We start from the raw sequence: 71,271 nt of genomic DNA on the forward strand, positions 1-71,271 counted from the left end.
CTGTCTATTTTTTTTCTAAGACACAACAAGTGGTAAGTGATTTAATCATGGTCCACTGTGAGGCTTTCAAGGTAAACAATGACATCAAAAGGTCACAGCTCAATATGTCCATTTATGTCTCAATTCTCATAAAGGTGTGTTGGGTCATTCAGCTTTGGTTTCATCACAAACAAGATATACAATGTCACCCCTGAAAAAAGGAATGGCTACTTCAAATTCATTTTTATTTTTGTCTTTGTATACAAATTACAATGCCTTTATGCTAACAAGGTGAGCAAAGTAAACTTTCATGCAATGGTTGGCCTTTGGAAAATGCCTATTGATTCCATTCTACAACTGCAGGACCTACAGAAGCTAATTGGTACCTATTTTCACATTCCCCGCCTTGTTTACCAATGTGTAAATGCAGTACCATCTTAATTAAGTCTTGTATACAGGTTGCATCTCCATGGTGCTCGTTACTATATTTGCTTTTTAAAAATGAATTCGCTGGAAAAAAAACCAGATTCGAAGAGAGAGAGAGAGAGAGAGAGAGTGCTTCAAATCGAGCAGTAATCGAGCCCTAACAATGCAGAAAATGTCGTACCATGTAAGTTGCAAAACCCTAACTCGAAAAATACAGATTCGAAGCCAGGGAGGGAGAGGGAGTGAGAGAAATACCTTCAATCGTTCTCTTTGTCGTTGTCGTCCTCTTCTTCTTCGTTGATCTGAAGAAAAAAAAAACCCAATCGATTTCTTGTTGATTTGAAGAAAAAAAAAACCCAGAGAGAGAGAGACCTTGTGGTCGTGGGGGTCGTGGGTCGTCCTCTTCTTCCATCGATCGAAGAAGTTCATCGTCTTCGAAGTTCGTCGTTCGTCGCCTCAATTCTTCTTCTCTCTCTTTGTCCGCGTTGAGAACGTGTGAAATGAGGGGATTTGGGGGTTTTGTTGGATCCGGTTGCTCAGCCCGGATGACCCGTGGCAGGTATCTTAGCCGACCCATGTTCCATTTGACCCGCGCGTTCCTCCTTTAAAATCCCATCCAACGACTGAAAAAAGAAGTCCACACTTTCCTTGGATGCGGGCGTCCGCATTAGAAGCGGGCTGTATATATACAATTCTATATAATTTAATTATAATTCACCTTAGTTAACTACTTTCCTAATTTATTGATCCTATTAAAATTCACCGCAATATTTAATTTTTCTTCCCTGATAAGATAATTTAGACTAAATTTCTATATATCTCATAACTCATTCCTAATTTCCTATGATTAGTAATCTTGTTGTGGAGTGATCATCACAAGTTGATCATGCTACTGCTACTGTCTTTTGCTACCTCATTTCAATTCAGTAGTCTTAGAAATTCTCTTTGGCATTTTATTTGGTTAAACTATCTTAAGATGTTCAGTAGTTGATATTCTTATTTGGTTCATTTTTGTGGCTTACCAGTATTTCATTTTCTTAGTTTAAAACTTGAGGTAATTGTTGGTATTCTACTCTTAATTAGTTGCTTGATGTTAGTATATTTTGGTAATTTGAATGGAATTAGTAGTTTTAATATAAGTTTACTTTTAATTTATCTTTATAATTTTAAGTATTTTAAATATTTTTTGAAGAAGATAGCTTAGTTCAAAGCAAACCGTACGTGGTTTAAAACCGAAACCAACCTGTATTTTAATGGTTTGAATTGGTTTGGTTCTATGTCTTTTGTGGGTTGGTTTGGGTCTCCAAATTCATAATCCGTAGGTATTGATTTGGTTTTTGATTTATACTGAAACCGATCCAATCTGAACCATGCTCACCCTAGTATTTTTTTTTTTTTTTTGACATGATTGAATGACTAAATATGAATCTGAAACAAACCTTCAAGATCAAAACGTGTTTCAATCTCATTAGTTACGGATTTATGGTCAGTGTGTTTTTCTATAAGCTCGTCAAACTCAGACAACCAAATAAAATAAAAACAGTTTGAAAATGATTTTTAGACCTGGAATAAACCACAAATTAAGAACACTGTAAAACCTGTTGTGATGTGATCCTAATAACAACAAAATCCCTTGGTACGAATCCTATTCATGAAAAATTATTGCATGCGCGTGAAGGCTCCGAATCCTATTTATGAATTATTATTGCATGCTCGTAGAATAAATTCAAGTAGTTCTCCAAATGTATTTTATGTTAATAATTTAAGAGACAAAATGACACACGGACCACCAATTGAAGCCTAGTCCAAACAACAAATATACTCATCCTATAAGTATTGAACAAATCTGCTCCCTTTCTCTTGGGGGAAAAAAGGCAAAGCAAAGGAAAGCAAAAAAGGACCGATATCACTGCATCACCCTACTTCACACTTTCTATCGTTCTCCTCCTATACTCTCTCTCTCTCTCTCTCTCTCTCTCTCTCTCATCACAAATTAACCATCCATGGACGAGCTTATCATCTCCCCATCCTCCTCCTCTTCCTTCATCTCATCCCAAGAAACTCCGCCGACCCTTCAACAAAGGCTCCAACTCATCCTCCAGACCCAGCCAGACCACTGGACCTACGCCATCTTCTGGCAATCCTCCTCCCCAAATGACCAAAACACCCCTGCCCTCCTCTCCTGGGGCGACGGCCACTTCCAACCCACCAACAAAAACCCACTCCCCAAAGACAACGAAAACTCCGCCGAGTGGTTCTACATCATGTCGCTGACCCGGTCCTTCTCCGGCGGCGGCGACAGAGGCGCCCCATCGAAGGCTTTCAGCTCGGGTTCTCTGGTCTGGTTAACCGGTGGGAATCAACTCAAGTTTTATGACTGCGAAAGGGCCAAAGAGGCTCAGATCCATGGGATAAAGACCCTGGCTTTTGTTCCCACTTCGGTTGGAGTGCTTGAGTTGGGTTCGAGTGATGTGGTTAAAGAGAACTGGGGTTTGGTCCAGCAGGCTAAGGCCCTGTTTGGGTCGGATCTTGATGTGATTCCGAATCATGGAAATGGGTCGAGTGAGTTTCTCGACGGGAACGTTTGTTTTGCCGAGGAGGATATGGTTAATGGAGGAGGAGCCAAACAGGAAGCCATTGTGGAAACAGAGTGCTCTGATTTGGGTCCGTTTCCGGTGCCCACCACGTTTTGCTTCCACCACAATGGTAATGGTGAGTACTAATAACTCCACTGAAAAAATTTTGAAACAAAAAATCTAGGTACACAACAATCCAAAGTCGAAGGATAATCATGTTTATTTGCCTCGTTTTGGAGTTTGTAAAATTTTGAAAACGATTGCATTTTGAATGTACTGAAACCCCAAGGGAAAATACATTATTGAACAAATCGAGACTTATGTTCCAATTTTTAATTAATTAGGGTTGACTATTTAAATTTTATTTTATTATTAAACTTTGTTCAGGGCTATCTGTTCGCTCGCTCTTTTCTATTTTTCTTTTTCTCAAATTAAACGATAGAAAAAAAAAAAAAAATTCCCTTCTACTCTGCTTGGTGCTGATGAAAAGAAGGAAAGAAAATAAGTGAAAATAATTAGACAAATATAGGGATATGATAGAGAAAAATACCCTACTTTACTCATATGTTTTCTCTTCTCTTTTCTTTTTCTTTTTCTCTTTCCTTCCTTTCCACGAGCTCCAAAGTCCAAACAAAAAAGCCTTTCTCCCTCATATTTTGATTGTCACGTGTTTTGTCGGCGCAGCAGAACCAGAGCAACAGCAGAGGACTCAAAAGAAGAGGGGAAGGAAGCCCGGCGTCGGACGCGAAACGCCGATGAACCACGTGGAGGCGGAGCGGCAGCGGCGTGAGAAGCTCAACCACCGCTTCTACGCCCTCCGAGCGGTGGTCCCCAACGTTTCCAAGATGGACAAGGCCTCCCTCCTCTCCGACGCCGTTTCCTACATCAACGAGCTCAAGACCCAAATCCAAGACCTCAAATCACAACTCCACGACAGCAAGTCTTCCAACAAGAAAGCGAAAACGGAGTTGAGCAGTCAGTTGACGGCCGACACCACCGACAACCACAGCAGCGCCGCCACCTCCGTCGACCAAACGATCAGTCCCAACAACAATAGTGATAATAATTCTTGCGGGGTGCCACTGGAGGTTGAGGTCAAGATTGTGGGAGCCGATGCTATGGTTAGGGTCTCGTCGGACAACGTTAATTATCCGGCGGCGAGGCTAATGGAGGCGCTTAGGGATCTGGAGTTGCAAGTGCAACACGCGAGCGTGTCTAGTGTCAACGATCTGATGCTTCAGGATGTCGTGATTATGGGTCCTCATCGTGGGGTGATTAGTGAGGAGGGATTGAGGACTGCTCTCTTGAGCAGATTAGGGTGAAAAATGCCAAAGTGCCACGGCTCGATCAGCAGTGATTAACACGCAAAAAAAAAAAATGCATATGTTTGTGCAAGCACTTTAGGGTAAAAAGGCCAACCACAGCCCGGTTAATGTGCGAAAACTGCATTGTGCATGTGAGAGACGAATTAAAACTCTTTTCTTGAGAATAATGTAGCCGTTATTGACTGCTCAATGGCTTGTGGTCTGTATAATAAGTAATTTAGCTGTACTAAATCAGTCATATGTGATGTATATGTCTTCAATTGTAATTTTATGCTGTAATTAGTAGCTTTACGTATTACTAAGCAGTTTTTTTTTTTTTAGAAAAAAAGAAAAAAACCAAAGTGAGCAATAAAAATGTTGTGCTTTTTGGAGTGGATCGAATTCCCTTTGTGGATACATATGTTTCCTGAGTTGAGGGCATAGATAGGTTTGGAAACATACTGGGTAATGTTTGGATGAGAAAGACCAAGAAGTAATGGTATGAGACAAAGGATGGTTTTATTTATTTTTACTCCTATTAAAACTCCTATACCATGAATGAAAATCCACCCCCACTGGGCACTAGCTCGGAGTACTATATGGTACGTACGTTCAATTATTGTCCCCCCCATGTCACGTGGTTCAAATTCTACCCAAACATTTTGTTCACTTTTTTTTCACAGTACTGGTGGACTAGTACTAGTATTTCGGTGGGTGGCCAAAAGTTGATGTCCTCTCCTACCCGAGAGGGATCAGGTGGGGACCTGTGGTAGATTATTAATACACCTCCTTGGAAAAATTTGAACTGTTTATAGTACGGATTATCGATAATGATATAGAAACCGACAGGAGGTAAGTACGGTCACAGAGGCTCGGGCTGAGCACGGATGAGCCGAGCTGTACAATACTTTTCAATAAAAAATTTGAGTGGGTCCTTGAAAAATATCAAAGAAAAAATAGAAGATTGAATTGAGTATCTATACATATGAATTGATTTTTCACGTGGTCCAAGCAATTTTTTTAAAAGAAAAATATTGAATGTCTCTGATCATCCGTACAAGACTATGAGTGGGTCCCATGGCAGTCGGTACATTTGGTTGGTTTCCACAGCACAGTGGTTATATTATATATAGTAGTTCTAAAAACCTATTTGGACAATAAACTGTATTATTTGCCTCAATTATTAACTTGATTTTTTGTAGGTGTGCTCATTGACCTTGGTAAATCATAAAAATGAACAGTTCAGATATGACGGTCAAACCGAGGTGCCCTACAAACCTTGTAGTTGTTTAGTGCACTACAAAAACCGGTTTCACTTGATAGACTCAAAGGTGCCTCAACCCTCTCCATAATCATATAGTTATGTTAAATTTACAGGTGAAGCATATAAAAACTTCATGTAATGACCCAACCATTTTTTTAAATTTTTTTAATAATAATTAAATAAATCAAGCAATCCAAGAAAAAACAAAAAATTAGTCAAATCACTCTCTCTCCTCACCTCCATAGCCATCTTCCTTCCTCACAAAGAAAACCACCACCCCACCCCCTCCAATCAACTCCTACCACCTCTTGCTTACTCCTGCAACCCCTACCTTGACCCTTAACTGCCCTAATTCGTCCCTTGCAAGCCCCAAAACTTCAACACCATCAATACCACCATATCCCTTCCTCTAAAATATTTTCTATAACTACAACCCCCACCCCCATACAAGCACACAAACACCTACCCCACCTCCCACCACTGCAAACCGAAGGAAGAATTAGAGAGAGAAAGTTCCAATTCAATGGAGTTTTAAAGAGAGAAAAGTGGGTTTGTAGCCTACACCCATCCAAAACCCCAATTGACCTCACAAATTGCCTCCCCCGCCCTCAAGCATCACCAAACAACCTCTAATTCGGTCCCAAACTTCCCACATAGCCAAACTTGACGTCATCTTCCCCAAATTTAAGTTTTTAGTTTTTTATTCAATTCGAGCAATTCAAGGTATTATAATTCAATCCATCTCTTCTCTAAGTATAATTGAGTGTTTTTAAGCTTAACCAAAGTCCCCATGAGGTCCCATGCATCAAAACCGAAGAGATCCAAAAAATTTCAAAAACCAGTCATGACCTTGTGGCCCGTAGGTTGCGGTCGCAAACTCTACCCGGCCACAACCTTTGACCCAATTTGACCTTGCAGCAACGTGAACTTTGACCTGGTCAAACCTTGCGGCTGCAAGGTTAACCCTTTTGACCTTGTGGTCAAGTCAGAATTTGCCCAAAATCGATTTTCGACCTTCCAAATAACGATGTTAACACTAGGACTGTTCATGGTTCGGTTTTGGGCGGATCGGTTCAGGTCTTAAGCAGATTTGCATCCGTCAAATTATTGTTTTCTCCATCCACAACCATTCGTGAGTGTTTCACGATTCGGTCAGTTTGGTTTGTAGTTTAGGCAGTTCAGCTTGTTTAGTTTGGGCAGATTTGAAACAGCCTAAGTACTTTAAAAAAATCTAAAAAGGTTCTAAAACTTTGCATCGATAAAAATGTTACATTATTCAAGTATCATTTTTTAAAATAATTAGACCACGTTCATATCTGCTCTAAGAAACTCTTTGAAACCCAAAAATCAGAGAGCAAAACACACATATTCATACTTACCTCATCCACCACCCGTCGGTGAGCATTGTTTGATCAAAGCAGTTTGGATGTGATTTGGGCGGATTTAAGCCTGCAATTTATTTTTTATAAATACCAAAAATTTAAAAAGTATAGTAGCACAGTAAAATATCATACCACTCCGTATTGCCTTAAGCTAGCCAATAATTTTTCGTATTAAAATAACGTTGAAATTTCTATGTCAATAACAAGCAGCATGGTATATGAAGTATTGTTGACTTTACCATCACTATTTTGGTGGGGTTAATAGTTTATTGTGAAGAGCTTAACTCTTTCTCACATTTTTTTATTTTTACTTTGGGCGGATCCAATCCACATCCGATCCGCTCGCGCCGCTCGCGGTGAATTATTATTTTTTCCATCCGTCACATACCTCGGTTTGGTTTACGTATGGATCGGTGTGAGCGGATCAGTCGATTTTGGCAGTTCGGTTGATCCGCTGGGTGCTTAGTCTCAAAGAACAGAATGCCCCAAGCATAAGGCTAGAACGTCGATAGCATAATAATCCGGAAGACCGGGATCGTACCCATAGAGAAATTCCAATATAGCAGCTTGTTTGGATTGTAGGTGTAAGGATTTCGGCGTTTAGACAGCCAACTTAGTTTTTCTTATAAAAGGTGGAAACTAAAAACGAGTTTTAAACTACTTTAAGGGGCGGCAAGGTCTCGGGGATCAACCGACCCGCGACTTAAGTGAGAGTCACAATCGCGCGGTCTCACCTGGAGGATTTGACTTTAAATCAATGATAATTCACAAAAGGGAGCCCGGAAATGGATCGAAACTCATTTAGACCTTTAATCAAACACCCGAAGTGCCAGGGTTCCAAGCATCGCGTGTGGCAAGATAATCTTGCCGACACACGATCAAAGAAGTTAACAACTACACGCTTTGAATGAAAATAATAGATTCAATCCATCTACGAACCAACTTTAAGCTCAATAGGCAAGAGAAACCATTAAACCAACCAAGTCTTGGGGTAGAAATCACCCATTGACCAAGCCTAATTAACTACTCACTCTTACTTAAAAGATTAAGAATAAAACTAAGAGATGGCAAATATATTTAACCAACAAAATTGAAATCAAACTTGATATTAAGTAAGATGTAATTAAAGCGTAACTACAACTTTAATAAACGAGAAATTAACAAACAACAATTAACTAAGATGGTTCTGCAGAAATTAACTAAGAAAGCTTGAAGAACAACAATGGAGAAAACTTAAGCAAGAAGAAACAATTCTAAGGCAATAAAATCTAGCCCGTATCTAAGGAGAGAGAAAAGACTATTTATGTACACATGGCTTTCTCTCTCCAAAATATCTCAAAAATTAACACACAAACACCTCGGTATCGATACAACCAAATATGGTGTATCGATACCGAGCAGCTTAGCAAAAGGCCTCTTGGCCACCGTAACATTCTGGTATCGATACAACCAAAAGTTGAGCTCACTGTCTTCATGATTGCTAAATGGTATCGATACAACCAAGAAAGTTTTTGGTTGTATCGATACCGCTTTCGATAAAGCCAGAACTTGAGCTTTATTCCCCGTCTTGGCATCCAACAGCTCCAGCCACCCGACGGCTCTTCGTTTCTTCGTTTTCGGACCTTGGTGACTCCGTTCCACGTAGCCTCGGGTCTTGGACACCTTCAGGCTTATTCATGACGTCGAAAGCACGCCGTATTGAACGGTTTGCCTGACACACCAAATAAAATGCCTTACATGTAATATCGCTTAAAAACGCCATTTTATTCAAAGTAAATCAAACATACTAGAGGACTTTAAGCACCAAGAACTACTTTATTGAGTGTTTATCACTCGGCAGCCCTAGTTAACACCCAAACATGCATGTTCATTTAGATTATTAAGACCCCTAACGATGTAATCTTACGAATTCTAATGTTTTTATTTATTAGGTTGATAGATTAGATTAAATTACGAATATACACTACTAAATTATTGTATTGCTATAAAAAAAATTATTTGAGCAAATCTTTTCTTTAAGACCATATTAAATATTAATACGATAGATGAAGCCCTTAATGACAGAATAACCTTATATAAATGGGAAATATTTTATAATAAAAACGAGTTTTACAACTTAGATGAGACATTGGAATAATAAAAATAAAAATTATGCTAATAATGGTTTTTTGCAACTTGAATGCTGAATTAATGTCAAAAAGAAAAAAATATAATAATAATAATAATATATTTTACAAAGTTAATGACTATATATCTACTAGATTAGACTAAAGGAGTAGAATAAGTTATTAAACCCCGGTCTATAAAAATTAGTCTAAACTCTAAAATGCCGTTGATAATTAAAAATTAGAATTACAAGGATTGTTCAAGTACGAATACATTACATAATAATAGTTGCACACATCACATGCTATGCTTTTACCATGTTAACTGCTATCATTGCTATCCTGTCGAATGTTCTGTCATCATGAAATGTGGAATTATGAGATTTGTGTTACTATTATGCATGCTAGTTGGACTTAGGAACATGGGGTACGTTGTTTACAAATAAAATGCAACTAGGCGCTGCTAGATAAAGGATAAATTGGAAAGATTTGAGATACTAGAGATCGCTTGCAGACAGATTTTGAGATGTGATTTGAGATGAGTGCTAACAAGGGCTCAGACTTTGAGTTGCATGCTAACAGGGGCTCAGTGGTAAATATTTAGGAGAACCCTAGCTATGTCATAGCATGATTAGCTACTCCTTTGTTTGTAGTAAGGAATTCATGCTCGGTGGATAGCTTAGGTGTATTCGCGACAAGCAAGGGGGAGTGATGTGGTTGGGGAAGAAAGGATCTTGTGAAGAAGATCTTAGAACACACATCAGGTTAAAGGATAGTAAGAAAAAGAAAATGTGTTATTCTTCTGCCTTGTTTTTCCTTCCGCTTCAATATTATATTGCTTACTTGCTAACCGTAAAGTAAGGAAATAGAGGGGTAAGGTTATTCTACTGGGTAAATCTCATCACTCACGGTACAATGGACCCAGCATCCCCAGACTTTGCAGAAAATCAAGAAGACACACAAGGCCATGTTGACGAGCAGTTTTATCTAGATCAGGACCGAAGAATGGAGACTGAGCCAGAGTTAACTTGGGATTCATACCAAAACTAGACATAGGCTCTGTTGTCTAGTCAATACAGTTATTAATTTGGGAATATTTCGTATATTTCAATTTTGAGTTTGTAATAAAAGAATTCTTATGTTAGAATTCCAATTTGGATACTTTGGATAGTGGTTTGTAATAAAGAATTTTTTGATAAAATAATATTAACACTCTTGAAATTCCTTGAAAAATTGAGACGTTACACTTTACCTGCTTATGTGGTTGTGGAGGGTGATTGAGTGGTGCTGCAAGAGTTTATTCATAGACAAGAGTTATTTAAATTAAGACACACTACCTTGACTAAAAAAATAAGTCGAATTATTAATACACCAAATTAAACAAGCATACTTTTTCAGCCACTACCTTTCGATATATTGCTCCTTTTTTTTCATAATGATATATATATTGCTCCTCAATAAGTTGATAATCCTGACTTTTCTTCTTTTTTTTTTTTTGCCAAATCTGGCCTAAGAGTGCTGTATTGTGGACCTTCCCAAAAATGATGTGACATTTGGCCAAAATTCAATAATATCTAGAAGGAAAGAGTTGTGGCATGTGCCTCATCTACCACTGATTGCTTTGGGCAAAAATATCACATTTTGTTCCCTACCTCTTATGTGGCCTAAAACATAGTATCAAGCAGTGGAGCCTTTGGGGCCAGGTTGGATGATGGATTAGGGGGGCGGATGAGGGTTTGATTGGACGTTTTTGTATTGGTTTGGCAGAAAATTTGACATCTGGATTACTTTGTCGTTTTCCACTGGTGAAATGATTTAATCCGGCTCAGGGGTATTATTCATGGACTGTGCTTTGAGGGAGTCCATAATTAGTCAGACCTTTCTCATCCCCCCAATCCCATCTTATCCCTCAATTTCAACTACAAAACAATCTTATCCACATATTTTAACAAACATCCAAACCAAGACTATTTTATCCCCCTCTTTTCTAACCCATCATCCAAACCAATTACTTTTTTATCCATCCTTCATAAAAATCACATCAATGTCGGACAATCCTGCATAAATAATACCTCCTACCATCTTATTATCCTTCGTAAATAATATTTCCAAAACTTATCACGGATCCAATCGTGGCCTTGGGGTGTGCTAGGGACAAGGGAATCTCATGCCCCACCACATTTAATGTACCATTTGGAACTTTGCTTTCTTTTCCTTTCGTCGTTATTACTTATTACCATATGCACCTGAAACATGTGCACGAGCTGTAGAAGATGTCAATGCTGCGATTTATGTCAAATCAAACTGATATAAAGTTTCAAAATTATAGATATCGAAAGTCAGAGCAAGAAATAAAAAATTAAAAGAGAAACCAGAGTTTTAGGATTGAGTATCCAATTGACTAAATAATACTATTTTCGGAATTTCGCACTTATTTGTTTTATAACTTGAAGATTAATGTTTTAATTTTATCTAACTAAATAGTAATTTTATCTAACTAAATAGACTAAATGATATTTTTAGTAGAAATGAATGGACTTTTGCCATTAAGTTGATGACAAAAAACGTATTGAATACTCAGCTAACGCGTCATCGTATGAGATTAATGAAAAATATATCATGTCCTACAAATAAATAAAAGGGGGAAGCTTAGCTATCCTTTGCTCTTCCGAAACACGAATGGAATTTTTTTCTCCTTTCGAGTTGTGTAAAATGCAAAAGGCAACATTCCAAGTAATGAGAGGCAGCATTAAGATCATGGAGAAAGCTATGGTACACAGGGTATACCGTATGTCTAAATTACGAGAATTTGTGAATTTTATTATGCCGATTTTTGATTTTCTAATGCATATTTATGGTGCTAGTTATGACTTATATTTTAAAATTTACCTGTTGAACAGGTCATTAGCAGGTTATTCATAATTAAAAAATATTGTTATTATGTAACCATAATTATTCGTACAAAAATCCATAATACTTGTATCCCAACCAAATATATGCATACAATATCAAAAATTAAATAATGCTACTCATAAATGTTATAATAATACCATAAATTGACATTATCTTACCACAATGAGTTGTACCAAATTTTTTTTTGACTCATATGATATTCCGTAACAAAATCAAAAATTGTCGTACCAAAATCAACAATTGTTACACCCAAGCCAAAAATATTTGTAAAATACCAGTAATTTTATAAAATAACCACAATTGTTATGATAACACCTAATATTGTCATTTTCTTACCACAATGTGTCGTATCAAAAGAAAACATATGTAAATACCACAAATTATGTAACAAACCACAATTGTTATGACAATACCATAAATTGATGTTTTCTTACTACAATGTGTCGTACCAAAGGAAATTGATTAAATATAATAAGACATGTCTAAAATACCACAAAAATTCAATAATATAACCAAATTTGTTATGACAATACCATAAATTGATATTTTTATACCCACAACGTGTCGTATAAAAAAAAATCAATTAGCTTGTTCAGTTAACGATGGTTATAATCGGCAAAATAGCATACCATAATTAAATAATATAACCACAATTGTTATGATAAAATCATAAAGTGGCGTTACCTTACCACAACCTGTCGTATATTTTTTTTTTTGTGATGATATATTCCATAACAAAATAAAAATATGTCGTAAAAAATCCATAATAGTTATACCGAAGCAAAATATATACGTAAATTAAATACCAAATATTGAATAAAATAATCACAAATATTATAACAATACTATAGATTGTCATTACCTTAGCACAATGTGTTGTACGAAACTTAACCTAATTTTTTTCAATTCCCACCACATAATTTTTTCAAAATTTGAAAATTTCCACCATATTATCTTAATTTTCAATTCCCTCCACACTATTTTTTCAAATTTTAATTTTTCCTACACAATACCTCAATAATTTAAACTAAAAATGAAGTTCTCGCACAAAATTTTCATTCAAGAAATTCACCAAAAAATAAGTACTATATCCAAATTTTCGAATACAACTACAATTTCCTCTCAAAATATTAGTCTATATTAGATTTTTTCTCTACAAAATTTAATTCAAAAAATCAAAATTCCTTCGTGAAAAATGAGATGTCACTAAAAAAATTAATTATCCAACTGTCTCAAATACATACACTTTCGACACTAAAATGGAGTACAAAAAAATAAGTGTGAATATCAAAAAATAGAGTGTGAAAATTACTCCCCTTTTTGTAATTGGTAAAATTAATTATATTACTACCCAATCTTATCAATATTCAGGGCGGTGCACTAAACAATTGGCACTGTATATTTGACACGTGGATCGGTGCCAAACCTTCACCCTATGCATACCAATCCAAATTTATTGGTGGTCCCTAGAACTAAGTCGTGGAAGTACAATCTAAATAATTTTGTAAATTTATTGTTATTGTACTTTCTTTCAAAAAAATTTATTATAGTCGACATATTGATTTACACCAATGACATAGGCTATAATATAATCTACAAGTGCAAGCCCAACACTAAGACGGAGGCATTTGAGGTCACTGTCTTCTCAAATTTTCAAACGGGAAATAGGACCCCTACGAACAAGAAATTATTATATAACTAATAGCTTTTAGAATTACAAATTATCAATTGTGTACCATAGTGATAAGGTGTTGGAGTTTGGACATTTATCTAAAATCTAAAATATTTTGGATTCAAGTTTTGCACCCTTCATTTCTATTTTTTTTAAAAGAATGTTAGTTTTTAGGATAAATTACATAGTTAGTCATTGAAATTTTATACTTCAACAAATCTCGTCGTTCAATTTCAATACAACATCAAAATTTAATAATGCACCATCTGAGCCCCACGTAAGGTTTTTTTTTTTTATCGAAATCTTCTATCTTTTACAATTTACATAATATCAATTAGGTCATTCGTACCAAGAATGAAGTTGATGGCTTATAGCTAGACATTTACTTGAATGGAAAATATCATTCTATTATTCAATATGCGTGCTGATGATAGAGCTTCCTAAACCTGATTGAGGAAAAATTTACGTAGATGACTTAATCAACAAACATAAAAAAAAATTCAACGGATTTAATTGTTATTATTGTGTCACGGTTGCATGGCTACCTTACATTCAACTACAACAGAGGACCAGGTTTCATATCATATATAAATTGAATGTATAATCTAAATGTCGTTAGTGAGTGTATTTTTGGAACAATCGATCAAGGTTGTTAGGATGTCAAGCTATATGATATTTAATTTGTGATATTTTAGACTTGTATCTTGCTTGGGAATAATAATTATTGATTGTGCTACGCCATGTTTTGGTCTTATATCTAGTATCATTTGATCGATTTCTTTTGGTACGACACATTGTGGAAAGAAAATGCCAATTTTTTGATTTGTCATAACAATTATGGTTATATTATATAATTTGTAGTATTTTACATATGAGGGAGAGGGAGAGAAAGTCAAGGAGGAGAACAACCTGTCACCTGGTAAACCATTTTTTTATTTTATTAATTGATTTAATAAATGGGTGGTCTGGATTATTCCCTTTGAAATCCAAGGGTTTAAAATCACGGTACGTACGGTACACTTCCTAATAAAGGGTGTGTACCATAGAACTACCCTAAGATCATACGATTGTAATGGTGTATTCTACAACACTTCTAACTTCCACTTCCAATTTTATATCTGACTTGAACTATAAAAAGTCTTTCTCATTCATTGATTGATAAAATCTTTTTTTGTTGAGCGAAAAAAAATTCTATAAACAGTTCTATGCGATCGTATTAAATTTTTTATTGTAAAAGGAAATAGAATAGAGAGATGATGAATTACGAGAAGAACATAAAATGCATAGATGTACAGAATAAACTGTAAGAGATTTAAAAAATTACAGGGTGCTTAATAATTCAGGTGGACACATTTAAAATTGCAAAAGAAACTTTTGGCGAATACACATATGGATGGAAATGAGATTATGATATTTAGGAGGGACAAGTGTCCTACGGGAGTAAGCGGGAGACTTTGCCAAAAATTTCTCATATTTATATTTTTTGAGCTCAATGACAAGCACATTTTGCAATCAAATATAGGGACAAATGTGCCTATAAAAGTGCATAAAACCCCAGGGTCCCCTATGAAAGTGCCTAAAACCCTAAGGTACATTATATATGAAAGTGCCTAAAATCTTAAATATCCTATGAAAGTGTTTAAATCACTAAAACCATATAATAAGAAAGTGCACCCTAAAACCCTATGAAAGTGTCTAAACATGTTTTGGCCTTATGTATAAAAAACTCAAAAAGTTGATGAATCTCCACTGAAAACTATTTTTCTGACGTCCTTCCCCTAAATGAAAATTATTTTACCGTCCTTATAGCTAATTTTCCCAAACAAAATAAGCCAATATGCAGCTTTTTTTCTTCTATATTAAAAAAAATGAGGTTTTATTTTTGTCTTTTTAAATTCCTCTCGTCTTGATAAAGTAATAATTCATATAAAATTGATGAAAAATAATAATAAAATTTCAACGAAATCAAAAATAAAATAAAATCCAAATGTTATAGCCCAAAAAAAGCCAAAGATTGCATCCACCTGTCACGAGTCACGGCCGAACGTTACTCTCAAAGACTATTATTTTTCTCCAAATATTTAAATTAAACTGTCTACGTTATCAAGGACAATTATTTTACTCCACTTGTCCTGCTAATTATTGCGACTGGTTATATAAAACCTGTCGTGTAAAATTGGATCACTGTATTTCTTTCTTTTTAATTTGTTCTATTTTTCATACGTTCAAAAGTATGTTGTTGACAGATTACAAAACTAAAATGACAAAGTCATTCTTTGGCTTGAGAAATGATCGACCACTAATTGAAAACATGATATATTCTCTCAAATAAAAAATATTGATGTAAAAAGCCAACATGGAGTAGCTTTTACTTGAAAACTGACTTGACTTTAAAAAAGAGAGGCTTATTTTGGCCTAATAAGCCAAACGATTTTCTTTTTTTTGTTTTTTTGTTCTTGTACAAATTTTCTTCGTATTTGTTAGTTTTTCATCTTTTTTTCTTTTTTTTGATTATTGCTTCATCATGACGAGAGGAATCAAAAAAGTAAAACATTACGATTGAAACCCAATTTTTTACTAATAAAAACGAAAACAAGCCAATAAGCCACAAAAAAGAAAGACAAAAAACTAACAAATGCGAAGAAAATTTGAATAAGGACAAAAAATAAGTCATTTGACTTATTAGACCAAAAAAGGCCTAAGTCCATCTGCTAATAACATTGTTAAAATTATTTTTTAACTGATTACAATCTCAGTTTACCAAATTATAGCAGGATTGCAACGATTGCTTCACCGGCGACGCCATAGCCAACATAGTGTGGTCAGCTGACCCATGGGAAGAGATGGAAATACTACTGATATTCTGCTATGCACTTATTTTTATTTTTTTTCGGGGGGACATGATAGAAATGCATTGATAATAATAAAGAGAAAGTACAACTGTGTTGTCGCCGTTACAATAATGTAGACACGTCAGGGACGAGCGAAGATCAAACTAGTGCCTTAGGAGGAACAGAAAACAGCGTACTGAGCCACAAAATACAAAAGAACTATTATGCTATCACCAGAAGATAAAGGCCAACAAGATACCTAGGGACGCCGACGACAAGCGAAGGCCAACAGGGGCCTAATGAATGGATCATAGTGTGGAGAGTGTGATGTGCCTGCGGCCAAAACAAGAAAAAACGGAAACTAAAACTGATATAGCAGAAAGAAACCCACCACTGCCAACCCTACACTACAGCTGAAAACTTTTAACAAAACCTAAACTTTTATGCTGTACATTTATGTTGGTCAAGAAATGAACCCACTAAAATTTGTTGATGACCCCATCCTAGCTAGTGTGCAAGCTGATCAAAGGTACTAGGTATTTTCTTCTTCTTAAAACACTTCACAGTGTTCTTTTTATATTACTCAAAGTATTCGTGCGGGCTTATGTACACCTTAACTAATTTTTGGAGACTCAATCTCATAGTCAACTAACACAAAGCCTGATTAAAATTAGGGCAATGCATAGGCTGACCCATAACAGTTGATAACATTTAGGAGGTTTCAAACTTGAGATCTTAAGAGGGAACAATACACACCTTTGTTAAAAAAAGAGTAGAAAGTTTCATCGCCTTAAAACTATTTGTGTAAAGAAGAATTACGTTTTGAATTTACAAAAAGGCATCTTAGACTAAATTTAGAGTTTCAAGTGGGTATGAGAACAATTGTGGTTCGGGAGAATTTTTTGGGTTAAAAATAATACAATATAGAAGTATGTAACGCTATCAAGATCGATATCACCTTCCTATCTGTTTGTTTGCGAGCAATTTAATTATTTAGCTTATTATTTGAGAGCTATTATTTTTGCTGGTTAAGAGCTAATTTAGAATTGAATTTTTCAAAGAAACCTTTAAAAATTGAATTGACCTATAGTTAACAAATTATAGACATTGGTTGAATGTAATTCAAACTCGAGAAAGTTTTTCGATCTCATGAAACAATATTTATTGAGTCGCCACTGAATATCAACATGTCAAGATGGTAGACTCGGTCTAACATTAGAATTCCTAAGGCTTCTCGTCAAAGAATAGTTTTGGTGTGAGAACCTGTCTCCGACCATTTATTAGTAGTTGGTGGTAAATAGTGGCAGACGCAGGATTTGAATTCTGTGGGGGTCCGAATCACATGTCTTTTACATATATAGTCTGTAATATAAATATTGCTTGCTTACTAGTTCTGAGTACAAGACGAGATTGTATACATATATATTATCGCATTTATTTTATAAACACGACCGAAAGTGGTCAATAACTTGAAATTTTAGAGGATTTTTTTTACAAATATATATATATAGTTTATCAAAAAAAATTCATTCAAGAGACTTGAAGGAACCAATCCTATAGAACTTTTACAAATTATCCTAAAAAAATAGTATAGCTAGTGGGTCCAGGCCCCCACTTGCACCCTGGGTCCGCCACTAGACTATTGGTATCAGATGGGTATTGAGCACATGTTTTGTGTGCGCTCTTTCCCTTCAGCTTTTCGTTTCTCTGTGGGAAGGATTGGGTCTTTCTTTTTTTTTTCTTTTTTTTTTCGCTTTCTGGAAACTTTAAGATTTATAAAGCACATGCGGGTATTTAAAATATGAAGGCGTACACACGTTATATAGGTATAGATAGATATATAGTGGAGTACCAGGTAGGAAGCATGAAACACGAGTGATGTCTGGGTCCCATTGCGGATCAAAAAAAAAAAAAAAAAGTCTGGGTCCCATTCGATGTCGTTTCTCTCGTCGTCTTCTTCATTTTTCTTATTCCTGTCTTCATCTGATTGTCCACACATGGAATCCGGGGGATATTGTTAAGTCAAGGTTTTCACGTGATTTTAATTTTTACGGAATCGAGTGCCCAAATCAGTTTGTACAAACCTCGATCCTCATTTTGAGAATAACCGAACAAACCTCTGGTTGCCATATATGTACACGACGTCGTCTTGTCCCTAAAATTATATTATTTTGAGTGTGGGAAGTAGCTCATGTGGTAAGAAGCACTAAAAGTATATCAAATCAGTTTGCACGCACTTTCTAATCTTGGGACTCCAAAATAACCCATACAAACCTTTTGTTGCCATGTATGTACATGACGTTGTCCCTAACGGCCTGTTTGTTAGCTTCATAAGGAGGGGAATATAGTTTGTTCAGGATATATATATCCCCCTTGCCTATATACCTTATTTGTTCAGAAAAGAAAACCAGGACTATTTAATACCATCACTATTTAATCCCCTTCCAGCCTCCATGACTTTGGACACCCCTCCCTCCTTCTAAAACTTATGAGAAATGCTAGGTGCAAAGAAAATGGGCAAAGAAAAGGCCCTTAAAGTGTACATGAACGGCTCAGATGCACTGCACGGTGAATCTGAGCCGTTCATGTACACTTTAAGAGCCTTTTCTTTACCTATTTTCTTTGTCTCTAGCACTCCTCAAAACTTATCCCCCTTCCCACTTTACCATAATACCCCAATGGACCCATGTTTTTCCCTTCTCCCGCCTTTTTCTTCCGCCTTTTTTTTTAGGAAACTAATTTTCGGGCTCCACTTTTTACTGATGGCGCTCCAATTTTAATAACTTGAACAAAGTGGAGTACCATCAGTAAAAATAGAGCGCGAATATCAATTTCCTTTCTTTAATGATGTACTTGTACTTTTGGGAGGACATAAATGGAATTTTACATCATTTACATCATCCACCCCCTCATATCAACTACAAAATAAACCAAGCATATACATATCCCCCCATCTAAAATAATCCCCCCTCATTTCATATCCGCTTTCTCCCCTCTAAAACATACCCCTCTACCAAACGAGCTGTAAAATTAGTATTTTGATCGTGTGGGGAGTAGCTCATGTGGTTAGGAGCACTAAAAGTATCTCTAGAGCACTCCTTAAAATTGGCTCCTAAAATGACTCATAAAGTGAACACATAAGCGAAAGTGGGGTCCAATTTTGTATGCTAAGGATTTGCAAGTTAATAGTGGGAGGGTCCAATGAACTCTTTAAAATGAGTGTTGCTATTGGTACAGCAGTTGGGCAGAGACAACGCGTACAACGCGCGTTTACGAAACCGGCCACTCATTTTGCTCAATATATTTTTCTTAAGGTTCCTATAAAAAATTAGCTCCATCCGACATCGATAAGAGCATTTCCGAAACCAGCCAAAATCGCTTTAGAAATTTTCCTAAGCAATTTTGGACGCTTCGTAAACGCTCCATCCGACATCGATAAGAGCATTTACGAAACGTCCAAAATCGCTTTAGAAATTTTCCTAAGCAATTTTGGACGCTTCGTAAACGCCCTTATCGATGTCGATGGAGCTGATTATTTTAAGGACCTTAAGCAAAATATATTGAACAAAATGAGCGGCTCCGATTATTTTTATTGGACCCGAGATGGGCCCAAATATGCACTGTATGCGTTGTCTGTGCCCCAGCCGCTGTACCAGTAGCATTACCCCTCTTTGTTCTCCTGCTATCTTTATCTGGACTTCACTCCCAACTCCCTCCTGAACTTAGCACACCAACAAGGAGCCAACCCTATCTTAGTATCTTAGGAGTCACATGGGAGAGTTAATTGGAGTACTAAAATGAAAAAGTGTTTACTAACTTTGTCCATGTCAGCTAAGAGCAGTCTAGGGGTAGTTTTCTAAAAGTGCTAAAAAGGTTCCCCTGTATGTTATGAAGGGAAAAAATCCCTTTGGTGATGAAGAAAGGTCATTTAATACTTTTACCATTTTTGAAAAACTATCCCTAACTATGAGCCATTTTAGGAGTTCGCGGGAGATGATGCTATAATGGTTTACTAGTTCATATCTAAAATCGGGTCTTCTAACTCCACCTACCTTCATTTAGAGAAACAATTCATGCACAATCTTTCTCCTCTTAAATTCTTCCCAACAGACATATTATACTTGTTATTTAACTACAAGATACGCATGCTTTATGTTTTTATCCTATTGGAACAATATCTCCAACCCATTCATCTAATTTTTTTTTTTTTTACCATATATACCTTTTGGTGACCTATGTGACATTTTGATAACTCATGTTTATAGATTTTTACAATTGTGACTCCAACCCACTCCTCAAATAGTCAAAACTTAATTGGTACAAATTCATTCCTTTTTTAAAATCTTTTTGCGATGGTACTCATGAATTGATTATTTGAGGAGTCACTATATTTGAAGAGAGAGAAAGTATTACCAATTTTTATGCTCTCTTAGTGGGTTGGAGAAGTTTTTTTCAACATTACTCCTCAAAAAATTTAAAATATATAGTATTTGATGAGTGGGTTGGAGATGCCTTCACCTTTTTCAGTCCTATATAGGGAGCAACTCCCAAGAACTTTTAAGGAGAAAACAAGGCCGGCTTGGTTCAATTTCTTCATAAACGTAAATACCAAATTAATTCTTATGGATTAAGCCAGTGATGGAATATACATAACAAAATGAAAGCAGTTATTTGAAAATTAAAAAGCGTTATAGTTGGGACATATCTATCTTCCCTTTCGTGCTTCATCAAAAGTGTTGGTTTCATCAAAAGTGTTGGTTTCAGAAGATGAAATGTCTAATGTTTTTTTTTTTTATCTGGAGAATTATAATTGAATTGTTGCGAGCGGAACGAATAGGGAGTGCTTCGGAAGAAGCGATCCATTACCGAGCTGTCTTATTGGGAATAGCCAAACTTCTTTCTTTTTCTTTTTTGGGAAAAATAGCCAAACTTCTCATATTTTTGTTGCTTCTGTTTCAAAATCAGTTCTAAAGGACACGTTTTAGAAATTGATTCTGCAATAAAAAAATACTTCAGATTTTCACCTATTATTCTCCTTTCAGCACAATAGTTTTCAAGAAATCTATAACATAATTTTAAAGGATTTACAAAAGTGAGTTCTTTTCCGGGAAAACAAATTCCCAGAAATCACTTTCGAATTCCGTCAACATCATGATTCTGCAAAACTGATATGAAGAACAGAAACCAGACATGAACTGAAACTTCCAGGAGTAGCTCCATTCTACATATAGTACCCAATGTACCCAATTCTTCAAGAGGGGCATACAGCAAGAAGGGCATTGCGACTTAACATTACACTGTAATAATATATTAAGGATGATCTCCTTCATGCTATCACGCAGAGGGGTAAAACTGAGATGCCTCTCCTAGAAATTGGAGGATTAATACATGAACCATCCTTGCTTCCTTCTTCCTTGCAGTTTCGATTTTGGAGGTAGATAACCGAAGATCTCTCACTTCCACAAGCCTCAAACACAGTATGCCAACCACACATGCTGCGATAATCTTCATTATGCACAGCATGGGGTATCCATTAAGCTTAAGCAGTTCCGGAAAATTACTTAAAAGAGATGAACCAGAAAAGGCTGTCTTCCTTAAGACCTGAGCAACGCCAAAGCGTTAAAAGATGCAGAATTCATTCTCATAAACTGAACCACTATGCACAAAAATGGATTCAGAGAGAGAGAGAGATCACCTTGTCTCTTCAGGAATTGATTCCGGGGTCCACACAATGTCTTGTAATCCAGAGGAGAAGCTCTTGTAGAACTGCCATTAGGTGGGAAAATGGGGGAACCAAAACAGTCAACACAAAATTGGCCCTTGAAATATTATGAAGAGTTCCTTCAAATAAGTATGTATCAGATACTCGAGGGATAAAGTTTGACATGCCTTGTGAAACTCCAGTGTGTCGCCTCCTGTTTTGCGGAGCTCCACCATGTGTAGCGAGGGAGCAACTTCAAATACCTGAAGTTAAGACGTAATCATCAATCCAAAATCTTGCTATTGAAGTGAGGATGCCCTCACGGTTATATACTTGTATTACTTTGGTACTCAGCGCGACATGGACTTCGTTTCACACCATTCATGGAACTGATTCATCTGAAATGTTAACAATAAAAATGCAAAGAATGCTATTTACTCATTTTTTTTAAATTTCTTTTAACCTGCAACAAACGCTTCATATAAAAGAATATAAGATGCCTAACATATGAATCTCTGTATAGATGGAAAAACTGGAATGCTCATCTAGTAATTTTAGACATAACAATACCCTAGATAATAGATCAACAAAGTGTACCAAGGCTAAGTAAATACCTCTGTAGCTACTGAAAGGTGGCCTTTTCTGCCTGTCTTATCACCTTGTAACTTCATCTGGAACAGTTGAGAATGAAACATTGTTTTAGGGAATATATAATTACGCAAACTTAAATTTTAATCTCTTTGGCCAGTTCAAGTAAACAAACTAGTGGGACTATTAACAGCATATCAAGATGCAAAGCACAAGATGAATATACTACCTTATAGTTTCTCTTGTGAACGTTGAAGCCCAAGGGTTTTGCAGTTTCCTCTATTTTAGACATAATCTCATTTGCGGGGCTCTTGGAAGTAAAGCGTGTTTCTCGCTTAACAAGACCCTGTAGTTTGGACAGCGGAGAGAAATTCAGTCGGCAAAGCTAGTTTCTTATCTTGAATTGAAAAATAAAATATAGATACATCACAATGCACACTCGATAAACATAAGTATTTATAGTTCAATCGTAGGAGTCCAGCTGAGGTGGCTAGAATGAACTTTTCCAAGCAGAACAGTCTTGATTGAACGAAATAAAGTTTTTTTTTTTATGTCCCAGGATGCCGCCATTGCACCCCTGAGATTCTAATCTTTCAGGTTTTGTGGGGAATGAAGCAAAATCCTAGACGTATATATGATGTTTCAGTCTATTATGATCACAAAGAAACCAAGGTAACATACCATCTGCTTTTCGAACAAACTTTCAAGGTTGAAACCCTGTGACCTGGAAATAAACTCGAAAGCGTTCATGGATACAGGCTTCTCTTTCCTTTCTGTAACAAGGTGTTCCTGCAATAAATCAAAGAGGGAGATTCAATACGAGTCACCATATTGCCCCTCGATAGATAGGATTCACGCAAGAAGGAAAGTGGACATTATTATTGTTACACTTTTCAGTACCATTTGTGAAGAGAAGTTCAAGATAAAAAAAAAGGATCAAATCCTCCAACAATATTTTGAATGAACTTTCTCAGCGCAACCTCAAAACGAGCTGTTAATATCTCACCTCTGAGTCATTGAAAACGGCATCTACATCATCCAGATTTACATCCTCTCCCTGCTCAAAATGTGGTGGCTTGTAACCTTTCTTGAACCAATCATTTTCTAAGATTTCCGCAATTGTTATTCTCTGAGACAGAATAAACATAGTTTTACGACAATTGAATTATAAGTTTTTCAAATGGATATCTGCAGTGATATTCGGGGAATACTTGCGTTAGCGGAAAAGCTAACATGAAAAAAACAGTAACAGGATGAAGTTAAACAAGGGGTGTCGAGCTCACAGTGAGTGGATTGGGGTCAATAATACGCTTAATCAGCTTTTTGGCACCCGATGAAAACCATGATGGACATGAGAAATCAGCCTTGTGGATCTGAAAACAAGTCGGTTCAATACATGATGTTCTCAATATATTTCAAAGCTATAGCATATAGAAAGCAGAGTTCTAGATACCCACTTTTCTGTATAAAGCCATGAGGTTCGGCTCATCAAAAGGCAAGTATCCAGCCATAAGTACAAACAGAATGACCCCACAAGACCATATATCAGCTGCTGTACCATCATAACCTTTGTCAGTGAGCACCTACAAGGAAAAATTATTGCAAATGCAAGAAATAGATAAGGAAAAGAAAAGAAAAACAAATCAGCAATTTTCCGAAATCAATTCCCATAAAACCATAAAGTCGATACCTCGGGAGCAACATAATTTGGAGTTCCACAGGCCGTGTGAAGCAGTCCATCATCCTAAAGAAATAATAGTAAGGTTTTTTCTTCATCAGGTGTAATGCCCATAGGTGAATCTATGAGTAACAGAATTTCCCGTAACAGAGAGAAAGTAACAAGTCCACAAAAGTAAGATATCCAAACAAGCACGCAGCCAAAAACAAGTACACACCGCAAACCAATCTTAAGACACAACCTCATAGTAACAAATCTTAACCAAAGAAAGGGTACTTGAGTGAACAGCAATCCAAAGAATTTTTTTTATCAGAGAAAGCAAAATCATATGTCATGAATATAAAAATAAGAAATCAGTGCACAGTACACAATAAGAAAAGAGGTATTATGTTTAGGCCAATCCTTGAGAAGGTGATCTCATATTTTTAGGCCAATCCTTGGGAAGGTGATTGCATATGTTTAGGCCAATCCTTGAGAAGGTTAACCAATCCAGTGCGTTAGACCATTTTGACTGGATTGTTGAGGTCATATAACCAGACCTAAGCTGCATGGACTCTTGCAAGTAGACATTTGGTATCCCTAACAAGTTGGAATTCCAAGATTGGACAAATAAATTGGGATGGAGGGAGTAATTCAAGTAAACCATAAATGCAGCAAACACAATATTCTGCATGAATACTCTATAGCACCTTGTAAGCACCATTTACCCTAGAATACAATAAACACATTTTGAAACCTGAATATTTTATTGTAGCAAACACAATATTCGATGAATGATGAATCTGAGCATCGAGTGTGGCAAAAATTATGGAATACCAAACGTTATGAAGCCTAGGGGACATGTTATAGGAACTTCCTATAAGCCTATTTATCCATCAAGAAAACTCTAATACTTCCATAACAATGCATCAAATTCTTAGAGAAATGGTCACTATTTTTACAGAATGCTACTACCAAGAATATGTCAAAACACAAAAACAAACAGCCTCCTTTGTTTCGGGAACGGCAACGAGCAAATGGAGGAAGATGATTGTGAAACAGAAAACAAGAAAAGCAAGAAATGAAGAAGCCACCAAAGGCCAAAGAAAAACTAATGGGCAAGTATTTCAACTAAAAAATTCCACAAGGCCAAGACGAATTTGCTTGAAAGTAGCTTCCATACTGCAACACCGGCTCGTTGCCACTTTTGAACATTTTTACTAATCAGTGATTAAGACCCAGCTGCACCTATCTCATTTGGACCAGGGTAGTCGCAACGTTACATAATACTTACCCGTACTTGCTGAGAAAATGCACTCAATCCGAAGTCTGAGACTTTAAGAACACCAAATGAATCCAGAAGCAGATTCTCCGGCTGCAAAAGTAGCAGAGTAATGCACATATCATTAGTCATGGTTAAATAGATTGCCCAAAAAGCAAATTGCGATTCTACTAAAAGTCCTTATTTAGGTAGAATAAACCCATTAACCCAAAAATATGTAAGAAAGTTTGCCAAACCTTCAAGTCTCTATGGTACACGCCTCTACTGTGGCAATAGTCCACAGCGTTAATGAGCTGTTGGAAGTATCTCCTAGCTTCATCTTCTTTTAGTCTTCCTTGTTTGGCCTAGTACAAAATAGCATGAATAAGTAGTGAATGTTACCTTAAAAACTAGAATACTGAACACCAAATATGGTTTACATAAATGCATAGAACACATTATGAAAGACTCAAAAGTAGCATGACGTGAACAATGTTTACTTACTATTTTGTCAAAAAGCTCGCCCCCATCAACATACTCAAGCACAATGTAGATCTTTGTCCTGCTTGCCAAAACCTATTTGTAAGGCCGGAAATCAAAAGAATTAAGGTAACATGTCAAGCATGAGTAACTAAAACCATAAGGGGATAAGAGAGAATAGAAAGATGGGATCGAATGCAAGCTGATGATTAAGCTTATAATGAAAATGAAAGAAAAGATTAAGCTGATGATTAATCTCGAAGAAACGCAAACCAATGATTAAAATTCATGCAAATCAGTAAAAAAACGAATAAAAGATTAAGCTGATGATTAAACTTGAAGAAACGCAAGCCAATGATTAAAATTAATGCATATTAATGCTTTTCTTTTACCTGTTTGTTCTTTCCCAAGACAGAGTAAGCTCTCTATCCTGATTACCTAAAACTAAAAAAGAGATGCAAACTGAAAACAAAAGGATTCGACTTTTACTTAGTCTCAAGATCTCAGCTTTACTATTTTCATGATCCTTGTGGTACAGGAAAAGCATAATCGAGATCACATTCCGCAGTGAAAGCTGTGATCCATCAAGAAAACTTTGCTTTATAAGTGCTAGAAATATTTGAATAAAATCAAATTCATCGGTACCTCGAAGAGTTTCAATACATTGGGATGCTTGATCAACTTCATTGTCGATATTTCTCTTTTAATCTGAAAATAAAATGAAAAGCCAACGTCATAATTTACAAAAACTAAACAAAACATATCGCAAGATTCTTATTCATAGTTAAACCAAAGACAGACTTTCCATACATAGGTATGCGGACAACCATAAAATAAAAATGACGTCATCAACACTAGATACACGAGTTTGTAGAAAAGAATATGAGCGCTTAAAAGTAGTCCGCTATCAACAAAGCCTTTCCACTCCACAATAACAGAAATGAAAAAACAAGTCCCAGAGGTTAGTCCCTGGATTTGCTCAAAAACACAATTGACCAGTGCTAAATTCTTGTGTGACCAGTGTTCAATTCTTGTGTCAGGCCGCAAGAAAGTATTCCCCCGTTCAAAAATGATAGTCTTCTATAAAAAGACGTGCAATTTTTGGATGAAAAAATAAATTACTTCCGTTCATAATTTTTTGAATTGTTCATACCAAATTAAAAGACTAATTGAGATATTTAATTTGGTGTGAAGAAACTCGAAAAATTATGTACGGGAAGTATTTTATTTTTTCATCCGAAAATTTGACGTCTTTTCATAACGGATCAAAATTGGGACGGAGGAGTAATTTCTTGTAAATTCTCTAGCCTCGTCATGAATGACCTGCTTTTAACCGGACCGGAAATGGGGTCAATTGAGGTGCACGGAAGGTGGGCCGGACAATCTGACCGTTTAACAAAAAAAAGAACATCAGAAAAAAAACCATTTGTTAATAACAAGGAGAGCTGGAGAGGTTTATTTGACGGAACTATCCCCACCAGATACGATCTGTCCATGTTTAAATAATAATCGAATAAATAATGTCAGACTTGTTGTGGTCTTGTATATCCGTAGGAATATTTAGGAATATTTAGGCTCTGTTTAGAACTCAGATAAAAGAAAGGAAAATTAAAAAAAAAAAACTCCTATTGTTTGGTTTTGGTTGGAAGAGAAAGAGGGAAGAAAATAAAGATTTTAAGTTTAATAAATACTAAATTTTCCTTCTTATTTTTCTTTTATTTTTCCTTTTTTTTTTTATTTTCCTTTCATTTCTTTTCCTTTCCATAGGTTCCATGGGTTAGAAACAGAGCCTTAATCCGGATTATGAACATTTTAACCAAATACTTAACATTTATGCAATTAACTTTGGATGTATAGTTCAAAACGATAACGATGCCCATATCAGGTCCTGTATGCGGGGGGTACCTGCTCGACCATCTTGTGACGGAGGACGCGAACACGGTCGATGATCTTGATGGCGACGCTGTCACCGCTCTCGAGGTTCTTAGCGAACTTGACCTTGGCAAAGCTACCCTCCCCCAGCGTTTTCCCCATCTCATACTTCCCCACCCGAGTTCGAGTCCCCGATGCCGCCATGCTCCGTCCTCTCTCTCTCTCTCTCTCTCTCTCTCTCTCTCTTGGTTGGTCTCAATCTGTTTATGAGAACAACAACAAAACTTTCATATATACAGATACAATCAATGCATGCGTACGTACGTATCTGTACACAATTATTGAGGGTAGGCAGAGGTAGAGGAGAGAAAGGAGAAGGATGATGGTGGTGGTGGTGGGGCTGTGGAAACCAAAGGGATAATTCTTTCTTTTCTCTCTTGGAGGGTACGGTATGGTAATGGTGTGCGTGGGACCCAGAACACGATGCGGAGTCCGAGGGCTTTGTGCGCCATCCAATTGAAACAGTTCCTTTCCGTGGCTACGCTTCTCTCGCCCCTGGCTAATTTCGGTTGCCTAATGTGCCCTGGATTGTTGACATTTATTAACAGCTTAGCCTACACAAAGTGACCGAATTGCCCTTAACTATAAAGGTACTAGTGAAATATGAGGCTTAAGTCTCCTGAAAATGGTAAAGTATTTAAGCTAAAAGGGTTTATCTTTCTTCACAAAATAAAAAGAAAAATAAGACATTTAACGCCTTTAACACTTTTGAGAAATTAAGTATGATTATTAGGGGGGGGGGGGGGTTAGGTATTAGTGGAATGCACGATCAGAGTCTTTGATGTACCCAAAAGTAAAACACGAATCAAGGTAAATGATGTGCACAAGGGGACAACATATGCATCGTGCAACTAGCGATAAAATTAAAAATATTCATTTTCTTAAATTCGTCGAGTTGGTCATTTGTGTAAAAATCCATACCGATCAAATATTGATAACTTATATCTCTTACTATTTTTGTGAAAATGTAATTAATATGTGGATTTTTATAATTTGGAGGGGCGCGCCACCATGCATCACTAGCTCCAAAACGGGCCCACCCAACCTATAAAGAGGGAATAATTAATTTGCATGCGTCACTTTAAGAAATCAAGCTCTTCGTATTGAAAATTAAGCATTACCACCACACAAGAATCGGAATTGCTCTACAACAACCAAAATAAAAAACCTATTTTGATTTGTTTTGAAAGTAGGAGTGGGGGGCAATTTGGTACTTTCGAGGAGGGCCAAATAGGGAGGAAGAAGAAGAAAAAAGACAAAAAGATGTCGTAGGTACGAGAGAGATGGATGGAACAAATGGAATCACAAGAATCCCGTTTCAATTATTGGCAAAAGTCCAAAAAAGGACGCGGAATTAGTTTTACCGTTTTACTTTCCCACATGGCATTTAACTACCAATAATTCTATAATCACACCCATTTTACACACTCAAATACATACCCACACATATAAGTGTGTGAGCTCCACATACACTATACACTGTAGTATGTGTGTGGAGTTCACAGTGTGAATGTATATTTAGGTATGTAAAATGGGTGTAGTTATATAACGTCACTTTTAACTACTACTCATCAACAACGAACGTGGTTGACTGGATCCGACGTGTCTTCATCTTTCTGTACTACTACTGCAACTGTAAGCTTATCCTTTTGAAACTCTGTTCCATCACTCCGTGTTCTCACCGCGTAACTTTGTCCCCACCGTTGGAGAAGTTTTTGGGTGCCGGGCAAGGTCACCACGTGCTACTTCGTCGGCAAATCTAGTCTCGGATGGTTCGGATTTTAGAGAGAGAAAAAGAGAAGAGAGAGTGTTCTAGTGAAGAGAAAGAGAAAGAATAAATTTGAACCGTCCAAACATTTCCCGAGCATCCAAAAACATATTTGGACAGTTAGGATCTCCGACGGATCCCGCCACATCAACCAAAAATTTCTCCCACTGTTGGGGTTGGGCCGAGCAATAGGTACAAGTGTCTTTATTGGGCCGCATTGGCTAGCGCGATTATTTTTTTCTCATTGGAGCTGGGTGTGTCTTGTGCACTTTTATGGGCCTTGGTATGGCCCATTTTGTGAAGTCTTGGGCCTAAATAGGAGGAGCCTGGACCTATGGCCAGTTGTTAAGCATTCCAATGGTTTACACTTCACTCTTTAGGGCCACATCTTTAGCGAAAATGACGGTCAATAACGTGTTTTGATAATTAATATCCGACAAGAATATTTTCAGTATTAACAAATGTTCTTAGTATGTTCTTGACGGGTATTAATTATCAAAACACGTCCTAGACCGTCATTTCCCCATATCTTTACTTGTAGGGCCCACTTGGTTATTGTTACTTTTTCTTCGTTTTTTTCCCCTTCTTTTCCTTTTTCAATTTTTTTATCGGTAAAGTGGCTATATGTAAATGATTGGATTATTTGCTCCAATTACCATCCTCCTATAGGAATCAATCTGGTGGTTTGAAGCAAGTGTAGGTTGGCAACCTTGTTGACAAATTTGAGGGGGAAAGAAAAACTTTGACATATTGTCAAGAATTTGATCAGTCTTTGATTTGCGGGCTTGCATTGGAGTAGCGTCCAAATGTTCATGACAGCGAGGACCCGTTCGTTGGCATTGGATTGTCGGCGATCCGTGGCCTTCTGACAGAAGCGTGCTGGCGGTTTTAACTTTGTTCGGTAGTAGTTCCGAGGGGTTTTCCATTGCGTTTGTTGGGTAGCAGCTCTGGTTGCATATCTGCTGGAGTGTCAAGGTTGTTATAAAATTAAGTGCTCCAACTTTTAATCCATTTGAACCGGTGTGAAGATCTTATTTTTTTAATTATTTTATTCTAAGGGGTCATAATTAATTTTTGACTCTAAGACTTTCAACGAAAGCCCTGAGAGAGCCCTAGAACTAATTGGAGAGCATGTCTTATAATATGTTTTCCTCCAAATCAATTGCATATCTTTACACCGTCGGTGTAAAAATTTATTTCCTCCAAATCAATTGCATTACGACACATGTCAAAACAGTGGTCCCAATTAATAAAACATTGCGACGTGACACAATGCAATTGATTTGGAGGAAACAAATGTTTACACCGGCGGTATAAAGAATTTATTCTCATTTATAATATCAACTGTTATCGTTGTGGAAAAAAGAAGAAGAAAGATTTCCTAATCAAAATTTAGCAACTACAAGAGATTTGATATATGAATCAATAGAGATGCTCATAAAAAATAATGCGACAGTCTACTAGGGAACTTTTTTTCATCGGCAACGTATTGTTTACACGTACAACTCTTGTTTATCATCACCAATCGCTCTATCATCACCCATTCGTTCTCTTTTATTTGACGAGTTAAACATAACAATGTCAGAGTATTCGTATCGGTCTCTTTAAATTTTGAACCAAATTACACCTTAAAAATTCACTTTATTACTTTAGTTACTCATTTTAAAAATGTCTATTGCATCAAACTCTTTACTCTCACTCTCTACTCAATTAAATATTCATACTTTTATATTTCCTTCATTTATTCCCACATTTCTCTACTCAATTAATAGTTAAAAGGGTGAATAATGACTCTTTAAAACAAAAGAGTCATTATAGCAAAGTTATTTATTTTGCAAAGTAAAGAGGAAGGAAAAGAGGCCGGCGTAGGGCATTTTCTTGTCCATTTTCTCATTTTTGCGCTTTACTTTAGTTTAGAGAGTTGTTTAAAGAGTCACGTGCAAATGCTCTCACGTACATTTTTTATTGTCTCGTAAAAAAATATTTAATGATTTTCTCTTTGCTGCCTGTCACATGCCTCTATCATTGCATTTTTTTTTTAAATTAAAGTCCATCATATAATTCACGACTGCCGGCTAGGTCGATAACATATCAAATTAGAAAGACACGAATTTTGTTTATGAAGTAAGTTTAGAAAATAGAATACAGTAGGAAATTAACTGACTTAATGAGGGATTAATTTGAATGGCCAAAGAAAAATAGGCAAAAATAAATGGAAGAAACAAAGAAATATTTCTTTTGCCCATGATTGCCCGTGGTTTCGTTTGGTAACTCTATAAATTCCTAATCGATCCAAACTTCTTGTGATTAATTATTTGTCACAAGAAATTCATGATCCAACATCGGTTTAGTATAGACCATTGAGAAGGAGGGCTCCGTCATTGTATAGGACAAACCGAGGGATGGTGCACAGCACCACCACCGGTTCATTTGAACCGTTGGATTACCAAATAGACGGTTCGAAAGGTGCAATCCACACGGCACCATCCCCAGTGAAGAGATACATTGCATAAAAACTATCTATATCTATGGATTTATTAAATAAGAAGAATCCCGTGGGAGAAAAAAGGAAACCCTAGTGTAGGTGGCTCCTACGTACCTAGCTATGCTACCTCCCAAGATAAGTTCCTACGTACTCAAATCACAAGGCCAAATCCAGCACAATAATACTGGTTGTGTTTGGTTGAGAGTTTAGTTTAGTTTAGTTTTGATAGTAGGTGGAGAGAGAAATAGAGTAATGATTGAAGATAGGGGTAATGATTGGAGAGAGATATAGAGAGATGGGAAAGTAATAATTGAAAAAATAGGGTAATGATTGGAGAAAGAAATAGGGTAATGATTGAAAACAAAACTAAAACTAAAACTAAACCACGAACCGAACAAAGCAAGTTACTATCTGCTTGGTTTACTAATCTTCTCCCCTAAATACACCCGCTAAACAAACCTTGGACTTGCAGCTGGTTGGTCATCAGATACAATACAATACTACTGGGTACAAACTACAAACTAATTTATAATCTGCCTTTTGTAATGTTCTTATTAGTATCTTTTAAGAGCCTCATTTGTTTTAGCCAAAAACACAATTGTGATTTTCGACAGCAAACCTTATTTGGAGGCAGAACCAGAATTTTGAGCAATGCATTTAGCCTATATAAGGTTGACTCCTTGAAGCTTTTTAGCCCATACAATATTTGTTTCGGATTTAATCGGGCCCTCCACTAATGCATGGACAATTGAATTAGCATAAGCTGGCTCGAATTTGCCGAATGCCTCGACTGACTAAAATGTTCACTATAATCAACTTACTAATTTCCAAATGATCCCATCCCCCAAAAGAACATAAACATACATGATACACATGTTCCCTAAGTTTTTTTTCTATAATATATAAATTTCTCTTTCCGTTTGTTCCAAACAGTACCTAACCATGTAGTAACATTAACAAACTATCCACTTGTCAAATGACACCACAATCACATACATACGCCCCTACATAGGTTGATATAAACAGACAGCAAATCGGGTGTAGCTCCCCTAGATAGCTGCATCACTGATCACTAGCTAGTGTGTTCTACAAAGCGAAGAAACGTACCTAAATTCCCTTTACTTTTATGGGACTCAAAAGTGATTCTGCTAACTGCTTTATTATTATTATTATTATTATTATTATTGATAAAAAGGCAGTTTCAATTACAGAATCAGTGTAGTAATTCACTGGTGTGGGTCATGGGTTTCTCACTTTCTTTACTTACCCCTTCCCCTGTTTTGTTCTCCCCTCTCTCTCTCTCGCCTGCCTCCACCACCATTTTCAGCAACTCCCGAACCTTTATCTACGTACATAAACAGATCATATATTCACCCATATGTATATTTGGAATCCCCTTTCCATCTGTCCAAGAATTCTCATTTGGCTCTTCTTCTACTGTAACTGATTCCCAAATCGATCCCATTAGCAGAATCTTTTGAGATCAGAATTTGTTCACTGGGTGTATCCTCTGCTGATTATTCCGACTACATCCCACATATCGCAATCGCATCAAAAGTTCCTTCTTCAGCATCATAATCCAGGTATGTCTCAATCTTTCTTTTTCCTTGTTAATTACGTTACCACAAATTTTTTCCAATTATCGGGTGTCTTTTGTCCACACCTCGATTAATCCTGAGTCTTTGAAGTTGAAAACCGGACAGATCTCTTGTGACCCCAAGGTTAATTTGAAACATTTGACTTCGTGGGATTCGGCCTTGCGAGCTATAGGAGCCAGGCGTTGCTATCTAATGCCCACTCAACCAAACCTCTTGGGTTCACAGAGATATGGTGGTATCGTGGGTTATTTTTTATGTTTCTTATGTTGGTTTTACAACTTGTAGGACAAAACCACGAGTCATTTTTCTGGGTTTTGGTAAAATATTAGATGGGATCATTAGAGATATTGGATAAGGAAGAGGTAGGCGTAAATCGATACGAGAAAATCCCGAAGATTGTGAAGAGATGCATTGGTTTTTTGGGTTCATTATTGGTAAGCATTGTTGGAGGGATGATCTTGGTTGTGTGGGAATTGAAGTTTCATCAAACTAATACTCAGCTGTGGATGGTTCCAGTTGGTCTAATCATTTTGGTTACACCAGTCATCGTGAGCGTCTCCACTTTTGTTTCTGATATCAACAGTCCTAAAGAAGGTGATGATCATGGTGGCGTTTCAAGCCTCAACCAACCTTCTGTTTTTTCCAAGGATAACTCGGTCCCGGATTTAGAAAAATGATTGAACAATATCAGAGGTTTCAACCAGGGCTCGCCATACCGGCAGTTACGTATCTTGTCGACTGTTACGTAACGAAACTTTCAACTTTCGGCACAATTATCAACCGGTACATGATTGTATCACCGATAAGGTTATGTCTTCCGTTACCGCGATTTACAACCCTGATTTCACTCAAGCCTCCCACCATTAGTTTTCTCTTTTCTTGTTTTTCTGGGGATTTAAAATTTTAAATTTCAGGTGACAATGTCACAATGATCACTTGCTTGTTTACTTTGTGATGTTTATAGAAAAAGATGAGATGTAAATGGCAAATTAAGCATGGTGAGGGTCAATGTTTTATCATTGTGATATTGAATTTCAAATGCAATATTCAGTTTGTGTGGTCCACGTGAGGTTAAGGTAAGCAACCTTAATTTGTTTTGTTGATGTGTTTAAGATAATTAATCAATGGGAAGTGCTACAATACATATTCTTTTTTTTTTGGTGTGTATCATATGCACCCTAATTGAAATACACCAATATGTTATGATTCCCAAAATGTTATGAATGTATTGCTAAAAAGTTATGAATCATATTGACGAAAAATTACGAATTTTTAGTATAAAAGTTACGATGCGAAATAAAATGTTATGAATGATCAGTCCTACAAGTAATTTTTTATGAGGTGGCACAATATAAACCACACAATAGGTACATATGGTACACACCTTAAAAGGATGTTCAAATAATTGAGGTGTATCATAGAGAGATAGGTAGGTGTGAACTTGTGGAGTTGAAAACTTTCCGCTTTAGGTTTATGTAAAAAGTCAACAGCAGCATGGGGGTAGCAACTAGGCCAGTGTCACCTTCCTCAGTTGGCTAAAGACTTCTCTGGGGAAGTTGGAGTATAAGAGGTCCCCTACTGCCCTAATGGCTAATTCCAAGGGGGAATTTGATGTGGCCCCTAAGTTCTTTATTTGGAAAAAAAAAAATACTACTTGGAAAGCGTGATGAGTGAAATGAAAAACATTAGGGTAAATTACAATATTAAACCGCCTCAACTATGATCCATTTTCACGTAACTTTTCTAAAGTTTAAAACTCAACACTTAACTCCCTTAATACTATACGAATAATAAATGTCAAAGATTGATAGTGCCAACAGAAAATAACAATTTGCCCTCTTGACCATCACTCATTAGCCCACCATTATCTTTTTACATTAATTTTCACTCATAACCCCCCTAAAACTACCACTTCAAAACCTAATTTAGGTCACCCTGTTCCAACGAAAGCTATTTCAATCACCTCTTATCCTATGATCACCAACAATTCTCAAACCGACCCCAATAGTTAGGTTCTTTTGTTCCCTACTCAACCTCTTTTAATTTTTGAGAAATCCCCTTAGATGAAGAGGAAAGGGTAGTTTCACCATAAAATCTTGGGGCTTATTTCTCATGTCTTGTTTTACTCACATGACAAGTTCTGTCCAAAATTCTAATGTTTTGGTAATGGAAGGAGTTTATTGTCATCAGATGAATACTTTAAAGGGGGTTAAGTATTGAGTTTTAATCATTCGAGAGATTAAGTCAAAATCAATCTTAGTTGAGGGGGTTCAATGTAATTTACCCAAAAGTTTTTGATAAAATTTGAGTACTTTATGTGGCAGCTTATCTGGAAACATCGTATTATATGCTACAGAAAAGTAATAAATTACCCACAAGCTCTTTCGTAGCACAATTTTGGGTCTTCAAACATTAATTTTCTCGTTTGAGTCAGGGTAAAAACATCGACTGTCTTCTGTTTTTCTTGTTTTACAATAGTTAGATGATTAGTTTGATTTTGTTCAAAATATTTGTAATAAACTCCATTATGTAAGTGCCGCAGGACAATTATTAATATATCTTCTCAATTTTGGACAAAAAAATTAATTAATTTTTGAAGAATGTAAAGAAATAGAATTTATCATTTTTAGATTAATTCAAAACAACTAATTAAGTCAGGCAATTGTATTATCCGTTCGACTACCTCAATTAAGAGGATTTTTCCAAAGTGCCGCGGGACAATTATTAATATATCTTCTCAATTTTGGACAAAAAAATTAATTAATTTTTGAAGAATGTAAAGAAATAGAATTTATCATTTTCAGATTAATTCAAAACAACTAATTTAGTCAGGCAATTGTATTATCCGTTCGACTACCTCAATTAAGAGGATTTTTCCAAAGGTATCAATCAATAAAAGATTGACGTTCTTCAATCAAAAAAGATAATTGAACATAAATAAGCTTGAATTTAATCAAAAGTCAATTTATATACGATTACTCTTAAGATTTCGACAAGAATAATGCAAGAATATAGGGACACTTGAATTGAATCAAAAGCAAGCCTATAATTGACTACTCTTTGGTAATGAAAAGAAAGAAAGAAATAAGATGACTTGAATTCAATCGATAGTAATCTTACATGCAAATAAGTCTTCAAACTTACAAATACTAAACTAATATATTAATCTAAGTCCTAAACTACGATAGATCTCTGAGCAATCATTTTGTATAAATTGTCAGATGATGAATTTGTCGGGGGGGGGGGGGGAGGCGCGGGGGTGGTGGTGGTGTTGTCTTTCTTCTTCCGTTGCTTCTTCCATTTATAGATGTATAAATTGTCAGATGATGAATTTGTCGCGGGGGGGGGGGGGGGGGTGTGTGTGTGTGTGTGTGTGTGTGTGTGTGGTGGTGTTGTCTTTCTTCTTCCATTGCTTCTTCCATTTATAGATGTATAAATTGTCAGATGATGAATTTCGGGGGGGGGAGGGGGGGTGTTGTCTTTCTTCTTCCATTGCTTCTTCCATTTATAGACAAAGGGTCTGTCTTCGACCTGTATTCTCCACGTTTTTTTTGGGTGCCCAAGTCTTCATTCAAATTTGATTTCAAACGCCCTTCTTTCCCTCTAAAAACAGTTGCAATAGCCTTTGAACGGTTGCTTGACTTGGCCTTCTAAAAAAACTCTTCTCCTTTCATGTTCGTTGATGTTGATCGTGGCTAAATTCTGGGTAGTGGGTTCCTGTTTTCATGCAACATGGATTAGTTCTTCAATATGGATTATTCAGACGATTTGATACAACATAACTGATCTCTCTTATGAAACGGTCCTTGATGGCACCGTTCGATGGTTTTAAGAGTTAATCAACGGTTATGTTTAATTATCGTCTTAAGATCTGTTGTTTGCTGACCAAACGTGGTCATTTCCAATCTAAACAATACCGTATAGTATTAATATAACGTTATCATTAAACCCTTAATCTTCTGTGTCTCAGGCTTAATTACTCTGTGTTTTAATTGGACCTTACACTGTTTGGTTCCACGTATAATTTTTTTATTGGGTGACATATGTTAGGATGTAAACAGCTACACACAGAGATAGTCATTCAAAACTAGAATCGAAGATTAACGTTGTCGTGTATGGTGATTCTGTTGCATCGACGGAAAAGTAAAGCTGAAGATGTTAAAATTGTGCTACAAAAATTGTTGATAAGTGTACATTGCCTTTTTCGCACCTCGGGCCATCATTAAACACAATGCTATTTTGTTATTTTCACGGCCGAGTACAATTTTGTTCATTCGTTTGTTGGGTCAACACTTTTCTCGCCATTGAGTAAACTATAAGTTCAAACTCAAATTTGTCGCTGACTTTTAATCAAGTGGGATACAAATATTAGTACTATTTGGGTTATCAAAAAGTCGAACTCAATTCTGATAAAGAAAGAAACAAATCTAATAAATACTCTCAGAAATCACTATGTCGACATATCAGAACGATAAAAACAAAATATTTTTTCAACTCACAATAAGCAAATATTCCTATTATTTGATTATAGGTTTGGTCAGTGCTGTTTGAATTAAACTAAATCATGCATGAATATTTGTAGACTAAAACCAATTAGACGAATTTTTTTTTAGTTTACGTGATGAAATAAAACCAATCTATATATACAAAAGAAAAAAGTGAAGTATTAACCAAGTAGTTTAGAACTTAAAGTACTAACCAAACCTATAATCAAATAATCTTTCAAAATTCACGAATTTTAGAGAGTTTGAGATGTGTTTCAAAGATACTTTCACGCTCCCACCACACATAAGCGAATTATGTGACTTACTTCAGACTTGTTTGAACAAAATTGAAATTAAACCCTATTTCTCTACATTTAGAATACCGAGGAGGTCTATGTAAAGTTATTGATTTATATTGGATCGATTTCTTACCGAATTTTTTTTTATTTATGGTTAAATTTTCTACGGTGTTGACTCTTCTCAACTAGAATAATTGGAAGACTAGAAGAATACTCCATATAATAGCTTGCAAAAATTATAGAAAAGATATAGAAAAGCAAAACAAAAGGATTTTTTTTTTTTTTTTGTCCGTAGGTTGTGTTTTATTTATAAACGTGAGTCAGAGTTTTTTATTTTCTCTACAACTTGGGAAAAAAATCTTTTGCCTAAACCGAGAAGTTCCTAGAAAACAAGAATATGCCATTTTTGTTAGGCACACTAAAGAAGCTTCACATCCCGAGCTTTAAAATATAATCTGCATTATTCATTTGTACGTTGAGCCCAGCGAATAAATTATCTCTGCAAAAAAATTGAATTAATTGGACACAAATAGTAAGTGATCAAAGTACAGTACTGTTGTTGTTGTTGTAAAGAACGACAAATAAAATTCCTATATACACTTTCAGAATAAATTCATTCTCACTGAAATGACCGACGAGTAAAATTTTGAAAACACACTTTAGAACAAACTTCAGGTTTGTTGGAACTTAGGGAGAAGAAGAGAAAGGAAAAGGAACCTCTTTCTTTGTTTGGCTTGAGGGGAAAAAGACAAAAACAAAATGTAAACATTAAAAGGCTTAAGCATATATATATATATATATATATATATGGGGCCGGTTCCGTAGACACCCAAATAAAACACCCAAATAAACACCCCATCTCAGCCCTCCATTTCAAGGGCTGAGATTAAATCCACTCCACCCCTAAAAACACCCAAACAAACACCCCTTCACTTCACGTTCTGCTTCTCCAGTTCCCTCCAGTCCGACACCCACCCCTCCAGCTCCCTCCAGTCCGACACCCACCCCTCCAGTCCGACACCCACCCTTCCACCTCCCTCCACTCCGACCGACGAGCCCAGCCGCCGACACCAACGCCGACGCTCTCCCTCTTTCCGTGGCATACTACTTGAATCAAATGGTTTTATTCTTCAATTCTTTTACTTCATATTCATGATCGGTTTCCTCTCATGGGTTCAATTCAGTTTTGTTTTATTTCCCAAGTTTTTTCTTGTTGGACCCATCTTTAATCAAGGATTCAAGGGGCATTTCATTCATTACACGGTTTGCAAGCAGATAATGCAAATAATACTCTGTTTTTTGTGTTGTACTCTGTTTTTTGTGTGTGGGGAAAACACATGTTTAGTTGGCGCCAATGGGTGGATTTAGGATTGTTGAAAAAAGTTTGGATCGATTTTTGTGGGTCTTGTTGTTCTGATTCTAGGGTTTCTACTATAATGTTTGATTAGTATTTTTTGGGTTCATACATTAGCTCATTTTGAGAACCTGGGGCTTTTCCCCAAAAGTGCTCAAATCTGGATACTTCCAAAAAAAAGAGTAAAAGTCATAATTTTTTAGTTATTTGATTCTTTTTCATCGAGATGAACCAACAATCTACAAATGTTTGACGTTGCAAAAAAAAATTGAATAAGGTCATTGCATCAATATCACCCTTTTTGGATTTTCTAATTCTTAACTTAACCTGGTCTTGATTTCTTATGTCGACATTGTCTATGTGTACTTGTTTTTTTTCTGGAAAAGGGTCTTGTTATCCAGTTGTGGTCAGTTACTTTGTTGTGATGGATTTCTTATGTCGAATAAGGTCTTGATTTCTTATGTCGACATTGCATATGGATTTCTTTACTTTTTCTTGCAGGCAAGTGAAGGGTGAACAATGGAGTTAGTGAGTTTAGATGACGTTGAAGTAGATGATATGGAGACTCCAGAAAACGTCGTGGAAGGGTTAAAAACACCGATAATTGGGATGTATTTTGAGACAATTGAAGAAGCACGAAATTACTATGAACGTTATGGTCAAGAAAATGGATTTTGGATTCGTACTCGGGCTTCAAGCAAAGGACGAAACCGATCGAATGAAGTCACCAAGGTGCTATTTGTTTGCGTAAAAGAAGGAAAGTATCTTGCGAAAAAGCAGCAAGAGAGTGTTGTGGAGGAGAATGATAAGACAGACGAAGAGGAGAAAGCGATACCAAAGAAAAGAGATAGACGTTGTTCAACCGTTAAATGTGAATGCAAGGCTCATTTGCGAATTATGCATGACAAATGGAATTGCAAATGGAAAGTAACAAGTTTCGATGAAAATCACAACCACCAACTAGTGACTCCATGTAAGAGAACCAAAATGAAGTCAAATCGGAACATGCCCAAAGCAGTTAAGGATTTGACTGAGGTATTTCATGAAGAAAATATAGGAATTTCGAAAGTTCCTTCAATTTTTGGTGGTGAGTACATGGGCTTTGATAATAGGGATTGCTACAATCACTTGAGGAATGTGAGGCATAGAGACCTAGATTGCGGGGATGCACAGTCAGTTCTTGACTACTTTAGGAACAAACAAGCGCATAATCCTCAATTTTTTTATGCGATTCAATGTGATGAAAGTGGGAGGGCAGTTAATTTTTTTTGGGTGGATTCTCGATCTCGCATGGCATACCATTATTTTGGAGATGTGGTTACATTTGACACAACATATCGGACAAATAAGTATGATATGCCTTTCGCACCATTTACAGGAGTAAACCATCACATGCAGTCGATACAGTATGGATGTGCACTTTTACAAGACGAGACAGAGGTGACGTTTGAATGGTTGTTTCGGGCATGGCTTGACGCTATGGGAGGACGTCCTCCAACTTCTATCATCACTGACCAAGACTTGGGAATGAAAGGAGCTATTGCCAAAGTCTTTCCCAACACCCGTCATCGTTTATGTCTTTGGCATATCAAGAAGAAATTTGTTGAAAAGTTGTCACAAGTGTACTACAAGAGATCGAAATTCAAGAAGGATATGAAAAAATGTATTAAGGAGACATACAAGAAAGAGGATTTTGAAGAGAGATGGAGGTTATTGATGAAGGAAAATGGGTTAGAAAGCAACGAATGGCTTCAAGGGTTGTTTGATATTCGTGAATCATGGGTACCCGTTTATAATCGTGGTACATTCTTTGCCGGTATGAATACTACTGGACGTAGTGAGGGCATCAACTCATTTTTTGATGGTTTTGTAACTCACACTTCAAATCTCAAAGAATTTGTGGTAAAGTATGAGAAAGCCTTGAAGAGGATTGTGAAAAGGGAAAATGATGAAGATTTTGAGTCCGAACACAAGTTTCGGATTGTTAATGACCATGAATTTTTGTTGAAGCATGTGGCAAAAGTGTATACTAGAAACGCCTTCAACAAGTTCAAGGATGAATGGAGTAAAGTCTTTCACTACAAAATTGAAAATGAAAGAAATGCCAATGGTTTTCAATCTTTCGTAGTGAAGTCAAAAGATGATGAACTTGAAAAGTTTGAGGTGACATTGGATTCGCAAACCTATGAGTGTAAGTGTGAATGCCAACAATTTGAGTTTGTTGGGATATTGTGTGCGCACATTTTGAAAGTGTTTGTCCGACTAGACATTGATGAAATACCGGAACACTTTATTCTTCCACGATGGAGGCAAAGGGCCAACAAATTTAGGATAATTGATTCCCAAGGATTGGTGCATGACGACGGCAAAGAAGAATCTGAGGCGTTAAGGCTTAGCCATATGTGTCAAGAAGCTACAAAATTGGCTTGTTTGGCCGCCTCATCAAATGAGGCATACACAATTTTTATTGAAGGTATGAATGATTTATTCAAGAAGATCCAAGAAGTTTCTAAGGTGTCTCCAATTGAAATTTCTGCTGAAAAAGATAACGAGAAATTTACCGAGCCGTCGCCGTCTCAGATATTGCTTTTGGATCCGAACATCTCAATTTGCAAGGGTAGGAAAAAGGATGTCAAGGGCAAAGCCACTACTACACAGTGTGAAAGATTGAAAAGCGGTATTGAGGTGTCATTAAATAAGAAGAAAAGAAAGTGTCACATGTGCTTTCAATTTGGACATGATAAGAGAACTTGTCCTTCAAATCCAATGAGTAAAACTAACAAAGGTAACTCAATTACTAATCATATTCTTCTTGTTGACACATAGATGTTCTTATTTACTAATCTTATTTTTTTTAATTGTCAATTTTATTCAATAGACTTTGAAGAGGATGCTGAAGGCTCAGATAGTGACCAAGAGGACGTCTCAAATTGCTCTAAATGATCTTGAAGTACTTTGGCTTTTGGCTTTGTTTTGTAATGATCTATTCTTAGGTTAAGTGAAAGTTCCACAATTGGGATCAGTTTTTGAGATGGAATTGAATGTAAGAAAGATTGTAATGAAAGTTCTTTCTATGCTTTGTTAAGTGAAAGATTGTATGGATCAGGTTAAGTGAAAGTTCTTTCTATGCTTTGTTTTGTAATGATCTAGTGTCCTTGTGTCGTGTCCTTGTGTCCAAATGATCTAGTTATTAGTGTCCTTGTGTCGTGTCCGTTCACAAAGGTACGTTTTGGAAAAATTTCAGCAGAGTATCCCCTGTTTTTGGACCTAGCCCGACGTCTCGCGTCTCAATCAATACAACAAAATAACAACAGAAACCACATCAGCAAAAATCTGGATTCACAAACACCATTGGAACAGTAACAGCCAAACAGGAATTCAAAAGGGGCATCTATATATTTCACCCATTCATTACTAATGGTAGCATGACATTACTAATGCTAGCATCACCTTACAGTCCACAAAAAAAGAGAAGAAACCATACTATTGATACATGGCTTCAGAAAAGAGAAAAAACTTCCAATAAACTTCCATTACATAGCTCTAACATAGATACAATTGAGATAATTCATTTTCTGTTGATCTCGAATCTGTTACATCCAAGAGTACATTACAACCAGATGGATTGAGATAATTCATTTTTGAAGAGTTGATGAGCAAAATTGAATTCACGAACACCATTGGAACAGTAACAGCCTCTTTGATTTTTTTTAATCTGAACAGCTTCTTTGCTTGCTGCAGTAACTTCACCTTCTCTTTACTATTTCTTGGCCGTAGTCATGTCCGCTTGAACTTCTCCTACGTCAACCAGTCATCGCGACACTTTCCAACAACTCAGCTAGTTTGGATGGGAAAATATCAGGACATCTTGTATCTCCACCATCAAGGTCAGTTTCAACTTCTGCATAAGTCAAACCAGATAAATGGTTTATACACGCTATAATTGTTATACTGAAACTCAAATGGGTTATAGAAATAAAGAAGAAACAATTTGTTTCCAATAACAGCTCCTGCATGCACAAGAAACTGGTTTTCAGAAGTCCAACTACATCTGCTAGAAAATCTCATGAAGTAGAATGACAAGAAAGTTTTATCGGGAAGCCTTTGTACAACAATAATGTGGTAAGCCTCTGTATTTGTACAGACATGCTAAATAGTCAGTATTGAAGTTCTACAAGTAGACCAGGATGTACATGGAAATGAGGGTTTACTGAACCAATTTGGAGTTATTGAGCAAGAAGGTATTTTCAAGTTTTTCCCTTCTAGTTTAGAATGGCAAGAAGTCTTAAAGTTGTAAAAATAAATTTTATTGGACACTTTGGGCCAGCTTCAGTTATGGAGAATAAGTGTTCTCCTTTCATATGATAAAAAATTCATGACAACAGATGTAGATGACCGCTTCAAACAACTACATAACTTGAGTAGTAAGTGACCAGGCATCAGCTGCCAATGGAACAAAGATGGCAATGCAAGATGCCATTGGACTGGAAAACGACAAAGAAAAGTACGAGGGTACCATCAGCAGATGATTTTATTGAGAAGCAAGTCATGTAAAGAGCATACAGCAGGTCACCAAGTCCATTGTCCATGTTTTTTTTTTTTGCTCAATAGATACAGTAAATCAAATCAAATCGGGCATCCATCCTTGGAAGAGGAGACAGAACTCAGAAGCCACAATGGAGGGGTGAACTCTCAAGTACAAAAACCCAAAACCTCAAAGAGAATTAAGCTATATTCTGTGTTCATTGTGTTTAGTTTGTTTCTGGACAAATTGGTGTTGGTGCCTAACTCATCATGCACAACATAGTTGTGTTTTCTCTCCTCCGCTGTCTTTGGAATTGACGACCTTATCCTCCAGTTTGTTTCCCTTAATTTTTTCTCGGTCATGGGGAGTTCCAGAATCATGGCACGTGCTTAGGCCGGATAACACTTGCTATCGCGCACAATCAGTGGCTGGCCTTTCAGTAAGCTCTCAATGAACCCTTTTGTTGATTCTTTCCAAAAGGATTCCCACTATACCAACTGGAAAAAATCAATTCAAAAATATTTTTAATTTAGTACCAACTCTGACGCCAACCCTAATTATTAGAAGGAAGTTAAAATTTCCATGAATCCGTGTATATAAAATCCTAAGACCACTTTTGTTTTTATGGGCAAAAACAAGATTTCATTATCCTAAGAGCACTTTTAGGACTGGCGCTTCTAGTTGGCCATGTGAACTGCACCATGTTGTTGACACCGAAACAGAAGCAAAACACAACCCAAAATGATCAAACAAGATAGGTAACAATATCCCTTTAAAGCTCTTACCATAAGCCTCTGTAAAGTGGGATGAACGATGAACATAACAAAATGTAGCATGTAAAACTCCATCAACACAAAAATTTGTCATATAGAGAGAGGCCTGACTGGTTTTTACTATCTTTCAGTCACACAGTCCAAACGTTAATTTGTCATATAGAGAGAGCCCTTTGACAATAACAAGCCACAACAGCTAAGCTACAAATAAAAATAGGACAGTTGGATCCTCTCCTCCTGACCTATGGCTATGGAGTTGTCCCAATTACTCTATTATGTGGTGGTTGGAGCTGGCAATGTAATGGTAAAGAAAAACCCACCGACACAAAATGCCAGGAGGATATATAACGTGATTGTTATATATGTAGAAACTAAAATGATTTAATTACTATCCAATTTGTTCAAAAAAAAAAAAAACTATCCAATGGGTCAACATAAACAAATATTCATCGAAAATTAATACAGAGGTAGAATGTCAGAAGGGTTTCCTGCCCCCTTTCTCATTACCCAGCTTTCTTGTACAATTGATTTTTACAATCAACTCATCTAATTTAGCCAATCAAACTGACCACAGAAAATTCCCAATTTCATATTGCATGACAAACACTAATTTTTGGGGGTCCCCAAATTTTGGAACCCTAAGATGGACAATCTAGGGCTCATCAATGTGAGAGAGAGAGAGAGAGAGAGAGAGAGAGAGAGAGAGAGAGAGAGAGAGAGAGAGAGAGAGACCGAGACCTTGGCAATGGAGCTTCGGGTGGGCGATTCAATTTTTGCAAGTTTACCGTGCTTCGACCTTCCCTTCCAGTAGTACGCCACAGAAAGAGGGACAGCGGCGGCGGCGGCGCGGTGGAGAGTCGTCAGCGGCTGGGCTCGTCGGTCGGAGTGGAGGGAGATGGAGAGGTCGGGCAGCGGGGGGTGGGTTTTTCAGACGTGAGAAACAAAGTGTGCAAAAGGTGGAGACAGAGCGTGCGAGAGGTGGTGGGTCGTCGGCGATTGGGGCTCGTCGATCGGAGCTCGTCGGTCGGAGGGGAGGGAGGTGGAGGGCTGGGTATCGTTCTGGAGAAGCAGAACGGGAAGTGAAGGCAGAAGAAGGGAAGTCGATGGTTTTTAGGGGTGGAGTGGATTTAATCTCAGCCCTTGAAATGGAGGGCTGAGATGGGGTGTTTATTTGGGTGTTTTATTTGGGTGTCTACGGAACCGGCCCCTATATATATATATATATATATATATATATATATATATATATATATATATATATTTGTAAATCAATTTTCCTTTTCCTTTTCTATCTTTTTCGAATATGGGGCCCTTGTTGTCTCTAAGGACAACATGGTTCTTGTCCCCATTGTCCCCATTCGAGCTGTCCATGCTCGGCAACGAACGGCTCAAATTTTACCTCGACAATGCACAAATGAACAACTAAGATCTGTTCATTTGAGCATCTAACATGATATATTATATTTCGATCCACATGACAATCTATAGGCATAAATTCTTCATAAAACTTTACCAAATGATCAATTTAAATTATAGTTTTAAGCTCGAGACAAAACCTAATACAGTCCCCTAGCCTTGAAATATTATTCTCTTGAAGCACCGACTTCTCTACCACGCATTTGTATGGTGAAGAAGGCTCCTGAGCATCACGTGTGAAAAAGACCTCTAATCATTGCTCTAGGAGCACTGAATAATCACTCTCCTGAGACCTCGACCGGGTAAATTTCACTGATACCACCCTGAGATTTTCTTTAATAGATATACGTTTATATATGAGAAATAACTATTCAATGCTCAATTTTACGGACACCCAATTAACAACTTGACTTATTTTAACAAATTTATCTTTTTTATAATAAAATGAATAATAAAAAGAACTCGATTCTCAATTTTTTTGACACACAAAAAAATATTTTTGTTGTTTCTCACAACAACGATTCTTTAGATGAGTAAAAAAAATAAAGAATTATTAATAAATTTTATCTTTGTTGATAAAAACAGCTTTTTCAATGGGTAAAAAAAATTCATTTTGATTCAAAATAAATGAGAGTTAATATTTTTTTATCAGTCTTTACAATTGTCGATTTAGAATATCGACAAAACACATGTAGAAATCAGGAAAGAGTTTCATTGTTATTTCTCATATCATATATGAAGGGGTATCCGTTATTAAGAAAAACCTTAGGGGTATCAGTGAAATTGACCGTAAAAAGTCTTGTGCAGGACCAGCCGCACCGCAGTACACCAACTCTCTCTCTCTCTCTCTCTCTCTCTCTCTCTCTCTCTCTCTCTTCCGGTTCCTGTTCATCTTTTGATAATCCGGGTTTACTGTCCGTTAAATTGATTGGATTTGGGCTCCTTGTTAATACGAGAAATTTCTTGTGGGGTTTAGGGTTAGGGTTTTTGTACAATAGCCCAGAAATGCAGCAACCACCGCAGATGCTTCCTTCGTTCCCCCCTCTCACCACCGACCAGATTCAAAAGGTTCGATTTTTATTACTCCTTGTCGTCTTTTTCTTGCAAAAATAAAAGTAGTTTGCTTTTGTCGAAACCCTATATGTAGATGTACTTATCTTCTGTTTATTTGGAGTTTTTGCGTTAGACTGTCCAATTTGATAAGCAAATAGCTGAACAGGAAAGTGATTTATTGTTTGTAGAAACTAGAAAGAGTATATTGATGATTTCACTTTTTGGGCATTTGGTATATACCAAATTTGTCGCACGTTAGAGGCCCAACTCTATGAAGATGTTCCGAGTGTACTTTGGAAAATTATTTCCTGCGTGAGCTATAAACCGGCCATGAATGTAGAACAAATCAAGTTGTACAATCACATCAAGAGTGATGTAATTATTGTTCTTGTCCGTGCACACACACATATTGAGAGAGAGAGAGAGAGAGAGAGGGAGAGAGAGAGAGAGAGAGAGTTTAGAAGTGGGATAATGTGAGCCGATTAGCATTTCACGATGAAATTTCAACTCTCTATCTCCCTTCTCTTTTGGGCAAAGGGAGGGATGAACTATTCATGGTACTCTATTTTCATCGATGTTGAGAGAGATGCCACTTGTCTTAGGGATCTCTTCAAGACATTCTTTGTACCAATGGCCAGGCAAAGATGAAGTTGACACAAATGCTCCTTGGCTCATGGTATAAACATTATAAATTCTTTGGTGTTCCTTTACTTTTTTCTGTTTTCACCATGAAATCTCACAGTCCCCATCGTCTTGAGGGAACTATATAGATCACACCGTAAACTGCTCACGAAAAGCAAAACCCCGTGCATTGAAAATATTTTGGTCCTGCCAAGTGCCAACGATAAAGCGGACGCCTTGGTTCTTGTTTATGAGTTAAGGGAAGAAGACTCTTGTGGAGGTGAATTCGCAACCTTCTGGAGATGGAAGCAGGAGGCGTCTTATAGGAGAGATTCACTCCTCTCAAAACCTTGACAAGTTTCATTGCTTTTGTTTTACACACCTTTCATTGAACTGGAGGATTATCCTCCAAACACACAACAGGTTGTTCATGGAGAATCAACCTGCAAGGAAGTTTGTATAATTTGTACTGGGGGATTGCCACTGATATATCGGTGAAGTTGTCCTTCGAGAATCATCCTGCAAAAGGTGTTGTTCTCTTTTAATAGGTTAACCACGAAGGGTTTCAAGAGATATTGCTTTGCAACTATACTGGTAAGGGATTGCCTTTCCATCTAGAGTATGAGGCCCTTCATGTTATGTCACCTTATTGATGCATTACATGTTGACCTGGGCCTTTTCATAGTGGTCTTTGCAAACATTTGATCTTTAAGAAACTCAAGTGCTATCTTGGTCAGTGGACATTCCCAAATTGAGTGTTGGCAATTACTTTCTGATGCAGCAACCACAACAGATGCTTCCTTCGTTTCCCCCTCTCACCACCGACCAGATTCAAAAGGTTTGATTTTTATTACTCTTTTGTCGTCGTCTTCTTCTTACACAAATATAGTATTTCCTTTACTCGAAATCCTATATGTGCATGCACTTATCTTCTGTTTATTTGGAGTACTGAGTTATGACTGTTGTTTACACTGTCTTGTTTGATGAGCAAATAGCTGAACAGGGAAGTGATTTATAATTGTAGAAACTAGAAAGTAGATTGATGCTTTCACTTTTTTGGGCATTTAGTATACCCAGTTTGATAGATGTAACAACGGTTGTACATCTGAGGTTCAACTCTTTGAGGATGTTCCGACCGTATTTTGGAAAATTATATCCACTGTGAGCATATAAACCAGCCATGAATGTAGAAGAAGAAAAGATGTACACACATTTTGAGAGAGAGGGAGAGGGAGGGTGTGCTTGTGTGTGTGTGTTTAGAAATTAGAAGTGGGATATTGTGAGCAGTTTTAGCATTACACGATGAAATTTAAACTCTGTCTCCCTTCTCTTTTGGTTAAAGGGAGAGACCAACTATTTATGGTACTCCATTTTCTTGAATGCCAAGCAATAATTGTGTAGAGATGACACGTGTATTAGGGGTCGCTTCAAGAGATTCTTTGTACCAATGCCCAGGCAAAGATGAAAATGACAAATATGCCTCCTTGGCTCATGGTATAGACATTATAAATGCTTTGGTGTTACTTCACTTTTCACCATGAACATCATGGTCCCCGTTGTCTCGAGGGGACTATATAGATCACACCATAAACAGCTCACTAAAAGCAAAAGTCTGCGCATTGAAAACATTTCGGTTGATAAAGTGGACGCCTTGGTCCTTGTGTTTGAGTTAAGAGAAGAAGACTCTGGAGATGGAAGCAGGAGGCTCTTGGAGGAAAGACTCGCTCCTCTCAAAACCTTGACAAGGTTCCTTGCTTTTGTTTTATGGCACAATTTTTTTTTTTAACAGGAGGATCATCCTAAAAACACACAACAGGTTGTTCATGGAGAATCAACCTACATGAAATTGTTTATGTTTGTACGAGGGGATTGCCACTGAGATATTGATGAAGGTGTCCTTAGAGAATCATCTTGCAAAAGGTGGTGGTGTTCTCTTTTAGTAGGTTAACCACAAAGGGTTTCAAGAGATATTGCCTTGCGAAACTATGCTGGAATTGATCGCCTTTCGATCTAGAGTATGAGGCCCTACACATTATGTTGCCGCATTGAGGCATTACATGTTGGCCTGGGCCTTTTCATAATGGTCTTTGCAAATATTTCATGTTTGAGAAACTCATGTGCTATGTTGATTGGTGAACAGTACCAAATTGAGTGTTGGCAATTAGATTTTTATGCTGACAATGTGCCCCCATCCTTTTGCAACAGCTTCTATAATTTCCCATGTGTGATGAATGTTATTTCAGATCTTCTTCCCCAAATATGGATAGTGTTCTCAGAGGTGTCAAACAGGTCGTGTTGTGCCAGACCGGCCCATTTAGCTTCTTGGCAACCGTGCTTCGTGTCATGCCGGCTCGTTTACTTAATCGTGTTGTGCCTTTGGTCTTTGCCAATATTTCATGTTTGAGAAACTCATGTGCTATGTTAATTGGTGGACAGAACCAAATTGAGTGTTGGCAATTAGATTTTTATGCTGACAATGTGCCCCCATCCTTTTGCAACAGCTTCTATAACTTCCCATGTGCGATGAATGTTATTTCAGATCTTCTTCCCCAAATATGGATAGTGTTCTCAGAGGTGTCAAACAGGTCTTGCTGTGCCGGCCCGGCCCATTTAGCTTCTTGGCTACCGTGCTTCGTGTCATGCCGGCTCGTTTACTTAATCGTGGTGTGCCTTTTTTAATCGTGTCGTGCCGGCTCATCTCCAACTGAGCTTCGTCGGGAAAAAAATTCTGTAACAACTTACTATTTGTTGTGTCATGCCCCATGCCCGGCCCGTCTCCAACCGTACTCGTGCCCGGCCAGTCTACAACCGTGCCCGTGCCTTGCTGTGACATTTAAACGTGTCATGCCCATGCCAGCCCGGCCGGTTTGACACCTCTATCTCTTCATTTTTCCCCTTGGAGAATATGAAAGCTTCTTGTATTATACTGAGCTCTTTGATGATTGATTTTAGGTTTTCCGGGGGATGAAGATTGAAAGGATGGATGGGTTAAGAGTGGAAACTATATTCAAAGTAATACAGATTCAATATTCTAGACCTTGTAAGATTTAATCAGGGTAGCTTGCCAGAGAGTGAGCATGTTTGACACATGTTGTCAAGGAGAGGGACTAGAGTAGAATGGTCCATCTGTCATCTCATTAGCCTGACACTTAGAACCAGGTTTGATCCCATTGGGGAGTATATGGTGATGTATGAATGGTCCATATGTCATCTCATTAGCCTGACACTTAGAACCAAACCCATTGGAGCTGATGGTTTCTAGAGCTCCTGCAGTTGGCATTGCAGTGACATTTCTATCGATGTTTGACATAGGAGAATCAGAGGCATGAACCCTTCACTTGAACTATCTTATGATAACTCTTCTGTAGGGGTTAGGTTCACATGTGAATGTAGGTGTCTTGTCTTGTATACAATGTGAAAAAAAATCCAACACTGGTGTGGAAGACTGCAGGGTATCTTAAACACAACCTTGGGGGTAAAATTCTTTAAATTGCAGTAACGACTGTCAAGAAGTCTCCTTGACTAACAATATGAAGACGATGAAATATGTTGATTCATTGTATCAGCAGTCCATTTCTGGTGTAGAACAAGTGGGTGTGGATTCTTGATCTCCTTTTTAATTCATGCCCTCCTGTGAAGATCCATGTTGCCCACAATTATGCAGCAGGAAATTGTAGTCCTTGGTTTGCTACAATTCATGAGCTGACTTTTGTTTCTGGCATCTATTACAGAGCTTTGTGCTGGATTTCTTTCCCTCTTTTCTAAAGGGTGGGGACTTGTCTCATATCATATGTCCTCTACAAAGCACCGACACTTCTAGAGGTCGAAGAATCGCAGTGTCAGGACACGGAGACACGGCGGGACACCTCGGAGATACGCACGGGACACGCCACGTGGCGTGTCCCATATTTTAATATTAAATTGAGGGGGACACGGCGGGGACACCGATGGGGACACGACAGGGGCCAAACTGCAATTTTTTTAAAAAATTTGGGGGCCAAACTGTCATTTTCGAAAAATTGGGGGTAAAATTGTAAATTTTTAAAAATTTGGGGCCAAATTATAATTTTTAAAAATTTCTGGGTGTTAAACTATAATTATTTATTTATATATATATATAAATAAATATACACGTGGCGTGTCTCCTGCCGTGTCCGTGTCCCCATTTTTTTAGAATTCCCGTGTCCCAGTGTCGGTTTCGGTGTCCGTGTCGGTGCATCATAGTATGTCCTAGAGGGATGGATGTTCAAATTGTTTTCCCTACTTTAACATAGTTGGTTGATCTCTAACTTCTTCTTCTTCTTCTTCTTCTTCTTCTGCTGCTTTCTTTATGTAAGGTCTAATTTCCGTATAAAGAAGGTAAACCATGAAGCTTAAAACGTAACCAAAGCAGCCATCAGTATGCTGGCAAGCGATGCAAAGCTAGCCTAGAAAGAAAATACTTGCAAGTGTAAAACATGAGGCTTGAAAATAAAAGGGACAACTTAAGTGCTTTTATTGCTACTATGTTACATATTGTGGAGTGGTTTATATGCTGATAGCCTATTTCTTAAATGAATTTTTGATGCAGTATCTTGAAGAGAACAAGAAATTGATTTTGGCAATTTTGGAGAACCAAAACCTTGGAAAGCTTGCCGAATGCGCCCAGTAAGTCTGTGTGTGTGTGTGTGTGTGTGTGTTGTGTGAGAGTGAGAGTGAGTGAGCACGTTTGCCATTCAAAAAGAGAGAGGTTGCGTTTGTGGAATTTGTATGTTTGTGAGATTGGGCGAGCTGGTGGGTGTGAGAGAGTGTATGGTGTTCATGTCTTGTGCGCTTGAACACTTTGTTTCAGTTAATGTAAGATATTTTCTGAATAGGAACCAGTTCATTTTGTCACAGCAATTTGTTGCTGCACCAGTGTCATATGCACAGAGGTCCGGAAGTGTTGAATTTGCTTCTGCTTGCAGTGTTGCATCTTATTTGATGAGTAGTTGCTAATAAAAAAAGAAAGCTATGAGTTAATGAGTGATGCACGCAACAATTCAACCTGAGATCTAAATTGCCTGTTGGCTTGTAATGTTCCATTTAACTGGTATAGTTCTGTAGTGACTAGAAGATAGTGGCTGCGATAGCATAATGTTTGGGTATTGAGAATCAGTTCTGATCATGTTGTATTTGAGAGGATGAATGTTTTAAAGTGGGTTCTTTTTGGTTCCAAGTCCACTATTGTATCTGATCCTTTTCTGTGTATTCTTATTGTTCTAGTTGCCGACATGCCATCTTTACCAATCCCGAATGATACAGATCGGGCCAAGTTAATCTACTAGTAACTAGAGATCCGTGAGTAAAGAAAGAACAAATTTCGTGGGATATAAAAATGCAGATCATGTTTTCTAGTGTTGTGAAGAATCCTATTTATTGGTGCCCAAGGCATGTGTGCGCCACCTTGTCTTAATCATGCATTTGTGTGACGATAAATGAACTAACAAGATTTAGATGAGTTTCCTTCTATATGTGGGCTTGACATTCATGAGATACACTGTGGATGATACAGGTACCAGGCTCAACTTCAAAAGAATTTGATGTATTTAGCTGCAATTGCTGATGCCCAGCCACAGGCACCGACAATGCCTGCCCAGGTTCCTCCCCAGGTTTTATAAGTACCCAACCTCCATTTTCCATTAGAAAAAATAATTTGAACTTCTCAAATCATGATGAAGGAGAATTTTAATATTAGTGCAATCATAATAGGTGGGTTTCACTGTATGTTTAATTATGGAGTGTTTGGGATTAAGTTTGTGGTTGAATTGATGAAGTAGGTTAGGCATTTAGGATCTCAATGTTCATAACACACAATCTTTAGCAATTATGGTGTTCGTTATTTTTTTTATTTGTTCAAGGGTGGTCATAGGACTATTAAATCCAATTGTTCCAAAGTATAACCTGTTTCTGTTCCATCTACTTGGAAGTCTTCATGCTTATGTGTGTCTATTGGTCCTTTTCAGATGGCTCCACATCCTGCAATGCAAGCAGGAGGGTTTTATATGCCGCACCCGCAAGCAGCAGCTATGGGTCAGCAATCAGGGTTATTTCCCCAGAGGCCTCCGTTGCAATTCAATAGCCCACACCAATTGCAAGAACACCTGCAGCAACAGCAACAGCACCAGCACCAGCAGCAGCAGCAGCAGCTACACCAACACCACCAGCAAGCCATGCAAGGGCAAATGGGTATGAGATCCGGAGGAGCCAACAATGGCATGCACCCACCGCACGCTGAGGCCGCTCATGGGGGTGTTAGCGGTGGAGTACCGCCACCGAGTGATGCACGTGGAGGAAGCAAGCAAGATGCCTCTGAAGCTAGGACACCTGGCACTCGTGGCCCAGGGAGCTCAGGTGCTGGGCATGGTGGTGGTGGTGATGGAGACTTATCCCACACAAAGGGTACAGATGAGGCCAAGTGACACAGTGCCGGGACTGGGTCCCCTTGTGACTGTCGATAGTAGGTATCTCCTAACAAAAGAATGGTATTTGTTGGTGGGCTTGTTACCTTGAACAAGAAATAGACTTCTTGTTTCTCCTTAGTTTCCCAGAACAGTTAGGTTTGTTGTGTTACATGTCCTTGCAATCAGAATGAAGAGACTTAGCGAATACAGGTTTTTAGATGAGGGATTGAAAGTTACCAGCTTGTCCGCATCTTTATGTAATGGCTTCCGATGATGCTGGGTGCTGAGAGGTGACTCCACCCATTTGTAGTGTTAGTTATGGTCTAAATATGTCCTAGATTGATGTTATGATTGCTCAGTTACCGTTATGCTTTGATATTGTGCAAATGGAACTAAGTGAACGGTTTTATTTTGAAAAGGCTGATCTTTTCACAGCGGTGACAACAATAGAGCTCAGGGCTGATCTTTTCGCAGCGGTGACAAGACTTGAGCTCATTGGTCACGGCTGCCAAAAAATCTCAAATTATTTCAAAGGTCGCGAGGTTTGTAACGACCCAATAATAGAGCCTTATTATGATGTTTCGGCCTCAAGGCCCTCAACTCAAAAGCCTAAAACTCCAACAACCGCCGCGGCTTTTCTTAGGAAGAACGAAAAGTCGACTCACTCATGACTAGATTATCTGTCTTGGTAGGTATTTAAGATCGCTGTGGATATAGATTTCAAATCTTAGTTTCAAATTCTATTGCAGATAATAGATTTTGGCTTTTTTAGTACGAGCAGATAATTATGATTATTGTAGTTGTGTTTACACCTGTTTTTGGCACACAGTCCTGAGCAAGTGTTGGAAGGTTATTTAATTATTTTTAATTAAATTGGGCCAAAAAATAGAGATGTATTGGAACAAAATTATTGGGCCAAACTCATGTTGACTGGGCCTAATTAATTTTAGTTTGATTTGGGTTTGAGTTTGAAAGCTTTGGGCCTATGTGCAAAAAGAATTCGGATTGGCCCGTGACTTATTTAAACTTGGTAAATATTTTGTGGGCTAATCATGTTAATAAGCCATTTAGATTAATTAAATGGCCCGCTACCCAAATGGTCCATGAAAAGTGGAGGGAAAGAAAGATGTCTGGCGAAAAGCCATTTGACCAAGTCAAATGACTGGAGGTTTTTGCTACCCACGAAAGGAGGAGGAAAAATAGGCCCATTATCCCATCAATTGCCCATGATTAAATAAACACATGGGTAATTGTTATTTATCTTTAATAACTACGCATAACCCCACTAAATATGTTAGTGGATAGTTACTCGGGACACGTGGCAACATCTGAGGCCTACTCGAGACACATGTCAGCTCGTGGTGAAGGCGGAAAATTTGGCCCAGATCTGGACCAGTGCACTATTTGCCCATGATCTTTCGTAACTTCCAATAACTACCCATTATCCCATGATCTCATGAAGGGGAGGTTACAAAGGACACATGGCGCCACGAGAGGAGGACAACAAGATCCTTGCATGTAGAAAATTCGAAGACTCTTGGCCTATAAATACTAGAAGACAAGAAGAAAAAAGGGTACACATACCAATCAAGCTCAACGCTTAAAAAACCAAAGCCTTCCCAGCGAAGCAATTATCTCACTTTTCTCATCGTCACTCAATTACTTCTCCAAGTAGTTCGAGTTTTCTATCTCTCTTGCACCCCAACTTTATTATTACGACATAATAAAGTTATTCATATCTCTCTTGTATCCCCGACCTTATTATTACGATATAATAAAGTCATTCTACGTTGCTACTTCTTTTCTTACACGGTTAGGAAATTATTAAGTCCTTGCTCGTAAAGGCAAAATCACGAACCAACACTGCAATCCAGCCCTTAGGTTTGCAGCACTATCGCCCTCACGGTTAAGAAGTCAGAAAAGAGACGCTCAGCCCTTTACGTTAGACACGACAAGTCTTGGTACGCCCGCTCAATCCTTGAGCTATTTCGGAGCCGAACATCTTTTTGGCTCGCCCGGTGGGACCCTAATCGTCTAAGGGTTTTATCATGGTCAGGAAGCCGCAGCAACAACCGGATCCACCCATCCCGGATCCACCACAGAGTCCTGAGGGAGTGGCAGTCGACGTGCCATTACTCGAGGAAGCTGGTCCTCAGATTAGCGCTCAAGATCTTAGCGACGCTACCGACAGCGTCAAAAATTATATGTTAATGGCAGGACGTGAGATCTCCCACAAAGTTACGCAGTCAATCTCGCAATCGTTCACTCAGTCCTTGGAACCTCTGACCATAGCAGTCAACAAAATGGTTGCTACGCTTACAGAGAGGCTACTGCTCGCTCCTCAGCAGTAGGGTTTTCCACAGTTTGGTGTCTTTGGCAACGGTCAAAACCAAGCTGGCTTATTAGGGGTTCCTCCCCCTCCTCAAACATTTTACCATGCCACTTTGTCTAATAGCCCTGCACTCGGGGGGCAAAAAAAGAAGGGAGTCGTGATTGGAGGAGCTTCGACTCCTCCGAATAACGATCAAAGGTTTATTTTGGTCGAGGACCAGAACAAGCTTGACAAGTCTGACAAGACAGACAGAAGGCCTTTGCAAGAAGGCCAGGGCTCTAGAAAGGACAAATGAGTTACACGTACTCCACAAAGCTCTGATACTCGGGGGGCAAGTCCAGCCCAGAACCAGCAGGCACAAGAGGCGCACCCACAGCTGCCTCCTGAACCAGACCTAGTCATGGGAAGGGATCAAGTCTTAAACCTGCTCCAGGAGCAGTTAGGACCTGGTTTCAAACCTATGGGAAGGCCAATGTATAGGAAGCCTTATACCGAGGAGGTGGACAATACACCTTGCCCAAAGGGTTATAGAGTCCAAGAATTTCAGACCTTCAATGGTGAGAGCATGCAGTCAACGGTGGAGCACATTGCCAGGTTTCAAGTTCAATGTGGAGAGGCTGGAACCATTGATGCACTGAAGTTGAGGCTTTTTCCCTATTCTCTTACTGGGACAGCCTTCACTTGGTACATCAACTTGCCACCTAACTCGGTGCAGACCTGGGCACAGTTGGAGGAGATGTTCCACCAGCAGTTCTACAGGGTAGAACCAGAAGTGACGTTGGCGGACTTGTCATGCTATCGTCAAACCCATCTAGAGTCTATGGAGTCCTACCTCTTACGTTTCAAAACTGCTCGATTCAAATGCAAGATAGTCCTTCCTGAGGCCGAATACGTGCGTATAGCATTAAACGACCTGGGCTTTGAAATGAAGAAGAAGTTTTATAGAATGGAGTTCAGAGCCCTAGTCGAATTATCTTCTAAGGCTTCTCATTATGAAAAGTTCTTGGCGGAAGAGCAAGACATGAAGACGGCATCCAAAGGGACGTATTACCGCGACCCTAATTACGAGGTTGCTGCAGGGGAAGCAGAGGCAGACCCAGACGTGGCAGTGGCTGAAATCATCAATAAAAAGCCATACGTTTGCAAGGCCTTTGTCAAGATGGAGCCCACAAAGTAGCCAGCCCAGATCACTTTCAATAAGTCAACCATGACCTATACAGTCGACGTGAGTAGGGCTGAAGCTATCTTTGATCAACTCCTGGCCGACAAGCTGCTCAAACTGCCCTTTGGTCACAAGATTCCAACTCCAGAAGAACTGAAAGGCAAAGAGTATTGTAAGTATCACAATTCTTGGAGTCATACTACTAATAACTGCATAGTATTTAGAAATGATATCCAGGACAAAATTGAGCGGGGAGAGTTCAAATTCCCTGAGAAAGACAAGCAGCCCATAGAGGTTGATGGCAATCCCTTTCCTTCAGGGCTGAGTACAAATATGGTCTTCGTCAACATGAGGGACATGCCTAGGACTGTTCCTATGCAGAAGATAAGTTTGGGAGCCCCTTCCAGAGCAGTCTATAAGTCCAGCCCAGGCAGGTATTGGGATCCTTATTATGATGAGGGTGATGTCAGGACTGAGCGGGTTAGAAGGTTTGAAAAACTGAACTCTTGGTGGTCCAGACCTTCGGGAGTGAAGAAACCAGAGAAACCAACTTGTTCCATGGTGTGCACAGAGTGTGGACATCATGCCAGTCCTAGCAAGCCAGTCCTGAAAAGCATTATTGTGGGAAGGGCTGAACCAAGTCCTAAGGAGCCACGAAGGTCTAAAGGGAGAAGGGTTGTACGCGAATCTGTGTTCAACCGAATTCAGCCAGGGTTGGTTGAAATTGAAGATGAGCTCGTCAACTTGAGGATATCTGCTCCTTCCAGGGATAAACCAAGGGCTGTGAGACCTCCAGTCACTCCTCTGGATGAGTGGCACAGGGTTGAACATCCCAAGTTTTCTTCTGAACCTCCACCTTTATCTAGATCTCAGAAAAGGCGCCGCCAACGATTCAGGCAGGCAGCTAGAAAGGCTGATGAAAAAATAGATCTATTGGACGACCCAATGATTGAAGACGACCCCAAAGAAGAAACGAAGGTAGAAGAGCCTGTGGTTGAAAAACCTAAGGCCAAAAGAGTATACAAGCCCTTGGAAAGGACTGTGGAAGAGGCTATCATCGAGCCTCCTCCAAAGACTTTTCCTAAGAAGCAAGCACCTTCAGGAAAGACATACAAAGAGGCTGTTACCCAACTGCCTGCGAAGCAAGCTGCTGTATCCAAGAAACAACCTCTCTTGGAAAGAACTCTTGAAGAAGCTAGGATTCAGCCTTCACCGAGACAAGTCACTTTAACCCAGAAGACAACCCTTGAACCAAGGAGGCCAGACTCAGGGGGCAAGTCAAAGTTGAATCCACAGGCTAAGGTGTTTGCGCCTGGACAGGGTCATAACATGCAATGCAACATGGTCGTGTTCTTACCAGCAGATCTGGAAGCCAAGGACAACACTCCAATAGCCATGGAGGGAGATGTTGTAGAGATGGGGCAGACAACGGAGATTTTAAATGAGTCCTTCTCTGTAGGACTGAATGGGCCTTCAGTGATCGTGCTGAAGGACGAGACCGAAGAGAAGAATGAAGATCGTGCAGCTAACGTGATCTTTGAGAGGCCGAGTCCCACGATGAACAAACACATCAAGCCCTTGTACATTGCTAGTTGCCTTGATGGGATGCTAGTGAACCGTATCCTGGTAGACAACGGTTCAGCAGCCAATCTCATTCCTAAGGCCATGATGCAGAGGCTCGGGAAGACTGATCAAGACCTGGTTTCATGCAACGCCACCTTGACTGACTTCACTGGGAAGGAGACAGCATACCAAGGTATTTTGATCATGAATTTAACGATAGGGTCTAAGACCTTAACAACACCTTTCTTTGTTGTCAATTCACACTCTTCCTTCAATGTTCTACTGGGGAGAGATTGGATTCATTCCTGACTAGCGCTCCCCTCAACCCTTCACCAATGTCTTATTTTTTGGAATCAAGACGACGTGGAGGTAATATGGGCTGACCGTAGACCATTCAAGGCCTCTACTAACCATGCTGAGGCCCACCTATATGATGAGGGGGTTGGTCCAATTAAGGTGGCAGGCCTTGACAAGTATGGCCGCCACAGAATAGCCCCCATTCATAACAAGTCGTCAGCTGAAGAAGTGAAGGCACTTTTTCAAGATTTAATCGGTCCAATGATTACGGAGTCAAGCAGGCCGATTATAGCTTCATCCAAACACCCTTCTCAATGTCAGTAAGCCCTTCAGAAGCAGAGAAACATGTGGCCCTTCGGACCACATTGTCAAAGTTTGAAGCCTATTTACTAGAGAAGAGGCTGATGGGAAGTCAAGAGTCTGAGGAAGATTTTTCGGCTTGTGCGGCCGAAGTAATCAACGAAGACGAAAACCTGGTTGAAGATCTTGATGAAATCCGCCTGGAAGACCTTGAAGCAGCCCCAGCCAAGTTGGATGATTTAAAGGTTGACGTGCGAGATCCTTTAGAAGAAGTTAATTTGGGAGATTCAAAGAATCCCAAACCTGTATATATTAGTCAACTTCTGCTAGAGGACGTGAAGGAAAAGTTCATCCAGCTGATCGGACCCCATTCGGTAGTCGTTGAAGTTTACCAAACGGCCGTCAAATTCAATTATTTATTAACCGGACTACAACTAAAGATTTGCATAGTATAGTGAAGAAGTCCGAGTTGATCCACAGGGAGTTCGAATATAGCTTGTTCGGATTAGATGTAAGGGTTTCCGGCGTTTAGGCGGCCAACTTTTAGTTTTCCTTTGAAATGTGAGAATTGCCTTTATGAAAATGACTAGAAAAAGAGTTTGAACTAAGAATTAAAGTGGCAAGGCAATGGAGTTACTAACGCCCGTAACTTAAGCCAATTAACTTTTCTCAACGAAAACACGGTTGAATCACACGGCATAGTTTATCAACCGGAAGATTTAGCTATAAAAATGGTTAGACTTGATATAGAGTTTGAACAACAAGCTTAACACAAGGCGTGACATCGCTCTCGAAACCATGTGAGTGAGCACATGATCACCGGAGATTAACAACGCCAAGACTTGCATTCAAACTAAATATCAAGGTCAAGAACTAGAAGTATGGTTTGGAAAGCGAGCAAGTTGTTTGGTTCTTTTGGCAAACACGAGGTGAGACATAGCTCACGGAACTATATGTGCAAGCATATGATCACCGTAGGTTAACATCGACAAGTTTTGTTACATAAAAGGCGAACCACTCACATTTCCAAACCAAACCTCAAGTCTTAAGTTGAGAAGAACACAATTAACCTAAATCACACGATGTTATTCACCCCATGGCCAAGCCTTATCAACTACTCACACATAAGAAAAAGACTAGAAAGCATGCTAGAATTGGAAAACATGATTAACCGATAGAAGTGAAAATAAACTAGATTTATGAGAAGATCCAAGTCTTAGCTACAACATTAATACTTGAGAATTAAACATACAACCAATACCTTGAAGGGTTCTTGAAGGAAATGACAAGAAAAGCTTGGAACAACAATGGAGTTCTTGAAATAAAAAGACTTAAAGCTAAAAGACTACACCCTAAGCTAACTACCCTTTCCTATGAGAGAGGAGAGGGATATTTATACAATCCAACCCTTCTCTCATAACAAATATCCTAGCACTTACCAAAAGTAGCAACTATTCCATAAATGGAAAGTTCAAAAAGCAGAAAAATCTGACAGTAAGCAATCTGTATCCATACAACCAAAACGGTTGTATGGATACCGGGCTGTTACGCCTGAGGTGGAAATGCTCCGTAGAGGAGCTGTATGGATACAACCAAAACGGTGTATGGATACGGAAGAATCTGTCCAAAATATAAGGCCACCGTATGGATACAACCAAAACGGTTGTATGGATACCTGAAGCTTAACTCCAGAATTGGCTTTTTGCTACAAAACTTGGCACCCGACGCTTCCGAACTTCACCCGATGCTTCGTATCTTGCTCATTAGAGAACGGTGGCACTTCGCCACTTGGTCTTGGAAGCTCGGACTCCCTCGAGGCATGTCCAAGGCATCAAAATCACCCTTGTTAGGGCGTAAAACCTGAAACACCCTCAAACGAACCTTACGTGCAAAATCATTATAATAGCTAAATAAACACAAGTTAAAACAACATAAAACGGGACTAGTCGCACCAAATATCTACAATATTGGGTGCTCATCACCAGCTCTTAGGGGAATTCAAGTCCTGTTTTGCTTGGACTTACGAAGAGCTGCCAGGTCTGTCCAGAAACCTAGTGGAGTACAAGTTGCCTATACAACCAGAATTTAGACCTTTCAAACAACCGCCAAGGAGGATGTCCAATGAGGTTTACTTACAAGTTAAAGATGAGATCGAACGCCTTTTGCTTTGCTTACTCCAAGATAATGTGGAATAATACCCCAAGCGTAGGGCTTAACACGTCGGTTGAAGCATAATAATTCGGAAGACCGGGATCGTACCCAAGGGAATAATTATATGGCTTGGTCGGATTTGTAGATGCAAGTAAGGGCTTTCGGCTTTTAGACAGCCAACTTTGTTTTACTTTAAACGGTGGAAATAAAAGGCTAAATTAAAAACGAATTAACTAGAGAAAAGATAGGCTAGGTCTAGGAATTATTAACACTCAAGACTCGAGCTAAATCACACTCTTCACTCAATTACACAATTTTAAGATACTTGATTAAAGTTCTCAAATTGGAAGATAAAATGATTTGAGAACCAAGCTAGCTCTAGAATTCATTTGGCAAATACCTCGAGCGACAGAGCTTTAAGCATCATGTGTGGTGGGTAGGCGATGCTCCCACCTACACATGATCAAAGAGGTTAACACCTCGGTAATTTGACAAACAAACCCGAACCCCACATCAATTTTCAAATCAAAGGTTAAAGCTTTATTGGGTGCAAAATGCAATTTTCGCCCGAGCCATGAGAAGCTAATTATCCCATGACCTAACCCTTGAAACTACTCACCCATATCTAGAGAGATAAGAGCAAGCAAAAATCTACTTAACATAATAAAATAACAAGACTTGAAATAAACTAGAGATTAGATAGATCGGGAGTAAAGAAACAACTTTAATTAAAGCAACAATATCAAAAACTAACAACTAAAGGCAGAAATTAAAGTATTTAAAACTGAAAATGAAGAACACTCAAGAACAATTTGAATTGCAATGAAATCTAATCTAGATCTAGAAAATGTACTACTTGAATCTATCTAACTTGTTTTTACAAAATGATGAAATAAGCTTTTATATCCTGAAGATCCGCACCTGGACTATTCCCAAGATGCTCAGAAAATCCACCTCTAAGCCCCTCAGCATCGATGGCAACGGCCTTAGAGTGCTCTACTATGGGGCTCGGCATCGATGTAACACAATACATCCCATCGATGCCGAGATGGTTAAGGGACTGGACCACTAAGGGGCTCGGCATTGATGGACCTTCTCCCTTGACATCGATGCCGAGCTCAATAGCTCGATGTTTGGCCGTCATCTTCTGCCTTGGCTGCCTGCCTCTTGCTCGGGCAAATTTGCTTCTGCTCGGGCAAATCTGCTTCCAGCAGCTTCCACAGCACCAAACAGCTTTCACATCATCTTATTTTCATTCTCTAAACTTAAGTAAAGATTGCATTTTAAACCTTTCTTTTACCTTTTCTTTTCTTTAATTTATTTAATGAAAATAAGGAAGTACCCCCCATTTGGAAACAAATGGCATTACCAGAATTTTGAGATATCAATCCAATCAAAATGTTGACTCCCAGCTTTTAGTGTAAAACAGAAAACAACACACTTTTCTATCGAATAAATGGCTCAAAATATGACCTTAATCTTTGAATAAAACCTTGAAATTTTGAAGTTGCTCTTAGAAAAATTCAAGGATCAATTACCGCCATTTTTTATCTCGAAAATTGATATTTTTTCGAAAAGTGATTTTTCTATACTTAGACAGATTTTTAGGGGCAGACAGGGTCTTCATTGGTTCCTCGGGTACTTGGACGCACTCGGGCCATGGATGATGTCAAAATATGTCTTATTCACACGATTTACCTGAAAGCACTAAAAACATACCTTATGAGTAAACGCAATTAAGAAGCAACTAATTAAGCGATGAAATTAACTAAAACTAGATACTAGCGCACCCTGCATTGCATTAACGGGTGCTTATCACCTTTTCAATGCTGGGTTCATACGCACAGCCAGGTATGGCTCTCTAATATTGTGCCAGTCCTTAAGAAGAACGGCAAGGTCAGAGTGTGTGTAGACTTCAGAAACTTGAACTTGGCTTCCCCAAAGGACGAGTATCCAATGCCAGTCGTAGATCAGTTGGTAGATGGAGCTTCTGGTCACAAGGTCTTGTCCTTCATGGACGGGCATTCTGGCTACAATCAGATCTTTATTGACGAGGCCGATACGGCTAAGACCGCTTTTGGGTGTCCTGGAGCCCTAGGAACCTTTGAGTGGGTCGTAATGCCCTTCGGCCTAAAGAATGCCGGTGCTTCGTTCTAGCGAGCGATGAACGTCATGTTTCATGATTTCGTTGGCCATTTCATGGAGATCTACATGATGATATCGTGGTCAAGTCTCAGTCCTATGATGAACATTTGGAACACTTGAGGAAGTCTTTCTTGAGAATGCAATAGTTTGATTTGAAAGTAAACCCCTTGAAATGTGCCTTCGGAGTCTCCACAGGCAAGTTCCTTGGATTCTTGGTCCACAACAGAGGGATTGAAGTTGACAAGAGCAAGGCCAAAGCAATCATGGAAGCGAAGTCTCCTACCATCAAGAAGGAGTTGCAGAAGCTCTTGGGTTCGTTCAACTTCTTGAGAAGGTTTATCTCAAACCTAGCTGGAAGGGTTCAAGTCTTTTCTCCACTCTTGAAGCTGAAGGACCATGACGCTTTTGTTTGGGAGGCAAACCATCAAAAGGCCTTTGATGAGATCAAAGGCTATTTAGCAACGGCTCTAGTCCTTATGCCTCCCATCAAGAACAGGCCGTTGAAGTTCTACATCTCAGCAGCTGAAGGCTCTATTGGAGGCCTTTTGGCTCAAGATAATGCTCAAGGAAAGGAACATGCAGTTTATTATTTGAGTAGGTTGTTAACTCCTTGTGAAAGGAGATACACTCCTATTGAAAAGATTTGTCTTGCCTTGTACTTTTCAGCAATAAAATTGAGGCACTACATGCTTCATGTTTTGGTTTACATTAGGAGTAAAACAGACCTAGTTAAATACTTGCTTTCTCGGCCAATCATGAGAGGCCAAATCGGTAAATGGTCTTTAGCTCTAATGGAGTTTAGTTTTCAATACATTCCTCAAAAGGCTGTAAAGGGCCAGGCTTTAGCGGATTTTCTTGCTGATCATCCATGCGTGGATATCGGCGATGAGTCTGAAATAAGTTTGAACGCCCTTGTGATATTACTTACTCCTTGGACACTGCTCTTTGACGGATTAAGGACTCAGCAGGCCTCAGGCTGTGGAGTAATTATTATTTCTCCTCAAGGCCTGAGGACTGAATTGTCCTTTCAATTTGATTTCCCATGTACAAATAACCAAGCTGAATACGAAGCAATTGTTATAGGCCTTGAGATCCTAAGAGATCTAGAGGCTAGAGAAGTAAAGATTATTGGGGATTCAAACCTTGTAATCAATCACTTGGCGAGAACGTTCAAATGCTATAGTGAGGACTTGGCTCCTTATTATATGGCAGCAGTGCAATTAATTCAAGATTTTGATAATGTAACTGTCAAACACGTTGCAAGGAGTATGAACACTGAAGCCAACAGCTTGGCTCAGGCCTCAACAGGTCTGAAGCTAGCTCCAGAAACAATCCACAAGATCATCACAGTCCAAAAGAGGTTGTTACCTTCTGTTAGAAGGAGAGGTCTAGGACTGGAGGTATTTACTTTTGATTTCACAGGTGAAGAATCAGATGATGAACCAGAGAACGATTAGCGTACACCTATTATTTCCTTCCTAAAGAGGCCTCATCACAGGGCCTCTAGGAAGGTAAGGAGGAGAGCCATGAGTTACATTCTTGTGGGGGATGAATTACACAAGAAGAGCCCCGAGGATGACTTACTTTTAAGATGCCTAGGGCACCCTGAGGGCATGAGAGTCATGAGCGAAGTCCATGAAGGTATCTGTGGAGCTTATCAATCAGGAATAAAGATGAGATGGCTAATCAGAAGGTATGGATACTATTGGCCAACCATTTTAGAGGATTGTATTCATTTTTCCAAAGGATGTCAGCCCAGTCAAGCCCATGGCCCAATTCAGCGTGTCCCTGCAGCTGATTATCATGCTATGGTCAAACCTTGGCCATTCAGGGGTTGGGCCCTTGACGTGATTGGAAAAATTTATCCTCCTTCGTCTGGAAATCATACTTACATCTTGGTAGCCACGGATTACTTCACCAAATGGGCAGAAGCTGTGCCATTAAAATCTGTGGATCAACAAGAGGTAATCAAAGTAATCGAAGAGAGAATCATCTATAGGTTTGGATTGCCTGAGCACCTGGTTGCAGATAGGGGTACGATATTCATGGGGGAACAAGTGGTTAACTTTGCTGCACAGCCAAATATTATTATTTCCAACTCTACTCCTTATTATGCACATGGAAATGGTCAGGCTGAGTCCACCAACAGGACTCTTGTCAACATTATAGAGAAAATGGTGGAAGATAATCCAAGGGCCTGGCACGAATTACTTTTTGAGGCCTTGTGGGCCTACAGAACCTCAAAGAAGGAAGCCACCAATATAACTCCTTATATGTTGGTATATGGGCATGATCCAGTCCTACCAATGGAGGTAGCAGTAAAGTCAGCAAGAATAGCATATCAAAATGGCATCACTCCTGCAGATTATACTCAGGCCATGCTGATGGAGCTTGAGGACTTGGACGAGGTTAGGCTTGCAGCCCTTGATCATATGTTGGTTCAGAAAAGAAGAGTTGCTAAATCTTATGACAAACGAGTAAGAAAGAAGAGCTTTACTGAAGGGGACTTAGTTTGGAAGGCCGTCTTCCCCCTAGGGGAAAAGAATCCCAGATATGGCAAGTGGTCTCCAACCTGGGAAGGACCTTACCAGATTGCTCAAGTCCTTAGAGGTAATAACTATCTTCTTATGGACTTAAATGGCGGTCTGTTTAAGCATTTAACAAATGGAAAGTACTTAAAGCATCATTATCCTACTATGTGGGAAATGAGAGATTTTGGGGAAATTCAACCCAACAAACCATAAAGATCTGATAACAAGGCCTAAACAGAGGCCACGATACCTGTCATGCAAAAATTTATAAAGGCCTCAAGCTTAGGCCACATGTCATAGAACCAAACCAGTGCCTTTGGCCATCTAAAGGAAAGTTCCAGGCCAGACACAAAAAAAAAATTCAGAGTTATTACAAACCCAAATCAGAAGGAAGAAAAAAGTTCTTAGAGGTCAAGACCTACAGACGGCCTTCAAGACTATTTTTGAGGCCCTCCCAGGAGGTATCAAGGCTGGCAAGTTGGGCTTCAAGCATTTCCCTCTGACCTCGAAGATTTGGCATCTCTTTAACCAAGAGGTTTAGCCTCATCTTTTGGCTCCGTGATCCGGCTTTCAGATCATCATGTTGTTTGGCCAGATTTGCGGCTTCATTTCGGAGGTCAATGAAGCGGCCTTCGGCTTGTGCTAATTTGGCCTTTAGATCTTCAATTTCATCGGAAGTAGCAACAATGCTTGCTTCATTAAATCGCATGTCTTCCTTCAACTGAAGCCATTAAGCACTGAATTGGTAAGCTCTACGTCAACCACCTCTAGTTCTGCCATTTTGGCATTCACCTTGCTGAGCTCGTGGGAGGAGGAGTCATGAGATTTGACCATATCGGGGAATTCCTTTTGAAAATGTTGAAGTGCAGTTTCTTCTACCCCCAAGGCTTGGGACTTTACCAACACGTCCATGGCCTTCTTGATATTTGAAGCCCTGGCTGGATGAGCTACCGCCTTGAAGTTCTGAAGTAAGGCCATTCTGAGGGCTGTTTTGGCCTTAGAAACTTCCTCCGAGGAGAACTGTGATTGTGAGGTCAAGCCAAGCCCACTGCCTGAGGTGCCAGAGGTAGCTGCTTTCAACAGATCTTGGGCAGATTTGAACAGAGAATCCAGGTCTTCATCTTCATCTTCCTCTACCACATTGACAAACTCAGGTTCAACAGGAGGATCGATTGATGGAGCAGATTGGGTGATTGGAGATCTAGGCTTCTCTGGAGTCCTCGAGGATGCTTCATGCTCAGGTTCTTGATCAGACAGGTCGAGTTTTTTCTCTTCAGCCTCTACTTCTTCTTCAAAATAGTCATCAAGTTCCTGGGGATCGAAAACAAGGGGGAAATGATGATAATACGGGGCCATAAACATTGGGGATTTTATGTCACAGTACATCCTTACGATTGGATTATGTTCAGTGGCAGACACAGTGTTTTCAGAATCGGCTGATGTCGAAATTTTCTTTCTTAACTTCTTCTTCTTGGAGGGAGCCGATTCTGCTTGCCCTTCCTCGCTCTTAGAGGTGGCCTGTAAGAAAGAAAGTTAATGGAACATTCAAATAGAGCATAAGACGAAGGACCAAGGAGAGCACAGACCTTGCCCGAAGGATCAGACTCGGGAGAGCTAGTCTTGGCACTACTTCTTGTTCTACCAGCAACCACTGTCTCAGAAGCCTACAAAGAAGAAGTAAAGACATAAAATACCTTATTCAGAAGAGCTGAGCAGAAGGGCTAAAGAGTTCGTACCTTTGGCCATTGTCTCTTGGCTATGGTCTTCACCCTTTTAGACCTTTGGGCAGGAGGATTTGTAGGGACTTCCTTTGGTTCATCTTTTGAACCTGCTAGCAAGAGAAGAAATTAATTCAGATCTTGGGAGGCTTAGAGAAATTAAAGCATAAGTAGGCCTCTTAACATTACCTTTTCTCTTGACGCTTAAGGCCAGGGAAGGACGGATTTGTTGCAAAGGAAGGGTTTTGCCAGGTTCAGGTGCTCCAGTAGGGTGGGGCAGAACATTGGTGAGAATATCCAGATATGGAGCTGAAAAGTGCGTCTTCGTATAGCTTCTCCACCAACTATCGAATTTGGCACCCTTGTCCGTGCGCTCAACGTAAGGATGAAGTGCAAAGGTCTTCCTGGACTCAGGGAGGACGTTCCTAACTCTTTCCAAATCTCTTGGTTGAATCACAGGCCTGTCGGTGAAGTCCTCATTCAAGGACTGATATGGAGGCACAGGAGTGAGCTGGCACAGGCCGAATTGCCTAGCAAATTGGGCTGCATTGTAATACTCCACCCCACACTTATAGTTCGTGGGGGTAAAGGCCATTCCATACATGAGGTTTCTAGAGATCAAGAAGCTTGTCCAGATCTTCATGTGGTCATCATAGTCGTCCCCTGGGTCTGAAGCACCTCTTTTTAACCACCAAGGTATGGTGTCTCTCACAAAAGGCATCCAATTTTTTCCCATACTCACAAGCTCGTGGTAGAAGAACTTGAAGTAGACACCAAATGCATATCTAGGGCCATTGGCGTCAACGTAGTGAAGTCCATAGCAAGTGTTTTCTAAGTTCTTGTTCATGGGTGGGGTGAGTTTGGGGAAGTAAGACCATAGCCATAGGGTGGTGATCCACAAAGGACCAGGGGCGAAAATGAATTTGTTGCTTATTAATTCCTTCATACCTCGATAAAGATGTGCCAAGACTAAAGGGCCTAGTGCCAGCTTCTGCCCCGAAGCTAAGGCACAGGCCAGATCTATAAAGTCTTTGGTAACCCTATTGGCAGACACACAAAATATGAATTTGTTCAACCAGTAAAGAAGGAAAGCCACATGCTCGGTATCTTCAACTGGACCTTTTCGAGCATAATGATTTATGAAAGGGGAAAAAGACAGGGGTTCCTTATATTCGAAATAAGGGGTTTTTTGAGATAGAAAATAGTTGGCCTCAATCCCATGGGGACGGAGGCCCATTAGAAAGGCAAGATCTTGAAGTGTAGGGCTCATGAGACCAACCTTGAAATGGAACGAGTTCGTGGTGACCGACCAGAACTGTGATGCGGCGAGGAAGAGATGTTTGTCCATGTCAATGAGAGACCGACTAAGAAGAATAGCGTCCCTGATTCCAATCTGCCTCTATAGATCTCCCTTAGCTTCCATCACTCGATCAAGCCACTCAACGTATTTGGCGTTAGGTCTGTGCCAAAGCCTGTTGGGTATATCCGTGGTAAATCGACTCCAGTCAAGGCTGGGAGACTCATGAAAGGGAGGGCTTCTTCTGCCAGAGGATACATTGAAGAAAGTTGAGGAGGGAACCCTAGCTGGAACGCAGGCCCTAACCTAACTCAGTCGGCGTTTGCAATCACCAAAACGTCATTTGTAATTGCGATGTGTTCATCGGCCAAGATCTTACGAATTTGTACGGATAGACTGTTAGGGTTTGGAGGTGGTGTGTGAGCTTTATGGGTAGCCATTCCTGTTAAGGATCAGAGGCGAAAACAGAAGCTATGGAAGACTAGGGTTTTTCTGGGTTTCTCTCGAGCAAGAAGAAAGAAGACAGAGAGAAGGTAGAGAGAGAATAAAGTTACAAGAATGGGGTTTTTATGAGGAACGATGCAGGACTCAAAGGACGTCGTTGCACTTATCACTCCTCATGTTTGAAATTTAATTGGCAAGTGAAAAGATTGGACTCTTGATTGACACAAGGAAAAGTCCTGGCGGCTTCAAAAGCTGCATGGAAAACAATGCAAGGCCTGGGGTGGCGACGCGTGTCCCCTAGGCTTAAAAGGATGATGATTGCTGTTGCCGATAGGGGTCCTCGATGGGATTTTTATCTTGGAAATTGTTGGGGCTTAATTCAGTTCAAAGTGGAGTCTAAAATCCAATTAAAAGACACGCTTTGAAACTTGAATAGTGGTTAGGTCTAATTATGGCCTGATT

The 71,271-nt window shown here is 38.7% G+C and overlaps 4 protein-coding genes and 2 long non-coding RNA genes across 13 annotated transcripts; 4 read left to right on the forward strand and 2 right to left on the reverse strand.

The window, feature by feature from the left end:
- Positions 1-2,161: 2,161 nt before the first annotated feature.
- On the forward strand, positions 2,162-4,687 carry LOC131307506 (transcription factor MYC2-like). 4 transcript variants are annotated; one of them, XM_058334045.1, is made up of 2 exons: positions 2,162-3,117; positions 3,666-4,687. In XM_058334045.1, exons 1-2 carry the CDS (start codon positions 2,409-2,411, stop codon positions 4,301-4,303), a joined length of 1,347 nt encoding a protein of 448 aa, XP_058190028.1. In that variant the 5' UTR covers positions 2,162-2,408; the 3' UTR covers positions 4,304-4,687. The 4 variants fall into 4 exon arrangements, with proteins under 4 accessions (XP_058190028.1, XP_058190037.1, XP_058190044.1 ...); XM_058334054.1 differs by having other exon boundaries at positions 3,669-4,687; XM_058334061.1 differs by having other exon boundaries at positions 2,162-3,111.
- A 16,936-nt stretch (positions 4,688-21,623) lies between these two features.
- On the reverse strand, positions 21,624-28,481 carry LOC131307529 (CBL-interacting serine/threonine-protein kinase 9). The gene is made up of 15 exons (XM_058334079.1): positions 28,045-28,481; positions 26,785-26,847; positions 26,164-26,235; positions 25,917-26,024; positions 25,693-25,773; positions 24,432-24,485; positions 24,199-24,324; positions 24,025-24,114; positions 23,748-23,870; positions 23,423-23,530; positions 22,971-23,087; positions 22,768-22,824; positions 22,342-22,416; positions 22,148-22,218; positions 21,624-22,053 (listed from the first exon to the last, which is right to left on the reverse strand). Exons 1-15 carry the CDS (start codon positions 28,213-28,215, stop codon positions 22,047-22,049), a joined length of 1,323 nt encoding a protein of 440 aa, XP_058190062.1. The 5' UTR covers positions 28,216-28,481; the 3' UTR covers positions 21,624-22,046.
- Positions 28,482-33,256: 4,775 nt separating this feature from the next.
- LOC131307534 (uncharacterized) lies at positions 33,257-34,984 on the forward strand. Its single transcript, XR_009194160.1, has 2 exons — positions 33,257-33,907; positions 34,208-34,984. It is a non-coding gene; the product is annotated as an uncharacterized LOC131307534 (long non-coding RNA).
- A 5,535-nt stretch (positions 34,985-40,519) lies between these two features.
- LOC131307542 (protein FAR1-RELATED SEQUENCE 5-like) lies at positions 40,520-43,063 on the forward strand. The gene is made up of 2 exons (XM_058334097.1): positions 40,520-42,844; positions 42,938-43,063. Exons 1-2 carry the CDS (start codon positions 40,579-40,581, stop codon positions 43,000-43,002), a joined length of 2,331 nt encoding a protein of 776 aa, XP_058190080.1. The 5' UTR covers positions 40,520-40,578; the 3' UTR covers positions 43,003-43,063.
- A 373-nt stretch (positions 43,064-43,436) lies between these two features.
- On the reverse strand, positions 43,437-46,302 carry LOC131307549 (uncharacterized). Its single transcript, XR_009194164.1, has 2 exons — positions 46,096-46,302; positions 43,437-43,960 (listed from the first exon to the last, which is right to left on the reverse strand). It is a non-coding gene; the product is annotated as an uncharacterized LOC131307549 (long non-coding RNA).
- A 1,246-nt stretch (positions 46,303-47,548) lies between these two features.
- LOC131307554 (GRF1-interacting factor 3-like) lies at positions 47,549-55,287 on the forward strand. 5 transcript variants are annotated; one of them, XM_058334117.1, is made up of 5 exons: positions 47,549-47,841; positions 49,229-49,285; positions 53,018-53,094; positions 53,981-54,077; positions 54,432-55,287. In XM_058334117.1, the coding sequence occupies exons 1-5, from the start codon at positions 47,779-47,781 to the stop codon at positions 54,885-54,887; spliced, it is 750 nt and encodes a 249-aa protein (XP_058190100.1). In that variant the 5' UTR covers positions 47,549-47,778; the 3' UTR covers positions 54,888-55,287. The 5 variants fall into 5 exon arrangements, with proteins under 5 accessions (XP_058190100.1, XP_058190127.1, XP_058190110.1 ...); XM_058334127.1 differs by having other exon boundaries at positions 47,599-47,841; positions 53,981-54,065; XM_058334154.1 differs by having other exon boundaries at positions 47,607-47,841; positions 49,185-49,285.
- The last annotated feature ends 15,984 nt before the right edge of the window (positions 55,288-71,271 follow it).

The sequence above is a fragment of the Rhododendron vialii genome, chromosome 1a (genome assembly GCF_030253575.1).
Source record: "Rhododendron vialii isolate Sample 1 chromosome 1a, ASM3025357v1".
Lineage (NCBI taxonomy): Eukaryota > Viridiplantae > Streptophyta > Magnoliopsida > Ericales > Ericaceae > Rhododendron > Rhododendron vialii.

What these genes read in the sequence shown, in the direction of transcription:
- LOC131307542 (XM_058334097.1), top strand. Translation starts at nt 40,579, where the DNA reads ATGGAGTTAGTGAGTTTAGATGACGTTGAAGTAGATGATATGGAGACT. An exon ending in AATGAGTAAAACTAACAAAG is followed by an intron (nt 42,845 to 42,937) that starts GTAACTCAATTA and finishes TTTATTCAATAG; the next exon opens with ACTTTGAAGAGGATGCTGAA.
- LOC131307554 (XM_058334117.1), top strand. Translation starts at nt 47,779, where the DNA reads ATGCAGCAACCACCGCAGATGCTTCCTTCGTTCCCCCCTCTCACCACC. An exon ending in CCACCGACCAGATTCAAAAG is followed by an intron (nt 47,842 to 49,228) that starts GTTCGATTTTTA and finishes TTTCTGATGCAG; the next exon opens with CAACCACAACAGATGCTTCC. An exon ending in CCACCGACCAGATTCAAAAG is followed by an intron (nt 49,286 to 53,017) that starts GTTTGATTTTTA and finishes TTTTTGATGCAG; the next exon opens with TATCTTGAAGAGAACAAGAA.
- LOC131307506 (XM_058334045.1), top strand. Translation starts at nt 2,409, where the DNA reads ATGGACGAGCTTATCATCTCCCCATCCTCCTCCTCTTCCTTCATCTCA. An exon ending in CTTCCACCACAATGGTAATG is followed by an intron (nt 3,118 to 3,665) that starts GTGAGTACTAAT and finishes TTGTCGGCGCAG; the next exon opens with CAGAACCAGAGCAACAGCAG.
- LOC131307529 (XM_058334079.1), bottom strand. Translation starts at nt 28,215, where the DNA reads ATGGCGGCATCGGGGACTCGAACTCGGGTGGGGAAGTATGAGATGGGG. An exon ending in TCATGGCTTTATACAGAAAA is followed by an intron (nt 24,115 to 24,198) that starts GTGGGTATCTAG and finishes ACTTGTTTTCAG; the next exon opens with ATCCACAAGGCTGATTTCTC. An exon ending in TTCACAAGAGAAACTATAAG is followed by an intron (nt 22,825 to 22,970) that starts GTAGTATATTCA and finishes CAACTGTTCCAG; the next exon opens with ATGAAGTTACAAGGTGATAA.